The sequence below is a fragment of the Amblyomma maculatum genome, chromosome 5 (assembly GCF_055883805.1).
Source record: "Amblyomma maculatum isolate TAMU_Amacu chromosome 5, ASM5588380v1, whole genome shotgun sequence".
Lineage (NCBI taxonomy): Eukaryota > Metazoa > Arthropoda > Arachnida > Ixodida > Ixodidae > Amblyomma > Amblyomma maculatum.
Window position 1 is genome coordinate 150,445,649 of NC_139348.1, and position 60,948 is coordinate 150,506,596.

At 43.7% G+C, this 60,948-nt stretch overlaps 2 protein-coding genes across 4 annotated transcripts; both read right to left on the minus strand.

Moving 5' to 3' along the window:
- Positions 1 to 6,567: 6,567 nt before the first annotated feature.
- LOC146189958 (uncharacterized) lies at positions 6,568 to 26,530 on the minus strand. Of its 3 annotated transcripts, none has more exons than XM_084604679.1 (6): positions 26,374 to 26,530; positions 19,347 to 19,419; positions 18,129 to 18,170; positions 17,553 to 17,573; positions 13,783 to 14,187; positions 6,568 to 6,858 (listed from the first exon to the last, which is right to left on the minus strand). In XM_084604679.1, exons 2-6 carry the CDS (start codon positions 19,402 to 19,404, stop codon positions 6,644 to 6,646), a joined length of 741 nt encoding a protein of 246 aa, XP_084460805.1. In that variant the 5' UTR covers positions 19,405 to 19,419; positions 26,374 to 26,530; the 3' UTR covers positions 6,568 to 6,643. The 3 variants fall into 3 exon arrangements, with proteins under 3 accessions (XP_084460805.1, XP_084460804.1, XP_084460803.1); XM_084604678.1 differs by having other exon boundaries at positions 19,347 to 19,448; positions 26,258 to 26,510; XM_084604677.1 differs by having other exon boundaries at positions 26,258 to 26,509.
- A 5,313-nt stretch (positions 26,531 to 31,843) lies between these two features.
- On the minus strand, positions 31,844 to 50,554 carry LOC146189959 (uncharacterized). The gene is made up of 6 exons (XM_084605389.1): positions 50,380 to 50,554; positions 48,283 to 48,379; positions 45,826 to 45,867; positions 42,321 to 42,341; positions 36,951 to 37,361; positions 31,844 to 32,058 (listed from the first exon to the last, which is right to left on the minus strand). The coding sequence occupies exons 2-6, from the start codon at positions 48,368 to 48,370 to the stop codon at positions 31,844 to 31,846; spliced, it is 777 nt and encodes a 258-aa protein (XP_084461515.1). The 5' UTR covers positions 48,371 to 48,379; positions 50,380 to 50,554.
- Between the last annotated feature and the right edge of the window lie 10,394 nt (positions 50,555 to 60,948).

Consider the following 60,948-nt stretch of genomic DNA (forward strand, 5'->3'; position numbering starts at 1 on the left):
ACTAAGAGAAAAATTCTCTACTTGACATTTTCAATATTTCATTGCTCATTTCGTGCTCGGAAGCTTAAGGCGTCCACTGAGTCACAGGTGCCCCGTGATATAACTGTGCAGTGCGCAGACAATGTGGGTCTCAGACCAATTCTTATATATAGCGTGTTGCACAATTAGAGGCGCGATGTAGAATGCTTCTCCCAGCTAAACCGCGGAATCCTCGCAGTTCAAGTTTTGCACAGAAATGGTATTTTGTTGCTAGTATTTTTTAATACCAAATTTGTTTGGGGTACTTACCTGATTCGATCAAAAGAAGTCAGATGTTCTCATCTTATGCGGCGGCGACGACGCCAGACGAGCCGCTGACCCAGCGATTGTACTGGTGGCGCCACCTCATGCTGCTTACAACAACTCAAACCTTCTGCCAGAAACGTTCGCCCCCTCTTTTCCTGCTACAGAGTTGTTGTAGCAGCATGAGGTGGCGCTACCAGTATTATCGCTGGGGCAGCGGCTCGTCTGGCGTCGTCGCCGCCGCATAAGATGGGAGCATTTGACTTCTTTTGATCGAATCAGGCAAGTACCCCAAACAAATCTGGTATTAAAAAATACTAGTGACAATATGCCCTTCCTGTGCAAAATTTTAACTGCGCGGATTCCACGGTTTAGCTGGGAGAAGCATTCTACATCGCGCCTCTAATTGTGCAACGCGCTGTACTACCACTATGCTATTTATAGAAAACAAGAGCAGCGTGCAGTTCCCTCTCATGCACCATGTGGCGAAAGAAGTATTGGCGAGGTAATATACATGGCAAATTAAGGGATTATTGATTAAGTGACTAGTAACGTGCATCAACGCGAAGGAGGATTCAGAGTGGAGATACAAACACGTGTGATTGACGCCGTCATGTCATGGCCCTAAAGGCAGAGCTTCAGTGCCTATGGGAAAACACTGAGAAGAGTAGCGTAGCTTCAGCAGTCAGGCTGTTCAAAAGAAACTGCGAAGTAGAAAAAGGCACACACGACGGAAGCACAGGAAAGTGTATCCATCAACTTGCCAGAGAAACACTAGTAAGCTTTAAACCCAGCAGGCACCCTACGTCGAATTGCATAAGTTCAACCATACACGTTTTACCCATCACAACCAAGCACACAACGCTAAAACCGCCACCAGAACATTTGCGGCCTAACCAAAGCGTATGTGCAAGCTCAAATGCGCACGCCTCCTAGAAGTTTTGTGCGCATGCTTTGCTTGTCCATGTTGCCACGAACCTTAGAAATCTTTACTTGTTGCTGCTGGCAGCCGCCAGCGTGCGGGCCTTATCACTTTGATTTTACCGTACCGAACGATACTGTGTTTTTTGTTTGTTTATGCTCAGTGTTGCTGTGACGCGACTTTCTCTTTGTCACGCAAGATACGCCGATATATATCTCGAAGGATTCCAGCCTATCACGTCTATCAGCACATTGTTTCGGGTTGTTCTTGTCACCTTCGGCCAGTTTATCTAGATGTTTCTTGGCCGCCTTTAAATTGAGCGCTCACAAGTTCACCGCACATTCGCAGTTCGACGACCAGCGATAAAAGGATCACCTTGCCGTGAGCTTAAATATTCCAGCGCAGCTATCATAGCCACGCAGTAACAATATATTACAAATTAAGTCCTCTCAAGGAAAACGCTAAATATAGTAAGGTGGCCTGCTCGAAGGTTATGTAGCTTTCACGATCTGTCTTTCACAATGGCATGAGTTGAAATATGATTACTCATACTGGCATAATGCAGCACTATGATCGCAGAAGTGCAGACGAAGCTAAATCTGTGAAGTTCACGTTTATAATGCGCCGGAACGTAAGGAAATGAATTAAAGCATGAACATTTTCACAGACTGCAAATGCTAGAACGAAGAAATGTTCCTGATAAGTCACTGAGCATCCTTTTTTGAACTTATAAGATCCTGCTCAGTAACCACCAGGATGTAGCTTCTCCTTATAATGTACAGTGACGTGAATTAGTCGTATTCGCGTTCTACTTTGCAAGATTATAATTGGTACACTCAGTACTAAATTTGCCGTTGTAATTAAATTTATTTATATCCACTCACTCAAAAAGTATTTCTAGACATGAATTTTTGCAGATCGAAAGCTCTATTAAATCGCATCGGTGACAGCAACATTGCGCAAAAGACGACGTGCGCCACAAGGCAAACTGTTTCCGGGTGAATGTGACAGCAGTCTTAACGAACACTACCGAAGCATCCTATGATTGCACGCGACTTACCAACTAGTTATTCCGGACCTGCAGATTTATGGATGCTCTTCACGACGAATTATCTTTCGAAGAATTCTTGTAGTTTAATGTGGCTGAAAAAGGCATAATTTATTCTGCGTCGTGAAATACAAGTACATGCTGCTTTATATGCATTTAGCAAGTACGGTGCCGTGCTCACATGCAACATACGTTGAGGCGTGAATATCCGCTCTTTTCTAATAACCAAATTCGAACTAATATTTTACCATTTCCATTAATATTAAAAGTTCAGGTTTGCAGCAAATCATTCCTAATTGTGAAGTGGCTCTAAAATATTGTAATATAATGTTGTTAACATATTAATAGGAGTGTGCATCTATAGCTTATTATTCCAGTTTGTCCTGCCCTTGAGCCTAGTCATTAAGTGTTTTGTAGAAAACAAGATTTTCTACCATAATGCTAAACTAAGCTCCCGATGGATCCAGCCAGTACGCGCAGTGTCATCTTCGTAGCTATACTTTCCAAGAATCTATAAAGAATGAAATTCCCTACTTGCATTATTACCTAACATCAGGGGTCTCACACACTTTAAAACCCGCCGTGGTGGTGAAGCAGTTAATGCCCAAGGATGAAGGATCGAATCCCGGCCTTGACCCCTGCTTTTTCGGTGGAGGCGAAAAACAAAGCGCCCGTCTGCTGTGCGATGTCAGTTCATTAACTCTTAGAGTCTACTACAGCGTGTCCCGTAGCCTGAGTCGCTTTGGGACGCTAAACCCCATAAACCAAGCCAAACCATTCAGTTTGAAAAGGTCCTTACAACGCAATGAATAAGTACTGCGTTTGTGTTTTTAGCTGACTTATTACGCCTTTTTGGCGCACCACTTCATGTTACTGTTCGTCACATCATTCAGGTTTTAAGAAAAATGTTAACCACAACAATTTACCTCTGTTTTTTTTTTGTATTATTGTATACATTATGCCTTCTGTGTTTTTTTTTATTGTTTTGAATTACCCCGCGCCTCTGTAATGTACGCTGTACACTGGGAGCTAATATAAATAGATAAATAATATACTAACGGACTCGCCAAATGGGCTGGCGTATATTTATTCGCAGATAACGACCTAGTGTACCCTAACACTTCACATCCTACGAATAGATCGCACCGAATGCAGTTTTAAAAACGGCCATTGAATGCTGCTAAAAGCGGAATACAGAAATATACTACAAAAAAAAAAGAGCCTTAGCGATACGAGGAGAAAATGTAAGGTAAAATACTATAATGAATGCCAAGAGACATAAGGAGCAAAAGTGACGTTGTGATCTGCGCAGCTCGGGCGAAAGAAAGTTGCCGCAGTTGGACGGAGGTTTAAATGTACTCCTTCAAATGTGTAATAGATAATCTGTCTCATTCTAGTACGTCGCATGGTTGCACTAGTTATTGTTGTAAGGCATCCATATAACAACAACCAGTTAACCAGGTCAACCATGTATGAAAAATTAAGAGAAGAGGAGCAATGTTTATCATCTCCGAAAACAGAACAACGGATTAAATCAGAGTTGTTCTGACTAAATAGAATTTATTGAAAATACAGTGTGATGAATAATTGCTTAACGTTTCTGCATTCGCTAAAGCGAATTACTTCTAATTAAATATCAAACGTTTTATTCGAAAAAGTGATTACTTGAAAAAGATCAACTTGATTCCGTTAAAAACACATTTTTAACTGCTAAAACTGATATTTCTCACCTTTCCCTGCGCCACACGATGAAAACAGAATATGTTACCGCGTCTAGTCAATAAAATATATTTCGCATCTGAACTTAAAAAATTTCTATTAGATTACCTCGCGCTGAAAAATGTCATTTAGCATTTCAAATACTTATTTTGGATACACACGTCTTATATTGGTACCACTGTTCGCAGTGCATATCTACTGCATTTGTTACGCCTTACACTTAGAACTGATTTATAGATACTTTGAACTACGAAAGCTGCTCACAACGAAAGGAGGTTTTAGTTTTCGTTTCATTTTTAAAGTTCATTCTCTCTCACGTGGTACATTTCTTACTTTCCGTTACACTAAGTGTGCATACCGGTGCGTTCACGTGAGTGTCTTCAATTGGAGCCCATGCATCGTAGCAACCTGTTTCTTCTTACAGTCTGGCTGAATAGGCCTTGTTTCCTTGTTCTTGCATCAACTTGATTTGCGTCTTTTCTTTTTCAAATTGAAAAGCTATCCCTTTTTTGTATCTGTCCTTGCTGGTCGTCGCAGTGGTGATCTGTTTTCTCTATTCTCGCCGACTGGGCGGGCTCGTGAAGGAATCTGTAGGGATTGCTTAAGGATGTTGCGGTACCTTCAAATTCATCAATGGGCGCTTTTCCTTGGATTACCTATATATCTTCTCCAGAACGCTCACGACCTCGGCCGTTACTGAGTCTTTGTTCCCCATACTTTTGTATCGGCAACCTTATCAGGGGTTTCTAGACAACAGCGTTTTAAAGCGCATTAAACGCGCGCGCATTCAATCTGCTTCAAACACGTTCTTCTCTATATTGCACACATAAACGATCCCTTTCAAAGCATAGCTGCATGGTTATGGAGATGTTTATGCCATAGACAGTGAATTGTGTTCTGTGTAAAAATCAAGAGATTACTGATTACTGTCTTATTCAGTGCGTGGTGACATGTTCTTCTGGGACACATTAAAGCGAACACGTACCACGAACATTGAAATCGCGCCGTATAGCATTCGATTTTTGCCTGATGAGAAAATCTTTGATGTTCTTTGTGATTTATTTATCCTGATGTTCGACAGTATTCAGTCTGTGGATGAGCCCTATGATGAACCACTGTGCCAAATCTTCAAGATTATCGAAGTATCTCTTCCTATACTAGTGCACTTTGTTGTGGAGAGTATATGATGCCCTGGAAGATCCGCCTAGTTGGCTACATGCAGCATATTGACGTTTGTGTGTGTGTGTTTCATGAAATTCTGACATTCCTGGTGGTGCGCATTTGCTGGGGCACGGCAGGCTCGCATTATTGAGCCCGGTTATTTAAAGCGGAAGCTGTAGAAGTTTTTGTTTCTTCAAATGAATAAAGAAAGAGATACCGTGGCCAATGCACAGCCTCCCTGTCTCTCAAACAGGAGGTCCAGAGTTCAATTTCTGCACAGACAACCCTCACCCAACTTTACTTTTCAGCTCAACTGCTTGCCTTTGATCACAGAAGCCCCCGCGAGAATTTTGGCAAATATTTGAATACTCTCTTGGATTTTTCGGAATATCAACAATTTCTTGCTTCCATTCAAATTTTCGTTCATGACCATCAACGTCGACGCCAGCAGTGACAAAACCACAATTTTTTGCGACACCCTATCCTCGGCGCTACTGAGTTAGAAGTCGGCCCTGGAGTTAAATCCGCAGGTATATACACCGAATCACTCTACCCTAATAAGATTTACAACTTGATTGGACTTTGAAGTGAAGGACTACAAATATCTACCCTAGTGCCTGCTCATATCCGTCCTCAGAATAGGAACAATCATAAATTGAATTTATTTTTCTTCATCACAGCTAATATTTCCAACTTTTGTTGTTATACTTCTATTACACAACCAAAGCTTCCCGAACACAAACTAAACCGGGGTAGTATCGAGTAATTTTTAATTATCACAAAACACTTTCCTTTTCCCAGATTTACTCATTTTAATGTTATCGATTTTTGATCGAATTGAGCCTGCCTTCAGCCTTAAGGAGAAGCATATATAATGAAAGTGTATGAGTGCTTATGTACTGCAAAATCATCAAGTGGCCTTCAAGAAATTAAATTGCTTCTACTTGTTGTTTTAGGCTCCAAACTATTCCACTGCAATGACGCTCAGACAGATACTATCCAGAGTATGTCGTTCCTCTTTGTTTCTCTTTGTGCTCACTGAAAGTTCAGTTCTCTTTTGTACTTCCTGCTTCGATCATAAACATATACAACATTGTTCTCTGAAAAATCTTTCGCTCTGGTTTTCAGCGATCTTCTCTTGTACGCTCCTGTTTCTTGCGTCTTCAATTACGCAGTGTAATTATAAATGCATTTAAATCATTGTAGGTGTCTGCAACTTTGCCCAACTCATAAAACCAAAACCTCCATACTTCTTATACACTCGAAACTGCAAAAAAAAATGTTTTTCTTTAAACAATGTAAGCACGTATTGATATCATTACAATTTCACTGAAGCACTTCTCTTTCTGCACCCTGGAAAAAATTATCTCTAGAATCGTTGTGCTATCGGTAGGAGCAAAAAGCAACGTCTGAAACTTGACAATACCCAGAAACGTCCGGCAACCAACCTTTATTTTTTTGTTTTGTTTTCTTTCACGTCTGAAACAACTATAACTTCAAAAAAGCTGCGATCAAGGAGCTTTCAATACCAGTGCAATTATTTTTTGATATTCTGACTCCATAATTTTTATAATATTTGGAACTGCCCGTTCTGCTACTGTTTCATTGAATGCAGTCCACACATACTCGGCGAGGTCATAGTTGCCTTCAAACATATCCAAAGTCATAATGTGTGGATATGTTATTGTGTCCGCTTCAAGAGACGTAGCCATTGTGTAGAAAGTGTCTGAAATAAAGAAATTGAATACGTTACTATCGATTCTTCGTTACGACACCCACACTTCAATTATTGTACTATGCATTTTTCCTACAGTACTGTCCTGGACAAGATTTCGTTACTCTGGCGCTTTACTTTCAGAACTGCACTCTATCTAACATACTTCACTCCTGGGAATCCCTTGCGTTATACATCGGCGGAATATAGTGCTTCTACAGAATAGATAAGCGAGTGAGTTGGTGATACACATTTATAAATATAACAGCGCGAAATACACACAAGCGCTTGTGGTGTGTTATTCTCTTCTATTGTCTTCGTATTTCGCGCTGTTATATTTATGAATGTAGTACACCTAGCTATAATATAATTTATTAAAACGGAGAAGCAAACGATTTGTATCCCAAACCGAACCCTAGATAATGGTACCAAGTTAAGGAAGGTTTGAAAACTGAACTTGTGCAACGCATACAGTTCAGAAAACACATTACGTGTCCTCAATTTTGTACCAAGGTATCTCTAAAATAGTTTCCGGACACTTAAGTTCCACCTTTAAAGGTAAGACGCGACAGCCTTAACACTTGAGTCATACGACCCTCCTCACTGTTCCTCGTTTGCTGATATGCACACTACTAATTTGATCATTAGCCACTTAATTTGTGTCTATTATCTTGCGCATACCTATTAGCATGCAGTCACAAGCTACGACATTATGCGAAACAGTCGCTTGACATAAATATAAAGCCCACTTTTACCAAGCCGCGCAAACATATCTGCGTGGCCTAGGACAAACGTGCCTGAGTCTTGCTCCGAAAGTTCCGAGGATTCGACTGTCGTCTCAAAATGGCTGCGTGAGCTAGCAACTCGTGCCCATTCGGTCATGCTGTGTGGTCCTGCCAACTGGTGTCTGGCTCTGCCAACTACACTTGCCAAACGCCTGCTCGTTATTTTTTACTCACGACGTCTACACCGACACCGGATTGTCCGGGAAATTGGGCTTAACGCTTTCCCGTTATCACTGAAAGCAAACCATTGTTATTTCAGGGTGCTTGGGGGGTATAGGTTGTGCTCCGCAGCGACGGCCAAGGCTCGAGCAGGAAACTTATAGGACTGCGCTTAAGTCTGCTTGAGAGCGGAAATGGCGAAAGCCACTTGACAGGACTATTTTTACTAATTGCATCGTCAATGTCATTGCTACTATCATCGTTACGCTAAACAAGGAGAATTACGATCCGTTTATCACAAGGCCTGAAGAAGTGGTTTGCGCGCTTGGCTGAGGCCCGGAGGAATAATGGTTCGATTACCATTGAGAAAGAGTGTTTTTGGTTTCTGACTGCGCTTTATGGTCACACTTTCTGTTCAACCGCACATCAGGCAAGAAAGGCTAATTTCGCCTAAAAACACCATCGTATGAGTTCTGGGAGATTTGGCCTGCATTTTTTTCAACCCTTCTTTAATGACCACGGCCATGATGGCTATTCTAAATATCCCATAACATGACGAGCGTACAAAGTTCAACTTTGGTGCAACGGGGAAAACTTGAGGGACACCTTATATTTTAGACCACCATTTTTATTCTGATATGAAAAAAAAAACAAAAAAAAACATCCTTCTCTAAGACGTCATTGAGTATTTATCGCAGCAAGCGTGTTTTAAATTGCTACAACTCGGTTCTATTTTTCTGATCTTTTATTACCTCAAGGGGGTATGAATAAAAATTCTGTTTTCATGCTATCTTTTAATGACTGCATTATAGTGGTGCAAAGGTAACTTTGGTACAAAGAGCGACGTGGCTAACTTCGTTTGATCCGCACGACATGAAGCCCGGCAAGGTCAAGAACTAGAAAAGGGGAAATCTTGCGCCGATTAGCCGCTGATGCGTTCGCTGCCAAGTCACGCAAACGCATTAAAACTGTGCGCTGACTCGCCAAGATACAATAGCAGCCGCCTTCGCTGTCATTATCCCCGATTCCCTCAGAATGTACGCAGCTCCGCGCCGCGATGGCTGCTAGCCATAGACATCGTGTATGATCATTTGAACTTCAGCCGGAGAGTCTGTTGTGACGTCATACCACGCAACGCGCCACGGCTGCTAGCGCCATCACTGCGCCGCGGGCTGAAACCTGCGTCACCAACTGTGGACGTGACCAATAACGTGAATCCCTTCTCGCTTAATTTCCCGCTTGGTTTGTGTATCGCCATTGAGGAGAGCCTTGCACGGTCGTATTCGGCGTCTCCGGCAGCGGGTACTTTGTCGCATAGGTGGCAGGCTGCTTCAAATCACACGGAAGGTGTGGATCGCCGTCTCTTCGTTAGAAAAACACTGTGGTTTAACTCTTCTAAACCAAGATAGGGCGACAGCTTCGTATTAGAGATGGGAGGGCTCGGGAAAAAATACAGGAAGTTTTGGGATAAAAACTGTTGTTTTTTTCTCGTTTTCTCCCGAAGCATGGAAAACCGAAAAAAAAAAACCCATAAAGTTAGAGTCCTTTAAAGAAACATAAAAATTTGTGCTAATTGATAAATGGCTGCTTCTAAGTAGGAAAGAGCACTGAAAAGGCTGCAGAAAGTATATAATTTATTGTTGTTATTTATTTTTGATTCAACAAATTATGCTTACTTCAGAACGTTCGTGATAAATGCTTAGTCTATTAGAACAATTTCAAGTGCCGAAATGCTGCATTTGTTTTGTTTTCCCCTCTTCCTCTGAGTGTCGAAACGCGCGCAAATGAAATGTAGTCGATTTGCTTATTTGTATTTCCAATAAAGTACAAAGAAAATCTAGTCAAGTTGTAGTCTCATCGGTGTGAAGGTTCCGTTAGGTCGCCGATGCCAATCCACCAGTGGAGGCGCCTGTCGATCAGCCCATCGACCACCAATGCAACAGCTGGCAGTTGTCGCGCGTTTTTGCGCCGTTGATAGTACGTCATGTTACTGTGATGTGACGTCACTAGTATTCACTGATACACTTATGAGCTTCATACTTCAAAAAGTTAAATGGTGCTAACGATGCGTCTCGATCGGGAAAAAGAGCATATAACGGTATTTTGGAGCTGAATTAAGATATATGTAAAGGGTTTGTTGTGTCCAGATTTTGGCTGTGAGTCACCTCACATACAGAGAAAACCCATAACAAGGTTATAAATCCTCAAAACATGGTATCCCAGCCACTTTAAAAACAACATGGAAAGAATTGAATGCATACAAAATGTACTGGAACAAGAAATGTGTGAAACTCAACATCAACAGATTAGAACAATCTAAGAAGCGAGCACAAACACATCGCCAGTACTGGAGGACCTTGGTACGTATGTCAATGATCTAATTAAAAATGCGATTATCTTTAATGTGTTTACCAAACATTATAAGAAAATAAACAGAAGTGGCAGTTCACGTGCGTGTATTGTATTCACTAGAACAAACTGAGAACACATGCAAAACAGCATTTTTATTTGTCAGATGGCTTATTGTACTAGCGACAAATGCGGCAAACGTTAAATTACCAAGATTTGATAAAGCAAAAAAAAGGAGCCGTAATATTAAAGGGCTACAGTATAGCTTAAAATGCAGAAATGTCCGATACATATTTACGCATGGCTTGTTTGGAGATATATGTGGCAAACTTTGAACAGCATGTTAACGTTTGAACGAGAAAAATAAAAGCACAAGCAAGAGTAAGCGTATATAAAAAGACAGGAACATACAGATGTGTTGCATGTATATATGGTTCCGTGTGTGATGTAAAGAAAAATGAGATAAACTTCAAACAGTACAAGATGACTCACAGGAATTCAAAAATCAAATTGGAATGTAAATGTAGAAAGACTAGACTATTACCAGGAAGGAGGAAACACGGAAACGGGGTCAGACCTTGCCGCCACATGATTGATTGCAGAGAAAATTTCAGATATATTAATATAGGTATATTTATATGTATAACATAGATTGAACTCCGCATAAGGTTTTGCCAGAGAGAAAAAACAAATCACAAGTGAAATATATATGAGAATAAAAACAAAAGGAACGCACTAAGGAAAAGGAAGCACGGAACGAAACACAGACCTTCGCCCGCACTACTACGAAGTGCTGCTCCTCTCATTTCCGGTGCTGCTCATCAAACTAGACATTTTAAGCAGTATGTTGGAACGAATGAACACAGCTTCTGTAATCTATGTCTTGTGGGCCTATGCCTGCACTAGATGTGCACGCAGACTAAATTTGACCACTTCTTCTAACACGCAATAGTGTGGGCTGCAACACACATGACAGCAATCTTCTAGGACCAAAAAAGGTGACATTTATCTTTTTTTAACAGTCTAGGAGCAGTGCGACGTTTGCACGAGCAGCACTCTGTTAAGAAAAAAGACTGTTTGCTGTGTTAATGCAGGTATACTTCTTGATTAATACAAATAATTGGTACCTTTCAAATGTTTCTAGTATTTCAGGAAAAAAAAACTTTTTTTTCATTGTTTTTTTTTTCAAGCTTTAAAATTTCTGGAAATTTTGCATCCCTAGCTTCGTTTAGCTCGCCAAGACTTGGTTACGTTTAGCAATGAGTAGCCGAATGTAATAGAAATTTCGTTCTTTCTTGCTTGGTTTAGAGAAGTTAAATCACAGTGGTTCTTTTTTTTTTTTTTTTTTTTTACTTGTGCCCTCTTAGAGATGCCAGTGACATTTTTAATCGATGTCAAGCCATTTTAGGTACGACAGTCGATGAAACAGTGCCGTTGTGGCTTCGAGGAGCGCGCTGGTGTCGTTGGAACGTTTAATCACATTGCTTTGTTGCTCTGTACGTTTAAAGGAGCGATAAGAATAAATGTAGATAAAGCGGCGCCTTCGTGCGCGGTTTTTGTAGTCGCGTTTCTACCTGGGTGGTGACAACAGGTACAAGCGTGACGACAAAAACTTGGAATGTTCCATGTGGGCGTCGATCTGCACGATTGTTTTTATAGCGAAAGTAACAGTCACGAGCTTGGAGTCTTCCCTCTTGGTGCAAAGTAAATCTAACACTGCCATAAGTTCATCTGGCAAATGATAAAATGTATCCATTCACACACTCTAAAACAACTAAGCCCCAGTAGATTAGAAGGCAAATCCCTCGTCACTGTTTACCGCCACTAAAGCTGTTATTTTTAAATGTGTGCGAAAGGCGTTAAACCGGTCACGAGATAACATTTTAAGGGGACTTTGGCTGTCCTGCGAGTGACGCAATGCGTGTGACAGGGTAGACCTCTTGATAAAGCTGGGGGACCTTGCGACTGACTGTTGCAGAGCTGAGCATGCCATCCTTTCAGGAGTGAACTCCATCCGATGCTTTCTTCAAATGTTGAATAAATTTGGTAAGTACAACGAACATAAATAACATTACTTCCGCTCAAGCCTTGCCGAGATTGAACCGTCCACTCCTGAGAACGTCCGTTCGGCTTCCGATGACCTTCATTTAACCAACGCTGTATCTCTGGCCGCAACCATGCCTATGTGATCGGTCAATATGGCTGCCACCTGCCTAAAGCTCCGGGTCACGCTCTCAGTGTCGCAGACCGATCTTGGGCCTTTCCACTCCTCACCCAATAGAGAATTTCCCAGCCATATTTTATTGAGAATGAGAAAACAGTGAGAAAATAGTAAAACTAGAAGAAAAATAACACAATGTTAATTTACAACTAAGCTGCTCGGTGACCTTTATAGCTGGCCAAAAAATTAAAAAAAAATGTATATATGAGGGACTTTAGCGACTAAATTAGTGAAAGGCGAAAGTCTGAGAAGTATTCTAGTTCACTATACTGAGAAGTATCATCTTGTCTAGCGTTCCTGCCATCTGCAATCCCACACTTGAACGCGCGAAAAGGAACGCCACGCGACAGGAACGATGGTGTACCATCCAAACGCACATTTGTCGGATAAGTGTGACAGATACTGCGCCTTTCCGCCAGAAGTCGCATCTTGTCTAGCCCATCGCTCTTTGCGTCCCCGCAATGCCGTTTCGTTGGTCAAGTCCTCTCGGTTTGCCACAATTTTGCTCTCCCTCGGCGGGAACTCACTGTGTTCTCTACAACGAACTCTTGCTGTGTCGTAACAAGACTAAACAAAAAACAATTAGAATGGCGCATAGCGCCTACGGAATATTCCTGTGCGGGATATAGCGCGCCATAGCACTCCAGTTTTTATTTGAATGCGGGCCTGTAACGACCGCAGCACACGATAAAACTTAAGCTCACAACTGAAAGCAGCGGCGGAGTTAAGCGCGGGCAGAATCCACGTTATGCTCGCGCCGTCGCAGGCGGCGCTCTTGGCACCGCGGCGTTGAATCTGGCGGCTGTCTTTAGTCCCACAAAGTCTACCTATTTCACAGGGATCTCTCATTTCTATTTCTGAAGGTTAGGCCTTCCTGCACTAACGAACAGAAGTCATAGCGCCGAAAGGCATACTTTTTAACTTCTGACGCTGCATAAAAGCCCAATTTATTCGCCTCCCTCCTATTTCCGGCTGTTTCTTGTAGCAGTCATTCGTGCTGGTATTCTAGTATAGTCATCCTTCAATCACAACCATTGGTTCATCGGCATTCCGCAGAGTAAAATATGGCTCACGAGTGCGTTTTATATTCTACAATTGTGATTTGCTGTTGGTAACACATTATGATATAAAACAGAAGTTATTCTCTGAAATATTTTATTGCGATATCTGAAGCTATTTCGATAACGTCTAGGTCAGCCTTCGTGCGTATAACACATCCCGAGTGGTCTAGTTTAATACCTGCACTATATTTCGCAGTTTTCGTGTTTGCCTTCCACATGAGTTGAGCTAACAAAACATACCAATAAGCAAGAGGAGCAACATAAATCCCTGCTTCCAGTGAACACTTTCAAAAAACCTTCAAAATCCTGCGAAGGATCTGGAACTCAAAATAATCCTGCTTGAAAGGTGGAGGTCACTCACCTTTATCTGCAGAGTTTTCCCAAACAACAAACAAGCCTCTGGGATCGTTGTCCTCCAAAGGATCCACAAGGAATAAAACAACGCTGAAGCTCTCAGTAAAATGGGGTGGTCCCCAAGCTTTGCCAACGTACGTGGCGTACGACCCCTCGGTTCGAAGAAAACAGTATTCTCTTTCATCCTCCACCGTACACTCGAAGCCACAACATTTGGAGTATCCCAGCTCCTCTTCTGGGCATCTTACGGTAAATCTTCCTTTGGTCAGCTTGAATCTATAAGGAGGCACGCTCGTGTTGTATGGGTTGGGTATTGTAAAGGACATATTTTCCAGCTTCCCACGGTGTAGGCTCCGCACTTTGTGGTTCATCATTGCGTTGTACCGACAGTCGCGCTTCTTCGGAGCGGCAGCTTTAATTAAGAAACAGACAACAAGGATCAAACGGAAGGAAGAAAAATTGTCATGTGTATGCTTTCAGCTGTTTTTAAGACAAAAAGCAAACTTTTCAGGGCTTCCAGTATTTCTAAAAGGGCGCTAGTATTTTAAAACACGAGCCCACCGAAACATCACACCTGGATACGAATGCAGCTTCGTCATTGTGCTCAGAAATGCAGTCCTGGACGCAGGACTGAGCACAATGATGAAGCTGCATTCATATCCAGGCGTGGTATTTCGGTGGGGTCGTTTTTAGAAATACTAGCGTTTTACCTTCAGTCTACAGTCATAGGAAGGAAGGGAAAAATTTTCGTACAGCAAACCCATGTTTGTAATGGGTCACGTATGGCCCCCGTCCTCAGCAACATTTTTCTAGCCAAGATAGACAAAGCCATAGATAAGAAATCAGGTGGGCTCATTTCAAGGGCATGCAGATATGTGGACGACTATTTAGTCTTCTCTTCTGACCTGAATCAGCAAACGACTGTTGTCAATGTACTGAACCTTTTTAAGGAGTGTGGGCCTAGTCTAAATTTCCCAGTAGAAATACCCAGAGACGGAGATTTGCTGTTTCTTGATTGATTTGAATTTGCACCTTCACCCGGAACATGTATGTTGGGTATACCACCTCAGGGCCAAAGAGGCATTACTTGATTTTTCATCTGGCCATTTCAAAATTATAAAAAATGGGATATTCACTTCCAGCATTAAAGCCGCTATCTCCAAATCCTACCCACACGCATACTATAAAAGTGTGGCATACCAGCTGGAAAGGTTGAAAGAAAATGGTTGCTCTCGGCATGTAATCGTGGAAGCATGAGGGCGGCTAGTGAGACAAACCAAGGCAGGATCACAGCCTAAGCCTCGGGAAAGAAAACGCCGAAGTGTTGCCGTTATACCTTATGTTCACAAATTTTCACATGGACAAAAAAACTAACGGGGCTCTACCACGTTCCCTTGATGTTTTCCGCCCCTCGAAAGTTGGCAGCAATCTGCTTGCAGGTGCCGAGCCGGAGGGATGATTGCGGAAAAAGAAGAAAACAAAATAATGAGTGTGGTATCAAGCACACAGCCCCGTGTGTTCCTTGCGCCAGGGGAGTGGTTTACAAGGTGTCGTTTTCATGTGGCGCATTGTACATTGGACAAACCGGACGCTGCGTCAACGAAACATTGGGAGGACATTAGAGATCACACGGTGGGAATTCCCTTGGTAACCTTCTCAAGCATTTTCGCACGTGCGGCACGAATTATAAGAAAAAGCTCAAATGTAAACCACTCTTCGATAAAACAACAATCATATTTAGGCACAGGGATCAACTTGTGTGCGAGATTATGGAAGCAAAGTGGATAGTTGGGCGAGTTGGTTGTGTGTTTGTCTTTCTATCTATACGTGTTTCTAGTACTGTTTGAACATAAAATTATGGAAGCACTCTACATGCTCGTCAAAGAAGATAAGTGTGCATAGTACGCATAGTACGAACACAATCACATGAATAGAAAACACAACACAGGCGCACACTACCAACTGTGACATAAAACTGAACACGCACTTCCTCTTCACCACTTAGCCACAACATCCGCAAAAAAGCGCCGCCACCGGCGGACCTACTACCAGTCCCTTCTCTAGAGCGGTGGGAGGCTATACTGGCCAGCTCAGACCCGTTAACGCAAGTTCGGGCTACTGAGTGGGCTCAAAAGGTCGCCGAGAGCAACGGTCTTGAGGCCATCTGAGTGTAGCGCCCACAAATCGCTCATTGCTGACAATAAATGATTTCCAATCCAAAATCTTCTAAACCAAACTGCATCTTCTTCGCACACCACTTCTCTGCCAAGCAGTTAGTAGCACGCTAATATTAGTACAACACCAGCATCGTCCAAGCATGGCAGTCACAAATTCCATCACATATACACACACTAGAAAAACATTAATTGTGGTTTAACTCTGGTTAAGCTTAGTTGAATTGCGATAGCAACGGCGGAAGCTTCTTTTGCCTGCTACATTATTCCCCTATCACGCCCTATCAGTGTAAGGTGCTACATTGTTGGAGACATTTAAGCTCATCCGTTAAGAATATGACGCGAGAGCGCAAGCTACCAGCCCACATATAAACGAGAAGGATTCAATGCTGCTGAATGGAATGTGGAGCGAAAGCATTAGTTGCCGGTGACCGAGCGTTCTTTTCTTCCTTCTTCTTCTTCAGGGCAGTTCGAGGTCAAACGTGGCCCTTCCCGTGACGACGCGACGGGCCAAAATTTGGCGCAGTGTTGCTATCCCAATAAAAACCATCACACATCTGCGGCTACCACATGTAATGTTCACGTTTACTTCTCATCATAGGTGAACTTTCTGAAACATCCTCAGCAAGACAAGTCCATCCAAATGCACCTCTAATTAACCCTTCCGCAGCCACAAAAACTCGGTTGTCTGGGCCACTACACACCATATCTCATTTAACTTTTTTCCACATGATGAGGTGTGAACGTGAACGTTATATGTGCTAGCTGCAGATGTGTGGTGCTTTTTTCTGGTGTGTCTATATGTGGTGGAATTCGGGACTGTCATGCTTGGACGATATTAGTGTTGTACTGGGATGAGTGTGCTACTAACTGCTTGGCAAAGAAGAGGTGTGCGAAGAAATTGTACTTGGGTGTAGAGGAAGATGTTGTGGCTGAGTGGTGAAGAGGAAGTGCGTATATTACAGTTGGTAGCGTAAGCCTGTGTTGTGTTTTCTATTCACGTGATTGTGTTCGTAGCGCCGCATTTCTGAGTACTATGCAGAACCAACTCGCCCCTCAACCTATTATTCTGAGATAAGTGCGCAAGTCAGATTTCCGTCTTCTTTTCTGATAAAGAATCTCGATTTTTTGCCAAATCACTGAGATATCCTGGGTAACACGGTTTTCTTCTTCTCCGCTTTGGTTTGTTTTTTGTTGTTTCTTCATATGTATTTGGGCTTACGCCTTGAATAAACTTTAATTGTGACTTTGCGCTCGTCTTTGCTTTCTTCTATTGTCTTCGTGTCCACACGCAAACTTTTCAGTATGCATGTCAACCAACTCGCCCAACTTTCCGCTTACCCTGGACCCTTTTATACTTTAGTTTTTTGTGATTTCTATATTTCTTTGTTTCCTTTTTCGTGTCAGACTTGTTTTGATCCCTCTTGACCGTTTACTTTTTGCTTAGTTTGTCACTATGCACAAACGGCAAGCAAAGCACGATTCTCAGATCTAATATTGTGCACTTCCTACACCGAATATTAACCGTTTTTTCGGCGACTGCCTTAGTACATCTTTCCGGTACCACCCTTTACTTTATTTAAAAAGGAAAACAATGATATACCTTTTGAAGACGCTTCCGCTCCTGAAATAAAAAAACAATATTCGTTGATGAAAATTGCCCCGAAGAACCTGAAATTTAATTTTTCGTTAAGGTATGATACTTTCAAATATGGTTAGAAAATAATTGTGTGTTTTTGGGTTTGTCTCACCGCCTCTCTAACAGGTACTGCGCATCAGTGTAAAAGGTGTCCAGAGGCCTTAATCTTTGATTAACGCCTCAGTTCTTGTCACACTCCGTTTTCAAGAAACTGCCAAAACATCACTCGATAAATGTGAAAATGGCTTGTCTTCAGACCCCATTATTGCATGCATGTTGCTTCTCTTTTTTTATTTTTATCATGGCCATGTTGTCATCTTGCATGCTTCCCATATGCTTACGTATGATAAATTGCGCAATTCGCTAAAACGTAAGCTCTTAATATATCAAGCTTTCTTGTTTTTGTGTCTTTATTTGTCCTAACTGAAATGTCTTGGAGCTATCATCTCCCCCATGCATGGGAAATGCAAGAGACTAGCACACTAAACAGGTGGAAATCAAACTTATATTCGCCATTCGTACACGCAGCTGAGATCTTACCTGTAATAATAGTTATTGCAATGCAAGCCAAAGTGATGAAACCTAAAATAACAAGAAAGCGGAGGTGTTAAAATGTGAGGCACATGTGTCCACAGTTGCTGCTATATTTTTAGCGTACAAAAACTGTGCTGAAATGCGGTGTACCTGACGCTTATTTCTCATCAACCCATAACGGAAATTCTCCCCGCAAGTCCGTGGCCTATCAGTGCTCACACGGTATGCTCCAGGGGTTCAGGTTTGGTGCCCTCATCAAGCCTCATTGCCCGGCCACCTGAAGTTACTCCCCGCTATTAAAGTTCATTCTATCGCAACTGCGCTCTTTGGTAGTAGCCTACATGGAGGGAGGGAGCCATATGCGAGGAGCGCGCGTAATTTAAAAGGCTAAAAGAGGTTGCAGGTTCCTATGTACAAATGAAATGAAACGGTGTTTCGGCGCTCAAACATTGGTGACTTATGAATTATCAGCATGCACAGTTTTTGTTTTTTTATTTTGTATTGTAACTGGTTGTCTCTTCGAATATGTCCAAAAGAATATTCAGCTTATTCGACCAGCGACCTTAAACTTGGAGTTTTGTGCAAACTGGCTCTTCCCTGCTCTCTCTAACATAGAAGCGACATGTGCGTTATATCATATTACCCTCGTCGAACTTCCCGCAGCCTCATCGTCCCTGAGTACTACGACCCCTGGCTTTACAAACTTCACGGTTCTACGTATACGCGCAGACATTTCCTCCAAAATCTACAGTTGCCACAAGGCTGAATTTTGTTTTTCAAAGAAGCGTAACGCTTGAACATTTTTTCGCAAATGGGGTTTCGTTATTTGACGTCAAGCAGCTCCTCAAGAAGACCGCAATACATCCATAAACTTGCGTGTATTAAACGGAACTCATTACAAGGCCGCAAAGTCTTGCGTACATGCAAGTCGCATTAATTACGAGCATGCATAACGAATGAAGCCACTGCAGCTTGGCTAAACGAGAAAAAAAATGAGGCGCTGAGGAACGAAAAGTGTCAAGCGTCGTCACACTAAAGGGAAATTAAGGCAGTTCGCAGACAACATGCTGCAAACCCGTAAAGGGCAGCCGCTTTTACAGAGCGAAGTCGATTTCTCGAAGCTCCAAAACATATGGCTCGGTGTGAAGCGATAAATTCTAGCTCTCATGAGAACCAACCGAAATATGCCCATCATTGATCGGCACAACGAGAAGAATGACTTACCCAAGTAGAGTTTCTTCTTCTCATCCCTTAGTTCGTGCCTTTGTCCCCACACTGGCATTATTCCACTAGGACTCTATTTTGTGTAAGACAGCGTAGTTGAGACTTAAATGAATAAAACAAACCAATTTGCGGTGATTTGTAAAGCAGCGTTCCGAGCAGCTGCCATAAAATGTTACATAGAGAGTGGTCAATAAAGTAAGCAAACTCTGCCCGTTATCGAAAATAAAATAGTTTCTAAGGCTAATGATCTGCTCACAACCCCAATTCCCAAAAGTCGCGCGATCTGCCCGCGGTCAGTGACAAGAGGAAACATTTCTTCACACAAGCGACCTATGCTACCAGGCTGTCGAGGAGGCACTGCGTTCTTGTGCGGACTAGCGGCCCCTGCTCACTGGCATCAAGTAACGTTTAGTATCACTCCCACATGACTGAAAACAAAAATTGTTTGCCACCCCTGACAGCTGTCAGTTCTACATTGTACGATCCTACATGAAATACCGTCCCCTTTTTAACCTGCTTCGCTGCCCCAGCTGCGAAGCAGGTTACGAGGGACAACGCCGACAGCTACGGCGACTACGCAAAAAGCAGGAACAGGCGCCAAAGAGCTGCGGTCTAAAAATGGGCAAGAGGAAAAACTTGGAAGGTGGTCATCGTTATAGAAGAAGATATAATGAGTCATGAATACTGCGCAACCAGAGAGTGGTGCTACGGGGGCAATCCAGATGGCTACTACTGTGAAAGCTTGAAAGCGCCTCAGAAACCAGAGAAGCTAACAATACAGTGAACATTTGCTAAAAAAATAAATATCACGCAAAAGTGGTGTCCCAGAGCCTTTCCGGTTTTGTTGCTGTCTTCTTGTAATAGGCTGAAATAGGCATAATTTCTACCATTAAACCTTTGCTTCTCTTGATTGTCTGCGCGACGGCAACGCTATACTGTGGGACGTAATTGCCGTTGCCTCGGCGTTGACTATAGCATCAGAAGCGACGTCACTTTAATCTTCGGAGGTCAAAAGGCATCATCCAGGTCAAAGTTAAAGTCATGGTTGGGTCATGACTAACCCTAATCATGGCTATCATGTATAGGCAGAGTGTCATGACTATGCATGGCTAACTGTTATAGCGTTACTACACAGCTGTTGCGATGCACGGACATACCCTAGTATGGCCATGTCTCAGCAAGCAATCGAAACAAAATTTTGCAAGGGGGAGTGGTCTCCACATTGGTACTGTCACACTAAAAGATAGAGAAGAGCATTGCGATTGAGGAGGGCAGCAGTGGGAGAGGGAAAGCTTTAAGCGCAATTAGGAAAGTAGCGTGGGACAATACGACGATGGTGGAGAAGAGGGGTCGCACTCACTTTCCGTGAGTTAATGCGTTATAACACGGGATAATTAATGCTTTTTAGCGGAAAGTAGGGCGTCTGTGCTGTATGTGGCGTTGTCAGCGAAAACGCAGAAGCACGACGACTTTGGCTTCTGCGAAATGTACAAGGTGGGATAGGAATCGACCCCGCTGCCTTCCAACCCCGAGTCAAATATAAAACCGTTACGTCACGCATGTACGTTTGGACGATTTGGTTCAACCAAGACTTTGTTTATGTGATGGATGGGCTTTCGCATTATGTGGTAACTTACTACTGTGAAATAACGAGTATGCGCAAGAGGTTCAGGTAGATCACTGTGTGCAAGAGATAAGAGGCACAAATGAAAGCATTAGTGGTAAATCAAGCAGAAAAGTGTATTAAGGGAACGTAGATCTGAAATAGAAGCCATAGACGGGAATCCTTAATGATGTCATGTTATACCACCAGATGTGAAGCTTAAGTGTCTCCAATTTTTTTCCGCGGTAAAATACGTTTCGTGCGGAAGATAAACGCGTTCATCTGTCACCTATGCTCAACTCGAGATTAGGTCGACGATTCATTGCGGCAACCAGATAGATGCCATGCCGGCGCCTCCTTCGTAACTAGCAATAACAAGGAAAGGATAGAGTGTCAGTTGAAGGGTGGCTGTGTGGGAAACTTTAGAGTATAGGCTCTAACGGCAGATATATAGAAGCATCTCTTTCTCAAAATTCCTACTTCGGCATATCTCAAAACGAAAACACCTGGAGAGCTGCACTTACACTTCACATTAAAGACTCGTAATCATCGGCTAATTATGAAGGCGAAAGCCTTACTAGGTTATGATGCATCCCCAAAATACGTCACCGCCTGTGACATCATCAACTGGTGACGTCATATCGAGACATTGGTTATTTATATAATATATATAATAAAGATATTGTCAAGGTTTATTTACAGAGTGATTCTGCATCTTATCCTGGTGCGCTAATCAACAGATGGTGAGCTCCCTCTTCTTCAACCTCTATTCTGGAGAGCCTCTTTTTCACACTTCCTTGTCCTCTTCTGTGCGCATGCCTGCATTTCCACATTCACAGACGAAGCCCCTAGGCTGTCAGTCAGAGTCCCGAGAGTGGTAGCGCTTCAATCTTACAAAAATTACACGAAAGATTTTCAGTACAGAAAGACACTGCGCACGTAGACGTGGCAGAGCATGCGGACAGAAATGCCTTTTCCCTGGCAGTTGTCGATCATCGAGGTTCTCCCCTCGCATCGGCGACAATCAATAAAACAAAATTTCCGGAGGAGGCCGAAGAGGCTGCCATAGCTTTAGCCATTACCTCCACCACTGCCAAATACATCCTTAGCGACTCTAAAACCGCAATTCGAAATTTTGCAAAAGGAAGGGCCCACTCCGCAGCCATCAAAATCTTACAAAAAATCTCCCATACCCGCCTTATCACATTGATCTGGGTCCCTGCTGATTCGGACCATCCTGGGAACGAGGCAGCGCACCAATTTGCCCGAGGATTCGTAGTTAACCTGGAGGTGCACTGCCCTGAGCTCAGGTCGGCTAGGGAGCGGATGACAACCTACAAAGAAATTACTACCCACTTCAAGAAAGAAAGACAAATCTTCCCAGAACCACATCGATCTCTAAGTAAAACACAACAAGTCACCTGGCGGCAGCTTCAAACAGACACTTTCTTTAATCCGTACATGTACTCCATATGGTTCCCAGAGCAGTTCAGCCCTGTCTGTTCTCTCTGTGGACATCAAAAGGCAGACACACCACACATCCTATACTCATGTAATCAAGACAAGCCATCACAGAGTCTGCAGCTTTCTACCCAATCTCAGTGGGAGGCCGCGCTGCTCAGCTCCGACCCTGAGGTTCAACTCCGAGTCACGGAGCGAGCCGAAGGGTCGGCCACCTGGCGTCCGGCCTAGAAGAGGAGCCCACCGCGGGGACGGGAACGCCAACCCACCCCGCGCCTACGACCTCTTCTTTAATAAAGTTTACCTCCTCCTCCTCCCATCACCCGGCGATCACGCGGACTCATCAAGCTAGAATATGCCAGGAAACTCCAGAACCTTCTATGGGACCTAGCCAATGACGACGCGCGGCTCGACGGGAGGAGAAGGGAGCGCTCTAACCAGCGAAGCTAAGTGTGTGTGCGCTAGCTTTGTCTCATGTTAACAGACAGACGCGGCGCGCCCTATTTAAAGAGACCGCGCCGCTGTGGAGTCAGTCAGTCAGTCAGTCAGTCAGTCAGTGGCTGCGGCGTGTTCGCCAGTGCTGCGACTGGACTCCCGGGGATCACCCGCTGCTGGCAAGTCCACGGACCTGCAAGGGAGCGGCGCTCGTCTTGTATGGCGGCCACATCGTGACTCTTGAGGCATCGGACTGCAACAGTGCCCGGTGAACAATTTGATGTTTGTTTATGTAACTCTCTCGTGTTTCATCTGTGTTGTGAAGCCTCTATGTTATTGAATACATCTGTAGTTGCATGCTTTGCCTTTGTTATTCTGCGAACCTCTCGTCTGTGCAATTTTAGTGTTTGTGTATTCCTCTGTATCATCTCTTGCTGTGTATAAAGTTTGTTTTGATTGTTACTTCTGACTCTGAACCTTACTCTGGCTTGAACCGGCGACAGCTGGGCACCAAACGGCCACCCCCCTCCGTCACTACAAGGTAGTTGAATTCCGGCTGAGCTTGCCACGCAAGTCGAGGGCATCTCCTTTGCGACCGGAACAGCTACCCCCACTCACTAAGGGTGTCTGGGAGTGTGCGCACCGTTAAGGGCGCATCGTTAATAATACCTCTCTAATTATTAACGGGTGACAATGGTACGCTGTAGAGTGATGCAACTGGCAAGTACAATAGCGCAGAAGCTGTTCCACAGCATCTGCTGTAAACTGGCGACCGCGGTCACTGATAATGGTCACTGATAAGAAAGAAAGAGACGTCAGCGGCGGTGGCGGAAGAGATGGCGGCAGTTTCACAGTAACGCGTGAGATGATCAACGCACACGATGGCCCAACGATTGCCTTTGGACGAGCGGGAAACGAGCCTATGAGGTAAACACACACTTGCTCATATGGTGTGGTCAGTGGTGTCACCGGATGTAAGTGGCCCGGCGGAGAAGTTGTCGGTAGCTTGAACCGCTGGCACTGCACGCAGGAGCTCACGTAACGCTGAGTCGTTCGACGTATATTTGGCCAGTAGAAACGTTCTTTAATGCGGGTGAGAGTCCTGATAAACCCCAAGTGCCCAGCTGTAACGTCATCGTGCATAGAGTGTAGAACAGAGGAGTAGAGGCTAGCCGGAACGACTAGCAGAATGTGCGCACCGCCAGACTAGTAATTTTTTCGATACAGCAAACCATCGCGAATGCAGAAAGGGTTCGCAGATGCCGGATCACGAGCTTTTTCAAAAAGTGATACCAAGTATTGATATTTTCCTTGTTTTCGCTGGAAAGTGGCAAGATCCGGAAATTGTACGGAAACGGCGGCAAGATAGTCGTCAAAGTTGCCATCGCAGAGGGTAGTTGCGAGAGGCAGCCGCGAGAGGCAGTCAGCGTCAGCGGGTTGGTGGCCACTTTTGTACGACACTGTAAAGTTGAACTCCTGAAGGCGTAATGCCCAGCGGGCCAACCGACCGCCGGGGTCGCGTAGATTCACCAGCCAGTAAAGTGAATGATGATCGGTGATGACTGTAAAGGCACGTCCATAAAGTACGAGCGAAACCGCTGTACGCCAAAAACGACGGCAAGGCCCTCTTGCTCCGTCACGGTATAGTTGCGTTCAGACTTGCTAAGGGTGCGACATGCGTAAGCGACAACGTGTTGGTTTCCATCATGCCGTTGTATGGGCACAGCACCCACGCCGATGCCACTTGCGTCAATGTGGAGTTCAGTAGGAGCTGTCGGGCTGAAATGACGTAGTATGGGCCGCGAGGTATGAAGAAACTTGAGCTGGCGAAACGCACAATCACATTCAGGAGTCCATTTGAAAGGAATATCTTTCTGCAAGAGCCATGTGAGGGGGTATGTTACGTCAGCAAACCTAGGGATGGCGTGTAGAAAGTAAGGGCAAAGTCCCAGGAAGCTCCTGAGTTCTTTCACAGACTTGGGCTCTTTGACGCAGCTGACAGCTTCAATCTTCTGTGGGTGAGGCCTAACACCGTCTTTGTCAACCAAGTGCCCAAGCACAACGATCTGGCGTTCACCGAAGCGGCACTTCTTAGAGTTCACCACGAGACCTGCTTTCTCCATGCAGTTAAGGACCACAGCTAAACGGCTGTTATACTCTGCGAATGTCCTCCCGAAAATCACTACGTCATCTAGGTAACACATGCAAATTTGCCACGTCAGTCCACGCAAAAGAGTGTCCATAAATATTTCAAAGGTAGCTGGAGCGTTGCATAAGCCGAAAGGCATCACGTTAAATCCATATAACCCATCGGGAGTCAAGAATGCGCCTTCTCTCTGTCTTTAAAATGCATCGGTATCTGCCAGTATCCGGACCGTAAATCAACAGATGAAAAGTAGGAAGCTGAATGGAGGCAGTCAATGGCATCATCAACACGCGGTAGTGGGTAAACATCCTTCTTTGTAACAGTATTGAGGCGGTGATAGCCGGCACAAAATCGCCAGGTGGAATCTTTCTTTTTCAATAGAATCTCAGGAGCAGCCCATGGGCTAGATGATTCCTGAATAATTCCTCTTTGCATCATATCACGGACCTGTTCGTCAATTATCTTACGTTCTGGAGGTGAGACATGGTATGGCGTCTGTCTAATTGGGTGTGCAGATCCAGTGTCGATCATGTGATCGGTGCGAGAAGGCGGAATCGGTGTTGGCTGATCTCGAGCAAAGTCGAACACGTCCGCATGTTCCATAAGAACATCCATCAATTTTCGGCAATATCAATATTAGTGCACATGCCTGACAATATAATAATAAAATGATAATAATTACTAGTTAAAATAACTTACAGCAAATTAATTAGTCATAAGACAATTAGCTATTATAGAGTATGATAGGTAGTTAGGGATAGGTAGTAAAACATCACATTCCCCCTATGCAGTTTCTGCAGTAACCTCGAAATGTTTTTTCTCTTCTATCAATATATTCGTTCTTCGTGAGGGATCATCTTTCTTATCTGCGGCTTCATTAAATTCTTCTTCTTCATTGAGCCTACAGCTGGAGCGTTGAATATAAGAGAATACCGAATAAAAAGTCGAAATGGCAATCAAGCCAGTAGAAAGTATCTGTCGAGCGCCCTTATATCATGAGTGTTGTCTAAATATCAAGTGCGATGGAAACCTAATCGTCAGACCCAAATCCAAATCTCATATACTCAGACATCAGAAGCATGCGAGGAAGTGGCAGCTACCAAATCAAACCAGAAGTTTGCTTCCAGATAAGGGCTCCGAGGAGCATACACAAAGTTTCCTGATTGTGTGATAAGCCAGTGAACACATAAAAGTGTATTTCCGTCAACAGTAAACAAGAGATTAACTGAGAAAGTAGTGATAACAAGTTATAGCTAACATACTCACTCTTAGTATGCGCCGTATTACTGGGAAGATAGCGAGAAAAGTCCCCGCGAACGAAAGTGGGCTGAAGAAGGAGGCGTAGAGGACGAAAAGGGGAGTGCAAACATATATCAACTTGCCCAAGATTAATAATGCCTCTTCAACATCGAGTGGTAATCAGCTTAAGCATACCAGGATTTAACCCACCCAAGCCAAACACACCGTGCTAACACCGCCGGCATATGACCGATAAGCCTGGCGTGCACGTAAACTTAATTGCGCACTCCAACTTGTTGCACACACATGTTTCATATCTGCATACAATATGACATTGCCGGTAGCCTAAGCATCTCAGCAAGGCAATTACCATAACGCAGTCAGAATACGATGCATCTTAATCACCTTAACGCGTCTATGAGAACCGCTCAGGAAGCCAATCAAACCTTCAACGACTTGTACAATCTGCATACTAACATAAAATGAGTTCCAAAACCGATCGCTGACTAACGCACAACATATCGTTGCGGTTGCGGATATGCAAAAAACAAAGTATACAGCCGGGGGGGGGGGGGGGGGCAATACATCGGAAAGTGAAGAATAAGATACAATATGAACGCGTTCGAGCATTGCAATTGCTGGGGCATGCAAAAATTATGTTATGTCGAAATGCCGACACCATACTCTTTTGACGCTATAAGCTAGTGCTCAGAACTCCTCTGAGCTCAACTTCAGACTTTCTTCCATGTAGCTTGGTGCATAAGTCTTATCTGAGCTTCACATGTAAAACTGAACTTGGCGGCAGCCTTACCGAGATTATATGGCTAATCCAGCCTGCTCAGGTTCGCTCACTCAAAAAGCTATCTATTTATAGCCTTGAAGCAATGCATATGCAGACCGACAGCTCTAAAAGATGAGGACGGTAAATGAATAGCCACCTTATGCAAAAGCACTTTCTGCTATCCCAAAGCAATTTTTGTGGTTAAAAGTACTATCATTGCCAAAGAAAACTGCCGAATCCTCTTACAACTGCCGGCAGTTACCAGATATGGGCTTGAATATCTAAGAACACACAGGAGGTCATAATCCAGCTGTCGAGGGATGCTCTGGATCGTAGATGCTGTCATGGTACGAGGTCAATAATGGAACTTGACCTCAGCAAAGCCTCCGATGACGTATCGCACGAGGCGATATTGGAACCCTCTTTGCGTTTGAATCTTAGAGAGTCTTCGGGTACGTCCGGTTCTACCTTTCGAACAGGACGGCCGAGCTCACTTTCGTCTCTGCCAAATTGGGCCCCATATCTCTGGGCGTAACAGGAATACCGGAGGGCTTTCCTCGTTAATATTACACTCGTAGCACTGTCTTCCAGATGCGCTGCCATCGAGAGGCTACACTATGCTTTTTTACACGGGCGACATTACATTTTAGGTTAACAGAAGAAGTGATTCCCAAATAGTACTCGTGATTCATGAAGCAGTCGACAATATTGAGACTTATGCACCACGAGCGATGCTTGACTGCTGACACCCCAAGTCAGAACTTCTGGTAGTCCGGGAAGGCCCGAATCGAAAGAATAGATCTTCGCCTCCTCCAATCAGAGTTGAGCGCAAAGAGCTACCAGTAAATGTAGACACCATTATAGCCCAAGGCATGTTCATTCAAAGTAAGAGCAGCAACTTAACAACATTGGATAAACCGATCGCCACAGTCACCTGAACAGCCAATCCGATCGAGTAGCCGATAAGGAAGCGCATGAAATTGCGCGATACTTACCGACTCATTCAGGTTTTCGTCGTCACCAAGCCACTCTACACCCTACCATAACTACACCTCTGCCAAGGCGAAAAGGAAAAGGCTGAGTATCTTATACGGCAAGCCTACAAAACAGCAGTAGGACTATAACACCTTTCCTACTAAAATCGTAGCGCTTGGTATCTCCAACACACGTGATCAAATCAATAATGCGCGCCTAATGTCCCAGTACTCAATACTGGCGCCAACCAAAGCTGGGAAGTTTGTCTTGCTAAGATTACGCATCAATGCGTAGCACGTGGCGGACGATTCCAGACAAATACTTACTGCAATCATGAAGAAGATGGCCGTCACGAACCTCCCAACGAATATGCACCCCATACACCACGAAGGCATGTGACTAGCACGCGTGCGTGCAGTATATACCAAATATAACGAAAACCAGTCGGTACACATACATAGATGCAACCAGATACTAAGAGATAGAGAGAGGCTACGTGATTTGTGTTCTGAACGTGGCCAGTGAGACCGGACCTTCCAAACTGTTAGCTGCAGCTACTGTGTCCACCAGAACCTCTTAGACTGCAGAGGATGTCATCGTGCTGTCTATCGCTACCAAAGCAGATATAGTCAGTGACTCCCAAACAGCCAAACGGAATTTTTTGGAGGATCCGTCTATCGGCTGCCATCAGGAATATACTTAGAAACTACTGTCCCACCCTTGGTAGGACGACAGACATGGTATGGGTTCCGGCTCACTTGGGCAATCCCGGGAACGAGAAGGATCAAGAATATGCCGAGGTTTCGTCCCCCAGGAAGTGACTTCCTTTTCACCCATGAGCGCGAGGGAGGGCTTGCTTTCACGCCATGACACAGGAGATACTGTGGCACCGGCTACAAGCTGGTTTCTTCCCCTGCCCCAGGTAAATTCCTTTATATTTAAAGAGCAGATCGACCCCAAATGCAGAGTGAGGCGTCGACGCCACGTTATACCACACCACATGTGTGTACGTGGCTTATCCACCACCCTCTGATTTACTGCGAGCTTCATCTCCGGAGGAGGGGGAGGCCATGCTGCGCTGCTCCGACCTGTACGCCAGGCCCGGCTCACCAAGTGGGCCGAAGCGATCGCCTACAGGACAAAACTGGAGGCCATCTGGCGCGGCCAACAATCTCACAAATCCCGCGCTCCTAAAGCTGATGAAAATTAGTTTTACCATCTGACCATCCTTGGGAAACATCACTTAATGGTCGGCTGGGTGCACCCTGTGGTCATATCAAGAGTTGTAAATTGAAGAGAAACGGGTGTCTGTGTGGAGAGCTGTCGGGCAGAGCTCGCGCAGACGTGGGGTAGATGGCGAGCGTCACGTCACTTGTGCGCTGGCGTCGATGTCCTGCTGCCTTTGCACCGGAGACGAATGTGTGATAGCATAACTGATCGTCAGCGTCGGCACCCCAGATTTCACCTGCCAGAGTCCTCGTGCGGAGACAGGGAACACAGTAGCCCTCGGAACTGGAGAAGCCGGTGGTAACCCCATCTGGATACGGAGGCCGCTGGAACTATCGATGCCGCATGCCAACCGTCACACAACCACGTAGGTGGCTAGAACGTTCTGGTCCCGGAGCCATGTCACCTCTTCCACTTTTATTAGCGCTAGAGGCTACGCTCTCAATTATGAGGTAGTGTTGTGGTAAAAGGCGGACGAATACGTTATCGAATAGAGAGTAATGAAAATTTTAGAGGCCACATATAGTGGCAGCGCCGCAAACTTTGTCGACCGCCTCACCTTAGCCGCATCGAAGCTATCACTTGCAGGAGCTGTTGATATGAGAGCGTAGCTCTATTCTTCACACTGAGATTTCCAAAGTAATTAACTTGCGCGTTTGACCTTGAGCCGCCGGAGTGTGCACCGTGCGAGCTCTTCTGTCTACGCCACTGCCCGATTCATCGTCTTCCACATCCGAAACACAAACCGGGGCCACCGAGTGGCCACAAAAAATTTTCTAAATATCACACTAAGGAATTCTATGGCTGAAATTGGCCTAAATAGGGCCACCGGAGCACTAACTGGGGCCACCGAGCGATCGTCCTGATGGTGGACGTGGAGTCACCCCGCGACGATACCACACGACTAGGCGGGGTGACGCGATACCACGCGACTCACCTTATGGTTGAGGTGCTTTTGGGTCCGGGTGTTTCGTTGCTTCGACACGGGCGTCAGGTGATCCTTCAACTACTGTATTTAGCCGAAAAACAGCAGCGAACAGAAAGCGTAATCGGCTCAAGGCAGAGACATACGAACAGAGAGTAGCTCGCATTGAGAATGAACTCCAATGTGGTCGTGTATTCATGTTTTACCGAGCTTACTCTCGGATGATTACATTTAGCCCGGATAAAAATCAGCAATTTTTTTCCTCTTCTGACATTGGTACCAAACATGCATCGGCTGCCGTCGCTAATTCGTCAGTGAAAACCTTATGTAACTAATGAGTCTACTGCGCACTCACAGCCACTGCTTTGCCTTTACAGAGCGTGTCTTTCAGATACTCATATGCGCGCTGCCCTTCTTCCGGCCATCGCATTGAGGTGGGGACACACTGTATTTTTCGTCACCGTCAGTGGGCCTGCTTTTTCATCATATCATAGCAACTTATTACCCATAATACCACCACAATTCTAGCAAGTTTTGCAGCTATTTTGCACGAGTGTGCATCAGAATATCCATGACCAATAACTTCTCAGAGTCAAGGCACTGTATCCCTGCGCCTAATATCTGTCCTGAATAGCAGATGTGAGCGTACGCCCCTTGGAATTTCTCTAGCTAACATTTAATCTTGCTTTTTTCCGCAATGAAATGATAGTATTATTGGCTTTTCGTGTTTCTTCCAACATTTGAGAGAAAATTCGACTGTCATCAATATATAGGCAGTAGCATAGGCTTGGTGCATAGATAGGAGTGTTTCGACGATTATATGGAATAACACTGTGCAGTTCTTAACTTTAAAAGGCATCGCCGTTAATGCATTATGACTTTCATCTCTAATTAATGCAGTGTGCTCCGGGCTCGCGTGCCTTCCGATACATCCCAGCATCCATGCCTCAAATCTACTACCGAAATGAACTGCACGCGTCCGACCGGAAGAATTAACTCTTGAGATTTATCCATAGGGAACGCATCCTGAACGAGTTGCTACATTAAAGTTCGATAGTTAACACACATTCGCATTGGCCCTTGCTTCTTGCCTGCGTATAGAGCAGGGCGTGGAACTTCAGTCTCTAGAAGAGACATGAATTCAAAACTAAGTAGCTCATTCACCTGACGACTTAGTTCCGGCTTGGCACGATGCTTTACAAATTACCCTAATTGTTCACTTCAGCAGCTCTCACAGATGGCCTTAATAAGCTCTAACCACCTGCAATTCCACGAAACACGAGTACTAAGTACTAATAATCATCACAAATATTCAGAACTACTAATTTCTAACAGTTTAAGACCCACATAATTACCGATAATCTATATGTCCATCGAGTATGAAGAGTAGCGTTCAAAATACAGGATTCCGGCTGCTTCACATGGCCCAAAAGATTCCGAAACGTACTTGGAGAGTGGAGCCCATAGCTGCGTCATACAGCGGAGTATTCCTGGCCTCAGTAGAAAAATTTCAGTTCTTTTACATATTGAGCGACCTAGCGTGCTTGACTGATGTATCACATTCTAGACCGTAGCGTTGGTCTGCGCCGTCAAGCGCGTCGTGTTTCCGCTGCCGCTGTTCTTACCTAAATATTATTCATCGATTTTTTCTCTGCTGTTCGCGGAATAAAGACGTAACAGTGCATATATTCAAAGTGGACTGAGTTCAAGGAGCATCAAATATTGATTTAATACTATGTATATATTTATCCTCCATTGCTTCTCGTATACAAGTCGAGACAAAGCTCATCATTTCCCGACGGAAGCGGCGCCAGACGGCGTTGGCCATATCAGAGTCGCCATGGAACACTTCAAAGAAGTCAAAGTCTGGAGACGTCCGAAGTTGCACGATAAAATGTCCAACATGTATTCTGAAATTATCTGAAATGCACAAAATTGACGCAGAATTTAATAACGGAGTTCACACATACCCCAATTACTGTGTGCAGGGAGTTTCTCTCCAGCCAAAGGCATATTTACACCGACAGTTGAATCGACGGGATTGCAATTAAATTTTTAGGGGTGCCAGCGGTGCCATGTGCTACAATTGGGATGTTTTTTTTTCCTCACCATGACAGGCCCACTATGGCTCATTTCTGCATTGTATGTGGTACCCCACAATAGCACCACCAAAACTGCGGTGCGGTGATGTAGCAAGTATTTGCTGCCTTAACATTAAGCTGAATTCTGCTGCGTATAAAAAAGATGAAAATCGCGTTGCTTAAATGCTCTCATTTCAAAAATAATATGGCGCGACCGACTGGGACAAAGAAGGCCCATAAACGACAGGACTAGCACCGCTAACAATTGAATTTTATTTCGCATCAAAACTGTCTTTTTGTAGTCAACCAAGCCGTATCACATAGGCAATCACCCATCTATCGCATGCTCACGGAGCAAAAGCTGACGCTATACATCAGATCAACAATAGAGATGGCAACGCGAAGAACAAAAACAAAGCATCCTAATCAATGTTTAACAAGGCCATCCGAGAGAAAAATAACTCACTAAAAAATCTTCCTGTCTACCCCAGCTAAATACAAAAACAAGCATCACCCAGTCAAAACCATCAAACCTGAAACAATAATTAACAACCGCATGAGGAGTGATATATGAGGACCAACAAGAAACGTGCAAGAAAGGGAAAAAAGAAGGAATAAGCCCAAAGTCTGCGTCGAGGGCATAAAAGGAGAAATGAAATCCTCACAGACACCGCCACATCATCAAAAAAGCACCTAGGCTTACTAACACACCTCCTTCCTTCTTTCTTAATATAATAGTCTTCTACAGTCTTTCAATTCCATCCTTCCCACTCCTCAAGAAGATAGTTTTTTTTAACTTAGAACGGCAATTTCTGCACATTTCGCAGGGGTTCACAAGGAAGCTGCCTCTAGTATTGCGCATATTTCGACAGTGTTCGCCTGCGCGCTCATTGAAATAGTGAGCTATTTGTCCAATGTAAATGAGCCCGCAGCTTAGGAGAACCTGGTACACAAAACGAGTCATAAAATTTATGAACTTTTTCTAATGTTGGTTATCTCGGTTGTTCATAGCACAAATTTAGAAAGCGTGAAAGCGGCTGAGAATACGACCTGAAAGTTATGTCTGCTCGCTATTCTATTAAGTGTGTGCGGTACGTTATGTATATAGAGTATAACCGCCACACAGTAACGCGAAACCAGTTTTCTGGTATCAGGATGTTGCTTAAATTTCTGAAGCAAGGTTTCGCACCGAGAAGAAATCATCGATGGCAGGTATCCCGCTTCTTTTAGCTGCTGAACTTGAGCGCTAAAGCTTGACGAAACCATATGGAAGCATGATTTGTTCAAAACATCTTGCAGGGTATTTCAGCCTCTATTTGGCGTCTTGTAGCCATCTGAAGCCACGTCAGGAGCGCCTGCAGAATACTCAAGTGGAGTATTGGACGCACGTGCGAATGTTTTAAGACTGGCTACGGCTCCTTGTTGGGCTTGGCGAAGAACCAGAGAAAGAAAACAGGTGTTCTAAGAAGATAAGGCGGCTGACAGAAAGCTCTACTGAGTTTCTACTGCAAAGTATGCTGTCGAGCCTCATTTGTCGCTCGAACGGGCCTTCTTCTGGAAGCGCCCGACAGACTGTGCTTGGAGACGTAAGTCTACCTGAAGAAGTCAAGCGGGTTTTGGAAAAAGGATCGAAGTTCAATCTCGCACCTTGTGCTCAGCGTCCAGAGCTTCTTGCCATGGTTAGAAGAGTGGCCAGCCGTGATATGGACCAAGCAAACGACAGGATCCTAAGCAACAGGTTCCCTACCTGAAGACGAGTCTTGGTCGCAGGCTTCGTAGTAAGCCGCATCTTCAGAAGATTTTGAGTGTTCTGAAGGGCAATGACTTCGTTGTGCTACAGGCTGACAATGAGGCTGGATTTTTCATTATGCCAGCTGGTGTGTTTCGTGGCAAGGCCTTGGCTACAATTTATAATAAATTCAAACAGATGCCGTTTAGGGTTCGAAAACAAAAGAGTCAAGCTCTTCAGATTCTAGAATATTTACATCCAGAAGACATATGAAGCTAGAACAGAAAGCAAAAGACAAGACTCTCGAAGTTTTTTGTTTTTTTTTTCACTGTTAAGACACACAAGCCTGGTTTTCCGCTGAGCGCCATCGTTTCTGAAAGGAGGATATGGCAACGTCTTGTCTAGCGACACCTTCAGGCTCATCTTGGCACCTTGGTGGGCGATGAACCTTTCCTTGTGCGCAGTTCCTGTGATGTGCTGAAGTACCTAGAGACTTTGCGATGCTCGATGCTCCAACTTGAGACTTTGCCCCCCAAGAACTACTCCTCGTTCTCCGTCGACATAAAAGAACTGTTTAATTCGGCTCCTCACCAATGGCTCCTAAAAGCTAGTAGGAAGAATAACCAGTCGACTCGTGAAGTCCGCTTTCAGAAGGCAGCAGGAGTAAGCGTTTATAGTTTTATTTCGTTGCTGGAATTCTACGTTAACTCGACCGCTGTTTTGTAAGAAGGAAAGTTCTATTTTCAGAAGAAGGCGATTTGCATTGGCTCTCCTGTGGCACTTCAACTTCGACTTCAACTTCAACCTGTCCTTCGTGATATCTTTATCTAAGTTGTCGGAGTCGACATCGGGCGCCACCTTCATGATCTTCACGTAGTTTCCATACACATTTATTTCAATGATTTCTTGGTTATTCTAAAGGACATTTTACAGCATGAGTTGGATGCTATAGTCATGAGGACCATGTCCGTGTTCTCAAACAACAGCCAGGTCTCAGTTTCACCAAAGAGCTCCCAATACATAACGAACTGCGGTTCATGGATATCAGGCTGCGATTTCCCAAAGAGGGCTTCTGTTGGATGTATAATCCACGTTCAAAGAAAGAATGGCTCCCATTTGACAGCCCACATTCAAAGCTTGTGAAGCGGGTGATTGTTTCTAACTCCCTGTGAGCGGCTTTGAACAAACCATGCTACCATGGTTTCGTCAAGCTCTAGCGCTCAATTTCAACGGCTCAAAGAAGCAGTGTGCCCGCCATCGATGATTTCTTCTTTGTGCGGAACCTGGCTTCAGAAATTTAAGCAACGTCCTGATACCAGAGGAAAGAAGAAGAAGAAGAAGAAGAAGAAGAAGAAGAAGAAGAAAAAGAAGAAGAAGAAGAAGAAGAAGAAGAAAAAGAAGAAGAAGAAGAAGAAAAAGAAGAAGAAAAAGAAGAAAAAGAAGAAGAAGAAAAAGAAGAAGAAGAAGAAGAAGAAGAAGAAGAAGAAGAAGAAGAAGAAGAAGAAGAAGAAGAAGAAGAAGAAGAAGAAGAAGAAGAAGGAGAAGAAGAAGAAGAAGAAGAAGAAGAAGAAGAAGAAGAAGAAGAAAAGGAGAAGCGGAAAAAGAAGAAGACGAGGAAGAAGAAGAAGAAGATAGAAAACCGGTAGTTGGTAGAGGCGAACGACAACGGCGAGTTGCTAGGACAGAAGGTTCGTTCGAACGTTGTAACGGCGGCGTGCCCCGGCGTTCGACGTAGAAACGATGCCATACCATTAGAAGTCTTCCACACCCGAATGAGAGTGGTCAGCGATGAGAGGAAAGGGTACTCATACGTGAAGTGATTCCCCTACGGCATAAAGCTGAAACCATAGAGTAAGCTACTATGTGCAAAAGCCATGTCTTTACTTTCAAGCCGAACCTAATCGCAGCCATGCAGATTCCTCTCGCGTAGCTCCGGGTTTAACCATCAGCTAAACCACAGCTATTTTTGTCTACCCGCCCCTGCTATATCCGGCAAGTATATTTCGCAGAAAAAACGTCACTTAAGTGATTTCTCTCCTATGGATTGTTTCTTGCTTTGTGGTTTTTTTTTTCTTCTTGTAAGTAATCTTGATAATCGTACACAGTTATCAGCTTAGTTTCACTGTGAAAAACATTTTAAAGGCGAAGGAGGAACACAACAAGAGCAAGAACAAAAAGAAAATTATGAAATAGGTCAGGCGAGCAGAATCTCGTTTTGACCCTTATTAGCTTTCAATACGTCTCATAATTGTAAAAACGCCGCTCAGTGGCGCAAGCTTGCAGCTTATTTAATTTGATTTTGCAATACCTTTCTACACTATAAAAACAGCTCAATATTTCAAATGCTGTTTGTTTCTCAACCTATTGTTGCCACGAAACATCTCTGACACATTTTCCGCAATACCACGGCGTATATAGCATTAATGCTTCGAAGATGCATCAAAAACAAACTATTTCGTGATTTTCTCAATAGATAAATGCATTTTTAAGTAAGCTTAAATCGTATGACACTAGCTATGCTGTCCATATTTTTCAAAGAAAATGAGAGGATGAATTGGCCGATTGAGTAAAACAAAGCTTTTTTTTTTTAGTTTGCCTTCGTGCAACGAAAGAAAACTGATATGGGAATGAAAAACTAGACCTCTGACCAAAGGTGTCACTGTTAACGAGAGGGGTTTTCAGTTTACTCTTCAACCCTGGGAGAAAAGAAAGGGGGATCAAACGAATAAGAGAGCACATAGATGGAACGTAAGGTGTGTGAGGAAAAATATATTAAGAGCAAGGGGTGCATTATGTAGAAAAACGCGGAAAACGTGCGGCCCTCTCAATATGCTGTACGCAAGCGCGACTCATTTTACTCAACAAAACAATGCATGAAAGTCTTAGAAAGCCTTCGAGCCGAATTGCCCCATTTAACAGCCACATGTGTGGCAGAACTAGTCTCTACTTCATGCCGCAAACATAATACGAGCAACATATTCAAATTAGGAAGGTATACTCACGTAGATCTTTCTGGTCATCCCAGTGTAGTTGCAGTTCAGTAGAAGAGCCTCTATTGCCGCTTTTTAGAACGAAAACAACCATGCTAAAAGTGTCAGTCCTATTCGGTCGGACTGACACGTAACCTCTGTACCTGGCATATGATCCTTCAATTGAGAGGGAGCAAGATTGGGCGTGCGACATTTTTTTGCATGTGAATGAGCAGCACTTGGTGAATGCTGTGCCGTCCTTAGGGCACCTTGTGGTCACTTCTCCATCCATCAACGTGAAAACAAAAGGGGGGCGTCTTCTGGGGTTGTAAGGATTCAGTATTTTGATGTTTATATTAGGAAGGCTGAAGCGATACATAGCCCGAACAAAGTTTTCCATCATCGGGTGGTAGCGACAGTCGGTGTGTTCTGGAGCAGCGGGAGCTTGAAGAAAACAGTGAATGTGAGGGTGTCAGGAAGTGGAAAGAACTAATAAACTAATGGATCATGTTTTAATTCTATAACACGCACACAGATACACTCATAAAAAGTACGCGTCCGCGAGTGCGTAAGAAAGCGCTAGAACATTAAAAGTCAGAAGATTTTCAATTTTAGCAGCGACAAACCATAGTCAATATATAATAAGTTACACCGATAATATCACGCAGTTCTGGTACAGATGCTATGAACATCTTCGAAAGTGCGCATCAATGGCATTGTGTGCTAGAAAGGACAAAGGCATACAATTTATATGAGCATAGTAGTAACACAGGAGCGATTGGATTTTAGTGTGTCAAAAAGCCATGATGTCCTTTAGGATTAAACAAGAGACCAAAAGGAGATGTACATTTATTTCCCGTAAGTATTCGCTAAGTTGTTAGGCTCTGCAAAGCAACTCGCTCAAAAGCTCGCTTTGCTGCATATAAAAGCAATAAAAATGCTTTTTTTTTTTATCGTCTCACTAAAATCGAAATTAAGGTGCATCGCCTCTTTCAAAACTTGATTTCTTGAAAAAAAAAAAAAGAAAAGCTGACTATTTTTGCTCTTTAAATTTTCAAGTTCTCTGTTTAGTCAAAAATGTTTAGGAAACAAATGATGTTTTTAACCCGAACCGTTCAAAAATTGTCAGCATCTTCCAACCCCTCCGGCACGCATCCGAAACCGAAATTGAGTTTCGCGACTCTACAATATGTGTAATTTCACTCCCAAAATTACTTCGCATGCCTATTTATTAAAATTCATTTTTGAACTCTGTTGTGAAAAGCTTTAGGAGCATTTCGTGGGAACCTGACATTTCTAATTTAGCTCAAAGTTTGCACCGCAGGGCTGCAGAGCAGTCCCGCACTTGATTGTGTACATTTATCATGTTTACTTTGCAAGTTGCCTGTGCTAACTTGTCACTCCTTTCGAGCTCGCAGACTAATAGTTTAGGCTTTCTAGCAGAATGATATGGTAAACCTGGAAATATGGCTAAGTTCAAAGCAAGACGACGGTGTTAACGAAAGTTTTTAGATAACCAAACAACAACTATGGACTCAGCGCGGAGCGCGTGGATCCTACTGTTTCAACGAGTGCTACAAAACTAGGCAATGTGGAGTATGACAGTGAGGTCCTACTTTAAGATTCATCTCTCCGAGGCAACAGGATCATAGACACTGATATTCTTTGCTTAATTTTTTAATCTTCGTGTGCTGTCCAGAATGCAAAAGTACTTAAACTAAAACTCAAGGAAAGAATTCGATGTGTTGTCTGCTTTACGTATGGCGTTACCTGTTATACCTACAGCTATGTATCTACCCAATATTGAAAAAATTACCAATATTTTAACTACGGTTAAACCAAGTTAGAGGTGTTTGGCCATTGTCGATTACCTAAGGCATCATAACCCAACGGAGTGTCTGCGTTCAGTGTTGATGTCAAGGATTTTTTTTCTATTCTCTCCCGCATGATAGGTTGTTGAACTTTGTTAGCAATTCTATTACTGAAGATATCGATCAACAACGCTTTGTAAATTCCTATGGTATTTCAGTGGCTTCGTTCTTAGAGTTGTTATTGTGATATCTTGCTTCAACCTTTGTTGACTGGAATGGGCGTTTGTTTCTCCAAAAAACCGGTGTCTGTATTGGCTCTAAAGTAGCTCCGGCCCTTAATGATATTTTCCTTTCACGGGTTGATATTTGCATTGAAAAGGATCTGAGGGACCTTTTTTTTGCATTTCATGGATCTCAAACTTTCTTTCAAGCAGGACCATGTATGCTGAACGTATTCCCCAAGGCCGGTTAAACCGCTTTTCATTTTCATTCCGGTCAATCAAAATTTGTGAAATGGGATAATTCTGGGGCTTGTTTGTGGTCTTCTTTGCTCAAGTCGTGTATTCTTTTATTGAATGACAGTTTTCCTGAGCAAGGAAATAGATTAAGAGTGGCTGTTTTTCTGAAAGACATGTTGACTCTAGCCTGGAGCCAGGTGCTAAAAAGAGTTGAGGATGCTAACAGGCCATCACCTACGAATGCTGATGAGAGAAAAAAAAAAGAAGGTAATGCTCCTTCCGAATGTTCATCGCTTTTCACGTTAACTAAAAACTGTGAACAGGAGGTATGATATGGATGTAAAATTTTCAGCTAGAAAACGAGTTGGGAGCATCTGTGCTAGGGTTGACAAGCGTTCTACTTGTGCTGTTCATGATAAGCAGAAGGTGTGCACGGTTAACCATGTAAACCGATACACCAAATGCGGAGTAGTGTAGCATATTCCGCTAGCTTGTGAGCGGACTTGCATCGGCCAAACTGATTTTGCCTGAATGTTCGGTTACACGAGCAATATTGACTTTGGGAAAACCGCCTTCTTCGAATTTTGCCAAGCACTGCATGGAATGCAGATCTTGATAAAACCTTGCTTGATGAAACTATTATTCTGTTTAGGCATCCTAATCAATTGACAAGAGAGGTTTGTCGTTGCGACTGTAGGAAGAAGGAAAAGAAAATCCACGGGCATGCTACTGGCTCTGGAGCTGAGCCAACTCCGCTGCCTCGTGCGCACAGAGCAGAAACTCGAGAACAAAGAAAGATGAAGTGAGAGAGAAAGAGAGACGTGCCATTTATCAAGGCCGAAGAATAAGAAGAAGAAGAAGACGCGCGTCGCAACAGCCGTCGTCCACCACCTAGGCGATAGCGGGTGCAATGACGGCCAACAACAGGTACAACCACCGGTGGCAGGCATGCTTCCGCCGCAAAGGCGAGGGCCTATAATTACCAGCCTCGCAGGGTCAGGAGCAGCCCCTCTCCCCTGACAATAAAGGTTTGAGAGGCCTACCATATCCGTAAGAATCATGTGTCGGTGACTCATCTGTTATCCTGCATGAACGGAAGTTCTCATACCTAGACGCCCCTGCGTGATTGCATTATTTTTGTTATGTTTGTCTTTGAGTATGTATTGTTCCGTTAATAAACGCTCAGTTGCAGTCACCACTTTCTTCTCCCTGTCTTGTGCGCGCTGTAAATTTTTCAAGATGCTTTACCAACTACATCGAATGCCGGTTTTACTAAAGCTCATAAGTGCCTATACGTAGGTGGTGTAATCGGCAGAGCGAATAAGCAACACAGGGGAAGGGGACAGACGGCGAAGGTAAAGAAGGAGGGAAGGTGGAAGGACGACAATAGCGAAGACGACGCGAGGATAAAAGAGTACGAGGATCGTTGTGAAGGCAGCGCGAGGAGATGTCCAGCGGAGGTGAGCCCCGGCACCATTGTGCAGTTCTGTATTACGAGGGTCGTTTGATAAGTGTGGTAAAAGACGTTAAATATAGCAAATTTTTTTAAACAATATATTATTCTTCAACATAATCCCCTCCAAGGTCCACACAGTTCTTCCAGCGGTGCTCCAATTTTTTTATACACTGAGTAAAAAGGATAGCTCGAGGCCCTTGAAGTAGTCATTCGCGACTGAGATTACCTTTTTATCTGAAAAACCTTTCTTTCTGCCCAGCCATTTCTTGCTCTTTTGGAGGAGGAAAAAGTCGCAGGGGGCCAAATCTGGAAAATAGGGTGGGTGAGGCACAACCTCGAAGCCTAACTCGTGAAGTTTCACCTTTGCAACAAGCGATCTGTGAGAAGGAACATTGTCTTGGAAAAGGCGGAGTTTTTTCCGTGCTAACCAAGGTCGTTTATTGCGTAATTCTGTTTTCAGTTGCACCAGGACTGTTCCATAGTATTGTCCTGTTATCGTTTTGTTGTTTTGCGAGTAGTCAACAAAGAATATTCCTCTTGAATTCCAAAAGACAGTTGCCATCACCTTTCCGGCTGAACAATTTTGCCTTTTTGGAGCCCCTTCATATGGTCCAGTCTATTGCTTTGACTGCTGTTTGGACTCTGTAGTGTAGTGATGCATCAGTCTCGTCAACTGTTAACTGTTACAAATCGACAGCAAAAGTCCTGAGGATTCCGATCAAGCATCGATAAACATTGCTTCGAGATGCAGGTCCTGATGTGCATTTGCACAACCGTTAGCAGTTGACCAAATGCACAGATAGTTAGCAGAGAGTTCACAACATTCGTGAAGAATTTTGTGAACTCTCTCTGCTGAGATGCCTACAACTTCAACTATCTCACGTACTTTCACTCAGCGGTCTTCCATCCCAATTCCATGAATTTTCGATACCATTTCTGTCATGGTGACTCTCACTGGACGCCCAGGACATGCTTCATATTGCACGGAAGTTCGGCCACCATTACATTCATGTATCCAGTAGTAAATGGTCTCCAGTGATGCTGCAGACTATTCATAAACTTCGTTCAACTCAGCTTTAATTTGCGCAGCCGTCCACTGTTTTAAACAAAAATGTTTAATCACTGCTCTAAATTAACCTTTCTCTATTTTCGCGGACATCGCCGCCCAGCTCAGTGCCATTGGTTCTCGGATGCTTATTAACTGTCCGTACAAACCTAGACATGTTCCGACTTCCTATGAAGGGTGCTTTGTGCGCGCCACCCAGAAGAAAATAGAACTGTAGAGCCATCCCAGTCGAAAAAAACTACAGAACCTTGTCAAAAATACGACAAAACATCCTGTAGTTCTGTCGTAACCATCAGATTTTTCTGTAGTTCTGTAGTACTTTTCTGTAGTTCTGTAGTTTTTCTGTAGTAAAATTCCGTTGTCTGTAGTTCTGTAGTACTCTTCTGTTGTAACTACAGAAATTTCTGATGTTACTACAGAATATTCTGTTGTCACAACAGGTTTCCCGTCAAAAACCGCACAGAAATTCTGTCGTAACATCAGAAAATTTTCTGTAGTTTTTTCCGACTGGGATATCTCTTGTATTCTACCACATTTATCAAACGACCCTCGTACAGCATCATTACACAGACATAAAAAATATAACCCGTTTGTAAAGCAAATTACTAATACCTGATCCAGAAGCGTATACTCCTGAAAGAAAAAGAAGAATCAATTGTGTGAATGTTAAACATGCTAAATGAAAGCTGAAAAATAAATGGCAGACGCTAACAATTATTTTGTCCTTGTCTCTAACTTGCATTTCGTAAGACCAGCAGCTCTAACGTGAAAAACATGCAGTTGAAATAGCCAATTTAGCCAGAATCAGTCATTAAATACTCATCTCTGGTGACGCGGAGCCAAAACTGCGAGCTTTCGCAGAGGTGCTACATGTATTGTCATCTCACAGCTATTGAAGAACAGAACATCCTACCCTTGAGGGCTGAGAGTAAAAAACAATACACACGGTTTGACTCAGTTATTCACGGAATATTGTGCAGGAGTAGGGCGTTTTGACCGGATTGTGTTGCTGTCTCAATTAATAAACGTTATTTTTCTGTGTCAGTCAGACGGCCATGCTTCCAGACCACACATCGCATGTGCATCACAGACCGATCTTCTTAAAGTAATGCTTCTATTAGCGATGCCGTTGGATACAAATCACACTTTGTACGAAAGCCTAAGCGTTGCTGCTGCACACAGTAGGTCGCGCGCCCCTTGACGAACAAAACCAGCGTTCTATTAAAAAAGTTGACCGGCGTTCTATAATTGGTTTCCAGGAAAGGAAAGGCGCAGTATCTGTCATATTTGTTTCTGCAGGCACCTGAACTCCCTCGGAAAGGTGAATGGTCAAATCGGCTTCAGACATTGGGATTTTTGCGAGAATGCAGGAAGTGGTGCTGCAGCACTAAAATTTGCGAGAGCATGGTAGAATCTGCAGTAGAGAAATGCGAAAGCCTGAGCCTTGCTGCTGCACACCGTACATCGCGCGCCCCTTGTATAGTTTTTGCTTGCAAGGCCAGCGCTGGTTGTTGTTGTGGTGGTAGGAAGAAGGAAAAGAAAATGCACGGGCGTGCTACTGGCTCTGTTGCTGAGCCACCTCCGCTGCCTCGTGCGGACAGAAGATAAAATAGAGTAGAAAAGAAAAAGAAGAGGGAGAGAAAGACGCGCGCCGCAACAACAGCCGTCAGCCGTCGTCCGCTACCGAAGCAGTGGCGGGTGCAATGACGGCCTACAACAGATAAAATTCGGTGGCTGGCTAGCCCCCCCCGCAAGCGGCCTTGACCTGCCGTCCCAACCCCGTAGGGCTAAGAACTGCCACTCTTCACCACCTCTCCCAACACTGGTGCCGCACAACGGTAATTTTATTTCCTTGGCATGCGTTCCCTGCAGCGCTCCTGCAAATGTGATATTGGACGGTGCACCATCGCGGCTGTCACATGGCATTCCGTGGCGCTTTCATTCCAAATGTGGCACTGGCGGTACAGCGCAGCGCATCTCGTCGTCGCACCCCTATGTTGCCATGGAGGTGGCAGGAAGGAGAACACATCTCGCGGAATCTCGCGAACAGATCTCGCACACAGATCTCGCGCACGCAGGATTCTGACTATCAGTCAAGAAAAGCGTTAGCCTTAAAACTCCGTTTCAAACTTGACGCTAGCCCTGATAGCCGTCTCAAGTGGAGGCGGCGGTGATACAGCACTCATTCCTCCAATAGACACGAGATGGCACTACCGGTATCACTGTTGCAAAAGCTTGTTCTCTTATGGTCCGCATATCACAGCCAGCAACGAAGATTTACTGATATGGCCAGTACCAACCAAAATGTAGTATAAACAGAAATTACGCCGAAGGACACCTAGGTGCTAATTTTAAGCCTGAACAAAGGAGCGGTTAAGCAGAGAGACGTCTTTAGTGAAGCTTCACTAAGCTAGGTAGAGCCGGTCTTCGCATGGGCTTCAACTTGACCTTCATTTGACACTCAAGGAGCAGGAGGACAAACTTGCTATGCGGTTCGGATGCCAACAACCAACACACGTCAGCACGGGACTGCTCCTATGCGGCTCAGGTGCCCCCAGAAAAAAGATTAGACGGTCTCTTAGATATCTCGTAAGATGAGAACGGCGAAATCCTGCCCTTCCTTTTCTATTATTTGCCTCTCATCGTTTGCAATTACAAGTCGTCGTTCGGCATATTGGTCGTTCCGCAGCTATGCTAAGTCATATCTAGTCATTGTCATTACCACTCATAGCTATGCTTATTTACTCGTTTACAGCCTATTGCTGCCATTAAAAGTCGTCGTTTGCAATATTGGTCATTCTGTAGTCATTCTGAGTCATGCCTAGTCATTGTAGTCATTTTCATTCATATATCTAGGTAAGTATACTTACTCATTTTAATTTCAGTTGCGGCCGTTACAAATCGTCGTTTGAAATATTGGCGTTCCTTAGTGATTTTATGAACATTTTATTATGCTTTATCATTGTTCATTAACTCTATCAATATCTATCGTATAGCTTTTAATAATTACCAGTCATCATCAATCGTTTTCATTCCTAATTTCCCTCCTTATACATAAGTTATTAGAAAGTGACACAGCAGCGCACAAATCCGACGCACAGATCCCGCGCACAACTCTCGAACAGAAGGTTTCCTTCCGTGAGCCTAGAAAGGCTCTCGCTTTAAAATGTAATATACTGTGCCTTTCCTTTCCTACAAACTAAAACACAATGTCAGCGTCGGCTAGCCAATGAGCTTCAAGGAGCGACAGGACAAAGTGTGGCTATCAATATATTGTGCCTTCCTTTCCCCAAAACATCCGACCGCTTGAAATGTGGCCCCGCCGGAGTGGTACAGTGGTAAGACGCCCGACTACTGTCCGAAGTTCCCAGGTTCGAACCCGACCTCGGCAGCTGCGTTTCGATGGAGGCGAAACGAAGTGGCGTCCGTGTGCTGTGCGATGTGAGCGCACGTTAAAGATCCCCAGATGGTCGAAATTAGTCCGTAGCACTCCACTACGGCTCCCCTCTCTTTCGACTTTCACTCCCACCTTCATCCCTTTCCTTACGGCGCGGTTCAGGTGTCCACATAGCAAGTGTGACAGATACTGCGCCTTTCCCTTCCTGTGAACCAATTATTATTATTATTTATTATTGAAGTGTGCCTCGACTCATAGCTAGCAATGGACGGCTGCGGCGATGATTTTGCGCTTATTACGTCGTACCGATACCAGATAAATCGGGCTACTAAAGGGTTCTACCAACGTTAACAATGATGTGAAGCTTTCACTGAAAACCATGTTTAAGCATGCTAAAACTCCGGTGTTTTTTTTTTTTTTTTCCTGAGCGATACAACAGTTATAATTATGCGAGAAGAGAGGAGCAACCACTCTGCAACCGTCTCTGCTTTGACAGTCAGTGAATATCTTTTTATGCTGCATTGCGCTAAATAAACTCTTACGATGCCAATTTTCTGAAACCATAATATCAGTCTTCAGTCACGTATTTCACGACTCAAGGCCAACGGCTTCAACGTCGCCTCTAGGCTATCTGTGAGTGGTTTTGACGTATCGTAGCAGCGGCGCGTCCAAGTGAACATCTGCTAAGAATTAGCAGACTGTTTAACTACTTAACCTTACCTGCGAGCATTATCACAATTAGGTAGGTTGGTCCAAGGACACCTGAAAAATATCGTAGGTGAACGCCGAAGAAAGGAAGGAGTCAGGGAGTAAAGCACGTCACTGGCACACATTGCACACAGCATTAGATCCAGCATATTCGCAACGTTTATTTGCACATTGCGCACATTGCGCACATTGCGCACATTGCGCACATTGCGCACATTGCTTAACAGCCTAGCATTCTTGATGGTCACTTTCATCACTCCCCTTCCCAACCTAGGGGTTTCCTCAAATTTTACTAACCATCCTTCTTTATTAGGATTTGTGCACGAAGTTTATGCTTCAGTGCGGATTTTGACATTAGGCTTTGCTAACGAGTACTTGTATTCTGTTTCTACATCGAGTACTTGTATTCTGTATTAACGAGTAATAAATAATGAGTATTTCTTGCTGGCGCATAAGTAGCGTTCCAAGATCGCCACCCGTGTTTCAAATGTTCGACTACAGTGACTGGCCAGCAATTACTTCTTTTAGGCGACGCCATTACTGGAATGTCATAAGTGCCTCATCATCCATATTTACCAATCAAAATTTTCCAATCACGACAACGAAGCCAGGCTTAGCGCTGAATCAGACCTTTAGCGCTATCGCTTTCTTACAGATGATTTGCTATTCCTCACATGAGACAAACAGCTGTGCTTCACCTGCATGAGTCATCAAAGATGTTCTTTCTTTCGTGAGTGACGGAGCAGAATAATGTGATCAGCAGATATAAGGTTACAAAGATGTTCTCCATTAAATCTCCAACTTTTTTCAAACTAGCTGTTCTATAATGTCTGTTTTAAACGCGCAGTGAACGAACTTTTTGAGTTCACGCCTCTTAGGTGACGCTCACAACGATTAGGGTTTATCGCTTTCCCAAATTAAGTCCTGGATCACTGAGAATCTCTCTGGATAGTTTTATGCACGTTTACTTATGCCTCTTGGCCACCCTGGCTACGCATTTGACTGAATTCATTGCCGTATTGTAATATAAAGAAGCTATGTATAAGGAATTTGAATTTTCTGCACATTTCTATATCACTTCCTTGAAGGTGTGAAGATCGCAAATTGACGACTACCTTTCCCGAGAGTCAGCTTGATTATTTGCTTAACTGTCATTTAAGGTAGCTTTCATTCTTTTCAGGGGTTCCGTTTGGGCGATTAAGCCTTAAGTCGCCGCAAGAAAGCGGGAAAAAATGCAGCACATGTTCATAATTAAGTATTCTCTATTTGCCCTCTAGCGACCCATAAATGACAGTGGCAGTTTCAGCACTCATTCACGTGTAATCGGAGCGCCCATTGCGTGGAGCACAAGGTCCTCACGATGGGATTTCCGGAAATAATGTATTTGGCCAGCTAAAGATACTTAAATTTTAGTAGCGCCAACACTGACGTCATTGACTCAGAAAGCGTCCCTCATACTGGCGTTGTAGCATTCAAGCAACTGGTTACGCCACATGTGGTGGATGGAAGGCTACGAATTGTTAACTATAATTGAAAATGCTGTGTATACAAGAGCATGACACAGTATTTGTCGCCGACATAGAGAACATTTCTTCCTGTGATAGGCATGCCTAGCAGCGCAAGACAAAGAGTACAGGGTTGCCAGGTTTGTCTACTTTGCGCCAAATTGGTTACTTTTGAACCCTCTTGGCAACATATATTTGAATTCGGCTACTTGCCTACTTTTTACTACATTTAGCAAGATTGGCAAGCAAGCAAAAAACACTGATTTATTTGAAGAATTGGACAAGCTTCTTATAAGAGCCTACTGATCCCAGTTATCAAGCCTTATATGTGCCTCGGCAACCCAATAAAGGCAGCCTGTTCATCCCTGAGTTAGCGAACATTTAGGACACATACTCGAGAGTAACATTTGCCGAATTCGTGTAAGAAAATTTGAACGCTGAGAAGAAAATTGTTGTGAAGCACTGACACGCTCTTGTGTGCGAATTTTCATATGTGACCTATAAACACGCTGGCCAAACGCTACTTCACTGCTCCGAAAATTGCGAGCCATTAGTAAGAAGTCCGTCCTTGTGCTATATGCCATGAAACCGCTCAGAGACATGTCGCTTGAAATATTTGGTGGATCTTAAAGCCAACTATAATCAGAGCTTCATTACGACTGATTTTCGGAAAGCTTAGCAGCATATATCAAGCTTCCTTCGTTTTGGACACGTCTTCAATACTTTTAGCAATGTCTTCTTTCGAATGAATACTGAAGCGCTACTGAAATCAGTGTGAAAACTCAAAAACGCCCGCTCATAACTGCCGCAGAGTAGCTCATATGCAAGTGCTTTGTGAACATTTTTGTCAACGTGAAATTCAAAGCCAATGGTTAGAATAGTGAACACATGGTTGAACCTTGTCAGGTTTCAGCACATATTGTTAACGTCATAAGCCTAAAATCAATGGTAGCGGTCCCCTTACCTGGACATGTAGAATCCTGAAGAGATGCAGCTGCCTTTTTTCTTCCCAGCAGCAATGGCACGAAGGAGACCAGGAAGTGCGGCATCATACTGGTACACTACAGGGCAACCCGTTATGGGAAGCACTGGCGCATTACAATGTGTTCGAGTGATGAAAATATTGTTCTAATTATTTGAAATGCATACAGTGTGCACCATAGCCTAAAACAGAGAGCGGAGTATTGGTTTACTCTTAGCATGTATAGTAACGCTCACCGCGCTTTTGAGAAGCAGGTAAATAGCTAGTCTGCTGATAAACAGTACACCCCCGCCCCGGTCTTTCAGTTTCTGGATGCTTAAAGATTGAAACATCTTAGTGATAGCTCGCGAAGTTTCTGTACAAATATATCAACAAGGAAATATCAGAACTGTTGGGAAAACTATGATACAGACTGGAAGCAATGGTAGCCCAGGTTTAACAAAACCCCGCGGCTGCCACCACGGCTAGAACTCATGACTCGATCTCTTTTCCAATAGAAGATATTATTTCAAGAAAATCCCACTTCAGCCTCCAACTCAACCTTCCAAAGGTCGTCGTCGCTGTGCTAAAAAGAACTACCCACAGTGTTCTTCCCTTCCCACTCCTCACTCGCCCCACGACATCCCAAATAGAACATCGCTTACTGAAAATGTGACCTCCTTCGCACCGGTTGAATGTTCTGAATACTCGTTGCAAACTGGCAACCAACTGGCCGGTTTATTTTTTATTCCTTGCTTTGATAATGTGATAGCAGCATAAGGCTAAACTGTTACAAGAGCAACTTTGAAGCCTAAAGAGTCACTAGAAGTTGTGAAGTACTAATGGAAACTGCCGCTTTGATACAGGGAAGCAAAATATGTTGGTTTTTTTTTTTAGAAAATAATTATTTAAAAACTAGTAATGGAGTTCTACCTTCCCTTATTCGAGGGACAATATCGATAGCGCCTTCCAAATCTCACCTATTAAGCTTTATCTATGTCCTGCTGGTGGCTTACAAATAAATATGGCACTACGGCTTCTTCGACATTTTACGCTCCAACTAATGCAAATATTTTAGTGCCTTTTATTATGTATGCGCTGATCTATGACTCCATTTGAGCTCCTCAAATAATGCGAACCACAAACGCAAGATGACCGCTACTGATGAAAGGTCAAGATTGCCACTCGTTTGAAAGTAAGGACGATTGGTCGTTGTTTTGAAAATGAGAGCATTTAAAGCACTCATCATTAAGAAAACATATGCATAGTTCCACTTGGCACCATAATCAACGAAACATTTCACATGCCCAGAAACAGGGAAATGTCAAGAGTGGAGTTGCCATCTTTATTCGGCGTAGTTTCCTTTGCTTACATCCTAAATATAATTTCAACTCCAGCGGAACGTTTTTTGTGTGTTTGTCACTTGATATCTGAAGCGTAAGATGGAATTAGAGAGATGCATGGCTGAATGTGAAATGTATGTTGGTTGAGCCCTTTTACAGAGAAGTTTTTACTTTAGCCTTTTGTTCCCTGCATACAAGTCCTGGACGTAAAGAAGGCGTTCTAGAGTGGAGTGCTCCTTGACATAAATGCTAAATAATCAGTATCGCACCAGTTGAGTACATTACGCAGATTAGCCACTAACACACTACCTTTATTTTAAAAATAAAACATGCTTATGGCGCGAATATATATAAGAGTCAGCTCCCTCTGACCGTGTCATTTACGCTAAGTAGCAATAAATATACAAAAATACTAAACTGAATTTTAAATTTGCATGCATGTATCTGGGAAATGATATTTTGTGCAGCTCATCCAAGCATGTTTCATTTGCTATTTCAAGCATTGCTTCTCCGCTCAATATTCGTAATCTGTTTTCCGTACAACGCATGCGTCCCTTTTGTTCTAGTGTGCAATCGAATTCCCCCTAGACGGCGGCATGGCATTCATAGTGCGTGGCCCTATGGAAGAAAGTGTGCCCTTTTGACTCATGCATGATGCGGTTTCTTCAAGTGTTGGACGTTTTCGCGCCACGTTTTCTCCTTCCAATTAGAACCGTATCGGTAGGCGTCTATATTTGGAATTAAGTTGCTTTCTCACCAGAACTGTACCACTTACGCTGATGACGTGGACCAGAAATTAATATCACAGCTACGTCTCTACATACTGCTGAAACAAAGCGTTTGTTCAGAAGTCATTGCCTACTTCCTCTGCAAAAGCAATAAGAATTAATCTGAACATCCGCTCAGTGTTGGTAACACATTACAGCGACCGTCCTTACGGTCAGCATGAGTAACAGTTAGCTTTTAAAATTTGAGTGAGCGCTGGATCCAGAAAACTTGTCATTTGCATCTCTCATGAATATCATGCGTATGTTTTATGGGCCTATTAAGTTTGAACTTTGCAATCGAGATCTGCTCTCTTAGGCTTCGCTAACTTATTTCAATTAATTTCACAACCCAATTTCACAAGTGCGAAACCGTCCGGTCGGCGCCGACTGTACTCTCAATGTTTCATCAGCCATGAAGCAAAGCGCTTGTTGGAATCGTGTACTTATACGTCCTCTGCACGTATTTCCGAACTAAAACTGTGTCTACAAAATGCTCTAGAAATCTTGACCAGGCGGCGAAGTTCAGCATAGCTTATTGCAGTAGGGAATTACAGAAGAGGCAGCAACCATGTCTTCAAGAATCATGATTCACTTCAACGGCCTGTGTTTTTTCGTTAATTTACTTAACAACTCGTCAAACTTTGTTTTCATTAATTATTACCGTGCTCATTGTCGCCAGTTTGTCAGTATAAATGTCTTTAGATAGGTAACACTGTGGTCTTTCTATTTAAGTTGGCAGTAAAGGAAAGTAAGTCCAAAACGTCTAGGCGGTTACTGTAGAAAGGCTGTCAATGAGACATCCTTCAAAGAACAGGGCTCGAATAAGTCAGAAGATTGCGCAAATCCGCACGACGGCAGTGCCGTCTCGTGAAAAATCCAGCAGTGCCGAGTGATTGGCTGAAGTCCTCGCTTGCCACGACGTCCTGCCTTCCGCGTACTTTTTTAAAACACCGACATCTCCTGTCATATAGCGGCTGCTAGCGTAGCACTTATCCTTAATTCGGAGTCGCAGGAATTCCGGGCAGATGAGGTTTCATATTTGGGTATTATTGTTCATCAACAATGGAGCATAATTTAGCAATACGACTCTTCGCAAAGGCATGATGCCATACTGTCTGTATCATATTAACGCTTCCCTTTATTTCTCTGAAAAGGGAAAAAACATAACTAAAGTAATTCCACCTGCGTACAGAAGAAGTACTCTACGTTCGGAAGCGACTAGGCCAATGAGGGACATCATAGTGGAGGACTCAGCAGCATTCATTTAAACTACTTGAGGCTCAATAACAAGCACTAAAATTGCACAGAACTTTGGGTTTCATCTCCATCTAAATGCGGCTGCAGCAGCCGGCCTAAAACCAGCGGCTCAGTAGTCGGGCGCTTAACCACTGAATTACTGCTTCCGGTCTGCCTGGTTGCATATAAAGCGAATCCTCTAGTTATGACAAATGTTTAAAGCGAAAGCTTTACGATCTCCATTTATAAAAAAAAAAAACGGTGACTGCGATGTCACCATTGACACGGCACCAAAACCCAGCTGTCGTAGGCTGCAGTACGAAACCAGCGGGTGCATGTGTAAAAGGACGAATGCCACCCATCCAAGCATGCGTTCAAGGAAATTGGGGAAAGTTTAGGATCGTCGTCCGCAGCTCATTCAAAGGACACCCTCTACTCGCTTGCCTCCTTGCATTCATGCTTCACTGCACGCACGGAAGGCGGATCGTCCACATCGGCGTGGTCTGCGGGCGAGTAATTCCTGGCATGATTTCTGAAGTGTCCTGGCCACCTATAGTGTCATTTACATCGGAGAAACTTGTTAATACCCTGTAATGACACACCACACACTCATTTTACCATCCATCGTTTATGTTCTCTTGAGCAGCGAATAAATGTCACTGGTCTCATTTGCGCTATCATCGGCTTAAGTTGACGATCTGTTTTCGCCAGCCATGAAGAAGACAGGAACAATTGTAGGACCTGTTTTTTAAAACGTTCAGTCGGGGCGCTAAAAAGAAATATTGCTCGCGGCTGTTGATTCTACACTGCGCTAGGAAGAATTCAAGACGTGTGACAACTGCAGTGAAATAAGCGGAGTTGACGTGGATCCTGGATGGCGTATTCTGTTCGTTAGAATTTCACTCAGTTACTTCGATGCCTCCAGTCACAAAGTTCCACAAATTTGTAGCATGATTTCCTGCGTTCGCACTTTAGTGCTGATGCAGCGAATTTATTTTTCTGCATTCGAAATAATTGGCAGTTATTTCATTGCAGGAAATTACAAATATGATCGCCTTTCGAGTAGAAAATAGCGATCCGGCAAAAACATGACCCAAGCAACCACTTCCGAGTCTAGTAACAGACTTATGTGACGACTTCGCGATAACTTTCGAACATCCAGAAGTCAACAGAAGTCGTAAATATATAGACGTGTGCGAATCCCCACTAGGAATCTGTAATCGCAATGCTAAGTTTTCCAAAAGGAAGGAAAATTATAACAGCCTTACTAAAGCCAGCTCTCACTAACTCATTATTGTGTGCTGCAAATTTCTGCGGAGATATCCTGAGTATTTAAGCGCTTTTCTGCATTCATGTTATGCTCTCATAATTACATTTTGTCAGGAATAATTCGCCGATCTGCATTCTGCATAGGAGCCCTAAAGCTTTATTCCAGGTTCTATTCAAGGCTGTAACATAGCAGAATTAAGTACAACCATCTTGTAATGTCATTTAGGGACAAAATGCTGAAAAGGGAAGTTCGGAATGAGCTCCTCAGCGAGAAAGTAGGGCTCATTCTTACTTAAGATAATACTTGAAGGTAATTGAGTGACATAAGCATAAATTGCAATTAATCAGAACGCTGCCTTATAACCCCCTGCAATCAGAAACACCATTTCACGTTGCATTTGTTTGATTTTGTTTTACCCCAATGTTCCAGGTTGTGCTAGTAGCAGTTTGCGACGTTATCTAGATGGTTCTGAGCAGCCTTTAAATTCAGCGTTGACGAGTGCGACGGGCATTCTTAGTTCGACGATCGACGAGCACGTTTTTTGCTATCGCCGCCGCCGAGTTGCTTAGTTCTTTTGCGGGCGCAAGTGAGCCCAATAAAGAGTTAATCTCAGTACCTGCACGCCTGTGTCTTCTTTTGGTGTGTACCGCCTTGTCACCACTACGTGACAATATTACAAAAGTAGGTAAAACATCATTTGGGTTTGATTAAAATTCTATTTATGCTAGCTCTGCGCACTTTCAAAATATGAACTGAGTCCATTTATAATTCAATCATTTTCCAATTAAAGAACGATATAGATGTGCACTACAAGAATACCAGTCAATTTTTTATGCCTCGCCATGTTCAAAAAGAAGGTGTCAGTCTTGTTTTGTTTTGTTTTGTTTTTTTTTTTTTTTGTTGTTGTTTTCAGGTTAATTCGCTTGTGCAAGTCACCGAAAAACCGCGCTGATTTTTTTTTTTCAGATATTGCCGACTTTATATGTAGCTTAGAATTTATGATGTCTATACAAAGTTTGATACCGTTCGCTGCAAGTCGTATATTAAATTGAACTTCAGCATATCAAACACAACAAAATTAGCTGAAACCCGAGAAAAGATTTGTTTGACAGACTGCACGGAGCGCTCAGCAGCTAGGCTAATAATCTATCTGCTGCACTCTTCGACGACCTTCGTGTCAAGTCTGAAAAGTTTAGATTAGCAAGAGAGACTCAATCATATTATAATAAATCATAAAAAATGAAATGATCTTGGGATGCGCACCTACCTCATTTCGAAAGACTAAATTTATACTAGTTGAGTAACAGTACCCATGTCGATGCCAAAACGCCTGCCCTTTGTAGTGCTGTGAGCGAGTATAGAGAGCTAACCCTACAGTGTCCATAGCAATTGCAAAATGCTGTCTTGCGAGTATTTTGCTACCGCTCAGATACGGAACATTTATTACAAAAGCTTGTGTGATGTGTTGAAATCCCGCTTTCTAGCTCCTCAAAAAAATACGTGGTCACGTGGTATTTAGTAATCATGACGTCACGCATGATGTACTAGGTGGTGGACTCCATGGTATGGGTGGTCATTTGGTAGCTAAGAAATTATTTGAAATGCTGTAGCTATGACCACGGGACATGGCCGTCATCTTGAATCGACAGCGACGAAGAAACCGCCAAGAAACCGGCAAATGTAAGTAGTAAGAGGCAATGCTCTAAAAAAAAAAGAGACTGAACCCTGAACCTTAAGACAGATCTGCCTGTCTGTTTTCCAACATCTTACCTTAAATTATGAGGCAATTTTTTTAAAAAGGTATTTTAGCGTTAAACGTTAAGGTGTCCAACGTCTTAGACGTGGCTAAGGTTGGATGCAGGTCAAGAAAAAAAGCGGCCATCAGCCTTCAAAGATAGATGGATGGGTTTATTGATAGGAAAGGCCAAGAAGTTGGCTGGAATGATTAAAATCTGGTCTCCTACAAAGCAACCCTCAAAGGGTTGCTTTGTAGCAACCCTCCAGCCAGTGGCATCACAGCAACTGTGTGACGTCGCGGCACTCACGGGAAACGAAAAAAACACAGACAAAAAACGCCTTCCGACGCGGTCACGGTTCTTGCGCACATTTACCAAAATGGCCACCTCCCGCTTTCGCGTCCGTCCAGTGCCTCCTATAGTACAGTGCCTGCAGCATCGCACCTGTTCCCACTGTATTAAGGCCATGCTCGCGGCCACGATCGTGTCTATACATCCGTAAAGCTTTAGTTTGATGACGTCATGAGATGTCGTGCCTCTAAACTAATGATGATGCCATCAGTGGTGCAGTATGTCGTGCCTTAAAATTAATGATGACGTAATCAGTACTGTAGTATGTCGTGCCTTGAAATTAATGACGACGTCATCGATAGATGCCCTGCCTTGAAATTAATGATGAGTTAATGATGACGTTATCAGTAGTGTAGTGTCATACCTTGAATTAATGAATGACGTCATCAGTGGTGTAGTTTTGGTGACGTCACGAAGTGACGACATCACCAGACGATTCACGCTTATACGAGCGCCTTCGGGTTGTAGGTAAACATGCAGCTAGCACAGGACGGGGTTCATTGGAGGAGCATGAGAGATGCATTCGCCCTGAAGTGGGTATAGTCCGGCTGATGATTATGACAATGATGGTGATGATGATGATGATAATGATGTGTAAGGCGCATTATGATCAAGCTTTGCTAATTTATATTTGTACTGTGTGTTCAATATGTACGTTATTAAGAACCGCCAATAAGACGAAAACAAATTGTGCCACATTTTGACCATGCATGCAGACAAGCTGCCCAGTCAGTTTTGAGAGGAGTTTTCACTCTTGTGCGGCTTGACAATGTGCTGAAATAAAACCGCTATATAATGTGTTAACCTAATTGGTACGTCTTTGTTTCTAACTTCTGTTTACTGTGTAATAGACAGCTGCTAATGTGTTACTTCTGAGAAGTACTGTATGTGATACGAATAGGCATGCGCTTTGTATTTGTTTAAGTGCATGATTATATTTAAATAAAACATTTTCATTTGATTATTATCCGTCATAAATTCACTTTGATCGCTTAATTTGTGCAACACACGTGTGCTTCTGTGACGCTACGCGTTAGCATCGCACCAATTATAATTCATTAGTACAGAAAGCTACAGCAACTCATGTCAAGCAATCAAAAGTAGATTTTAAAGTCTACAGCACATGAGTATGTGCATTATGTGCCATGCCAAACTTTCTAGCAGTGACTAAAAACATTTTAGCAGATGTCCTATGTCTCCGTCATCTGAATATCTCTCGAAATTGTAAATAAGAAGCTGTTAGTGGCATAATCGTCTGCGTGAACACCATGCTATGAAATAAATATTGCATTCTAGATCAAGGAATTGCAAATAAGAACCCGTTTGTTGCTGGCATGGCCCTCTGCATGAACACATTTTATAAAACTAAATATAGCACTAGACAAAAAAGTCCAGCCTTCAAACTTTCTCCTACTCTGACTGCTGTCTAAGAATATGGTGTTGGCAATTCCACCTTCACAAATGCATCCTATGAATATTACATTATTTAGCGTCACGAGCAGCACTGAGCGCACATTGAACACCAGGCTGTTGTGCGAACAGTGCACTGCAGCATTGTTTACAACTGCCTCGATCAAACGCAGACACACACTGACTTATTAAGCAAAAATGCATGGCAGGGGTGCGATTCTCATTAGGGAATGTAAATAACATCTGCCAAATTCTAGCGATCTTTGCACTGCAACTGCATGCGAAACCTTGAAGTCAAAAGCATTGCTTGGGATATCGTGCATGATGTCCTACATTTCTTCCAGGAAATAAAACTTGTTTCTGGAAAAAAAATACTATATATCAAAAATATTGCTCACATATTTTATGCATGAAGTTTTAAATTTATTCCAGGAAATAAATTTCTCTCCGAGCTTCTTGGCACATATGATTTTGTCTTCACAGAATTTTCTTTAGTACTAAGTGTTGCAAAGTGCAAATGAAACCCGAGATTTCTGTCAGCAAATTGGTGACATCTTGCGGGGCAGCTGTGCACATATTTTAGGAAGCTGCCTGAACTGAACTTTAGTTTCTATGACCACGCACTGGTTCCTTTGTCAGTTTTCTCTTCTTCGACTGACTTTATTCAATTGATATGAAATGCTCTTGGGGGAGCACTCAAGGCTGTCATGCAAATTTGCACGTGTTACTAAAACATGGCATTAGAGACCAGAACTTTTGTATTCATTAAGTATTGTCGATACTATGCTCAACAATGCTAATATACCGTTTTTTACACGGTTTAACATCCCGAAGAAACTCGGGCTATGATGAGCACTGTAGTGAAGGGGTGTGGAAGTTTCTACCACCTGTGATTCTTATGTGCTCTGAGATCGCACAGTACATGAGCCTCTAGCGTTTTGCCGCCATCAAAATGTGACCATCGTGGCTGGGATCAAGCCGGCGTCTTTCGGGTCATCTGCCGAGCACCATAACCACTGAGCCACTGCGACGACCTACTTTTGAATTATTTTGAGCTAGCGTAGCAATGATTACAGTGCTCAATATTTCCATGAGCTGTGTAACCAGAGCACATTATTGACATTTTGCATTGCTTTTGGGGTTTCCCATAATAAAGCTGAAGCGTGGCTATGAGAGGTGTGGTATTGGAATGGTCGCACAAATTTATTTCGACTACCGTATCCCTATGTGGTGTGCCAACATTGCATAGTACAGATGGTTTTGCATAGCGCATCAAACTTACCTGCAATTGCTGGGATCTAACCTGCAACCCGCAATTGGCAGTCAAGGTTGCTAGCTTCTGTGTCCCCACGACCAAGAAATATGCGTTTCATCTTTAAACATGTTTAAACAATATTGCATAAACTGAGCAATGTTTCCATCCTACATAGTTTCACGCAAGCGTTTGCTAAATACTAAGTACATATAGATTACATGTATTTTACTACAGTACTATACTCAGACACAACTTAAGAAAAAAAGTGGCATTTCTCTTTCAAAGTACCAGCTGGAACAATTGGCGTCAACTGTTTCTAACGAGGCCATGGTCAATACCTGGTCAATCATGCTAATCCAATTCGCCCCTCAGTTCATGCTATCATTAAGAGTGTATCTCCAGAAAATGACTAATTCTGAATGAAACGTTTCTTCCCCATATAGCACCCCACAATCAATGTGCCGCTTCATAAAGCGAACTAAACTAATCGAAAATTACATTAAATTTGCCGAATTTATTTCATAATGGTCACAGCAAATGAGATCCTGAACGAAACTATGAGCGAGCTTTTCTAGTGCTGGCTGCTACATCAGAAGGCAACCTTAGCTGAGCAAACTGTTGAGTTAATTATAGCAAATATGGTCAGGAATGAAAATCTCAAACAGCTTTCCTCGTATTCACTGCTATATCTGAATGTAGTGAGCACCAAGCCAGGTATACGACACAAACACACACACCACTGAGTTAATCACAGCAAATGATATCAAGAATACAACATTGAAGCAGTTTTAATTGTGACCGCTGTATTTGAAATCAGCCGGCACCGTGCCAGACGTACGACACGCACACCACTGAGCTATTGCAGAAAACGTAGTGAGGAATGAAACTCTGGAGCAGCTTTTCCCGTAGTCACTGCTATATCTGAAGGCAATCCTGCCGAACTGGCTTAACAGCCCACACCACTGAATTAATCACAGCAAATTAGAGTGGTGTTTTTTCAACAGTAGCAAAGTCAGCAGAGGGACAATGAAGTTTGAATATTTGTAGGACAGTGGTGAATAGCCGCTAGCCTTACAAGTCTGCAAGAGGCTGCGAGTCCATGTCATCGTCATCGAGATGGATGATGATTGGCTGAACATGTGCACTGCCACCTCTGTCTTCCAGAAAAAAAAATCTAATATCGATGACACGCCTGACAGCATATGCTTTTTCTGCAGTGACAGTTTTCTGCAGTCAGCTTGGAGTCTTATTCTTTCAGGAGAACCTCTGCATCTGTCACCTTAAATGTGGCATCCCTGGCTACCACACCATGCTTCATCTGAGCCCATATGAGCTCGATTGGATTGAGCTCACAGTGGTAGTGTGGAAGCCTCAGTACAACGCAGCTTATCCTTATCCTTTCGGCTGCGCTTTCAACACGAAATTTTAATTGCGGCTTTACAGAGGCCACAAGGGTCAAGAATTTCTTTGTCAGCATTCTCTGTTGCCGCATAACCTCTTTAGATTTTAGCCAGTCCCGCACTACTTCATTGCGACAAGCAGTCGTAAGCACTGCTTCTTCCAAGCGCGAGTGGTATGGGGCATTGTCCATTTCAATAACACTACCTTGTAGTAATTTCTCTACAACAGCATGAAACCATCGCTCGTAGCAGGTGCCGTCCATCTCCTCGTGGTATTCACGTAGTCGCCATTCCGCCATTCTTTTTACCGCGAAAGACGTCCAAGCAACCGTTAGTTAAGCCGTCCTCGCTGCCGATGTGCCTCACGATCAAGCGCTGTCCCTTTCCTGATGACTGCTTTAGGCCCATAGTCAAGCCACCCATGAAGGCGCCGTGGTGGGAAGCAACAATCTTGTTCACCTACACAGTCGAGAGAGTGAACCCTGCAGTCACTCACGTTTCGTTCAGGAAAATAGATTTCCTGCACTCCTCCATGTGCCTTATGACGCAATGCAGGTATCTTTGCTGCCAATCGATGATGTCATTTCGCTTCATCAGCCGTGAGTCTCGGCCCCTCTTCTCACTCCTGAATCCTATATCATGGATCAGTCGGCACACAGTCCATGGTTTTAGGGGAGTAACCTCGTCACTAGTGTTGAAATCAGTGACAATCTTCTTCACAGTTGGGCTCCCATTACGGCAAAACCCCGATGCACACAAGACTGCAGTGCGCACTTCGTGGAATCGTCGTACACCTCGGTGCGTCATCTCTTGCCTACGCTTCGTGGGCGCTTCTGGGAGGGCATTGTAACTTTTGCATCGTTTTCTCTCACCTCTTTTTTCATCGATCACTAACGCCGCGCTAACTCCAAGAAGGTCACTCACTATCATGCACGTTTCTTCCGCTACGCTCCGAGTACTGCAAATATACGTATTTTGGAGCATCTCCCGTTCGCAATTGCAGATGATACGGCCACTCTTATCCTTCTTGAACCACTTGCAACGCGTAGACATTAACTCTCCTCAATCCTCACTCAAAAAGGATGAAGCGCATTTCGATGTGGCCTCGTTGGCCTCAATGACGGAAAAGAGATGCAGTGGAGCGCCAAGCAAAAAAGAGGTTTCGTGAAAACTCGACAATATGAAAATTCGGCATCAGAATTGGTCGTTTTACCTGTTATACTCAGATGAGCAAATAACCATCGATCGAATTGAGCAAAGATATGTATTTTTACTGGAACTCAAGAAGAGTTTAGGAGCTATTTGCAAACATGGACGCACTCGAAGAAACCGCGTTCCGAAGCACTACTCGTAAGTGACGTCATGACATTGCTCGGTAGCTATTGGTTGGAGGGGGTCGCTTGAGAGCTAGATGATGCGTTTTTTTTTTCAACCGTCGTCCGACTATAGTCTCCTCCTTCAAATATGACGGGAGTGGCGTGTGTATATCAACCTTCGTCAACTCATGTGCGCCAGGACATCGGTGAAAAAATAAAGAAGCAGCCTGGGGACTGCACTGCACATAGGCGCGCCCGTGTTCAACACCTCGCCAGTCACTGCATGGCCTTGAAGCTCTCGACGACAAGGGCACATTCATCGCCGGCAAATTCAAAAAAAGACGCGACTGATGCCTCCGGAGCTACCAAAAGGAAGATGCGGCAAATGTGATACGGAAGGAAAACGGAAACACAGAGCACTCGCGAAGTCCAGGATTCAAGCAGCAACACGGACAACTTTCGTGGTTACCTCAAGTCTGCCCGTGACGTGTGGCCCTAGTGGCCGTAGCGAGTGGCAGCGTCCGGTGGTCTATCGCTATACATACCATCACAATAGTCGCAACGTGTACCCTTCATAAAAGCTCC

Coding starts and splice junctions, on each gene's coding strand:
- LOC146189958 (XM_084604679.1), bottom strand. CDS start 19,404: ATGCCAGTGTGGGGACAAAGGCACGAACTAAGGGATGAGAAGAAGAAA. Junction 17,574..18,128: donor TGCAATAACTATTATTACAG/GTAAGATCTCAG, acceptor TTTTTATTTCAG/GAGCGGAAGCGTCTTCAAAA. Junction 6,859..13,782: donor GGAAAACTCTGCAGATAAAG/GTGAGTGACCTC, acceptor TCTTTATTTCAG/ACACTTTCTACACAATGGCT.
- LOC146189959 (XM_084605389.1), bottom strand. CDS start 48,370: ATGATGCCGCACTTCCTGGTCTCCTTCGTGCCATTGCTGCTGGGAAGA. Junction 42,342..45,825: donor AATTGTGATAATGCTCGCAG/GTAAGGTTAAGT, acceptor TTTTTCTTTCAG/GAGTATACGCTTCTGGATCA. Junction 32,059..36,950: donor GGATGACCAGAAAGATCTAC/GTGAGTATACCT, acceptor TGTGCATTTCAG/ATAATTTCAGAATACATGTT.